Source organism: Nansenia antarctica (genome assembly GCF_963989245.1).
Source record: "Nansenia antarctica genome assembly, chromosome: 5".
Taxonomy (NCBI): Eukaryota; Metazoa; Chordata; class Actinopteri; order Argentiniformes; family Microstomatidae; genus Nansenia; species Nansenia antarctica.
The window spans coordinates 43,432,598-43,504,686 of NC_137690.1; the positions used below are offsets into that span (position 1 = coordinate 43,432,598).

The window sequence follows — 72,089 nt, forward strand, 5'->3', positions numbered from 1 at the left end:
ACTGTGTAAAACGAACTAGATGACCGAATATTAGCCTACGATTTCCATCCCGACATAAGGCAGCTCACAACAGGGAAACACATTCGGCCATCTGGTGTAAATCGACGGGGGACCCCTGAATCTCGCTTTCACCCTCTTACACAATCCTTGGGCTGAGCAGACAGCCTCGCATGGGTGTGGATGGAGAAAACTGGGCTAGACGACGAACGAATCTCAATCCCGATCACTCATTAATCTCACTCTCAATCAATATAGTCCGATATTAAAAAGGCCCATCCCATGTCATTACAGTGGACAGTAGAAATTGATTGTGCATTATATGAGGGAATAACGAGGACGGGAGGCGTGATATGTGGCGGACAGTGAGCATCAGTCGGTCCTCTTTGGAAACGGACACTTTGTCCACCTTTCTTGAATAACGGGCGAAGTTCGTTTATACATGTTGTGATTTCAATGTAAACAACGTATGTTTTGTGTCTCTCATTGGTGAATAACATTAGTAAAATGCTCAAGACCTAAAAAAAAAATCCTAGTATTTTTCTTAAATTCAAACCGATACAAAGAATATGACACTGCCAAGGGAGTCGAACATAATATAATATTATAAAAATGGGACAGGACTAGCCCATTCTGTCATTTTGTGGATTAGATTAATTATGGCAATTAATGTATGAGTGACATTTTTATCAACATGTCACTCCTATGCGATGGAGAGGGAGACGGGGACATTTAATAACACGACATTAATATCATGAAAATAAAACAACCATAATAAATAGAATGTGTCATTATGATCTCTGATTTAGCCTAACTATCAAGACATGCTTATGAGCGATAGAGCTTACCAGAGAATAGCGGTGTCCCGTGTCCGGCTGGGCTACAGAGTGACCAGGGATGCTGCAGAACCGTCCACTGTCTCTCCTCCTCACGTCCACTGTCTCTCCTCCTCACGTCCACTGTCTCTCCTCCGAAGACTCACGTTTGGTGTTCCTACCGCCCGGATAAGATTCTCCGCCGTCTGTAACCGACCCGAACACGGCTGGGATTCGGTAATGGCTGTCTGCTCTCCCCTCCTGCTCTCTCTCTCTCTCCCTCCTTTTCTCCCGTTCTTTCCTCTCTACCACCCCCCCCCCCACACACACACACACACACACACACTCACACACACACGCACGCACACACACACACACACATACACACACACACACACACACACACACACACACACACACACACACACACACACACACACACACACACACAGATACCACCGCGTTGTCTGTCCCTCACTTTCTCTCTCTCGGCCTCTTAACTAGGCTGTTTCCCAGGTCCAACATTAACCCATAGCGCCTATATCGTACTGGAGAAGTGAAGCATCGCGGAAATGGAATTTCGGTGTATTCTGTGTTCATCTGTGGTTCAGCTGCACGGCCGCGCACCGCCAGCTGGCGACATCCACGCTGTTTTTAGAACTCAAAGGGGCGTTTACATCGGCATATTTGTAGAGCCTAAAAAGCACACAGCCAACACGACATTGCCGTCCCGCTTCTGCTTTTTTGCAATTGGGTCATTTTTTAAATACGGTGCCTTTCCGTCCCCAGTACTAAATCATGTTGTATTTTGTCTAAATTTGGACAAATACTAATTCCATTAGGTTTTTCATGTATAGTCAATTGTTATTTATTATGAATACAATGATATGGGCTTCTAAGTTGTTGTGTTCTACATTTTAAAAGCTTTGGTTAAAGATGTAAATTGGATTTTGCATGGGATTTGGGATGTCCCCAGTGTTGTTTATTCAACTTCAATCCAAAAAATAACTATTAATAACATATACATTTCCAAATATGTTATTATTATTTCATTTTCCTGATCAATATCTATTGAAATCAAATATAGTTTTTATCCATTTATTTATTTTTTTGTACAAAAATGTAAGGTTTTGCTTACAATATTGCTTGTCCCTGCGATCACTGTCCACCCTGTTATGCTGTGTTAATGTCCCTTTTAAAAGAAAACACAATCACATCACTCTCATGAGGTGACATCACATCAGTGGAGAGGATTTCAAATGTGGTAAGCTGTGTGATTTTCTACCTCTTTTACCATCAGATTTTTATGTTTTTATCCAGTGAGTTTAATGTGGTTGACCATAAAGTGTCCACCCTGTTATGCCTAAATATTGAGGAGATCAATCAAATTGAATAATTTCAAAAAAAAGGTATTTAGTGCAAATTAGATTCCTCATCAAGTATTCATGGTCATTCTAGGCATTATGCTATCACAGGCAGGCTAAAGGCTAACTTTAACTCAAAATGTCCACCCTGTTAGTGTCCACCCTGTTATGTGTCCACTCTGTTCTGGAGACACTCGCCCTATTCAACTACAGAGGGTATTCTGAATAAAATAAAATGTAGGTGCCTGAGCTCGACCACTATGTTTTTCAGCAAGCTAGATATGTCCTTTATATAATAGAACATTAAAATATAGATAAATCAACAATTTATTTTTCACAAGTTATGAAGTCCAAATGGCACCGTATTTAAAAAATGACCCAATTGGTTTCTGTGTGTTTTACATTTTTTACAATGTGATCGTAGTAATGCCGGGTCTTAATCCTCTGCTCTATCCATGCCCTTTTCCACCCCATGTGTCATATGATTCGCTCCTCTCTCTGGGATACACATTATTTCCTCATACAACATCTGTAATTGTATAAATACGGAACTGTTTTTCCGGCTACCTATTTTAGTGGAAGTAGGTTTATCAGACTGTTGGGAGAGGGCTGTTCAGAACGTGGTCGGCCAGGGGATTGGGGCAGCGGTCCGCCCACGCCTCCATCAGACAGAACGGCGGAATGCCGCTCGACAGTTCTGGATTAGCAAACCTCGCTGCTGATGTTTTAATCAAACAAAAGCCAATTCTGTTTGACTGACCAATGAAAAACGCTGCACACGACCAAGACCGGGTTCAAAATAAAGCCTATTCGGCCTGCTGGTTGTATCACAGAATACCTCAAAGGCTTTAACTGCACATAGTAATAGCCTCATTTAATTATAGGAACACATGAGCATGAATCCAAATTCTCAACAAATTGAAACCGTGTGATTGCATACGTCGGGCTAGGCATAGGCTACAGTATTTGTGTCACGTTGTCTCAAGGCCTGAATACAATGTACAATACAACTCCCTGAGCATAATATCACAGGTCTAGCCTACCATATAGCAAGAAACTAACTACAATGGCAAATGATAGGCTATGCATATATGCACTCTGTATTTAATTTCAGTCTAAGCAAAGTATAGCCTAATACTCCTTCACTTTATGGTAATTTTATAGAAAAGCATATGGACACAATACAGTCTAAATTTAAGTCGGAAGTTTTGATTCTTTTGGAGATAGGTCATCTCGGATCCGCAAAACTCTTCTCTAGATTCAGGGGCGCCGGCAGTAAAAAAAAAAAAAAAAAAAGAAGGAAATGCTGTCGGAAGCGAGTCCACACCCATCGAAACTTTTTGCTGCAAGCGCCACCTGTATGACATGCTGCCCTCCTCCTCTGTTTGACTTTAAACTGAACTCGACTACAATTCAAGCGAGGCTAGGGTAGGGCAGTCATGTGGTCATCACTGACAGATACTTCATGGGACGTTTCTAGAGGATTTCATGTTGTCACCGCCATGTTTTCAAAGCCCTTCACTTCATTGTCCAGTTTGAGACTGCATAGATACACTGCCCCTCCGTCTGTTCTCCAAGTTCAACTTTCAAATCAATTTCAGATTTACTGAGACTGGGAGGTAGGTAGTGTAATTTACTGATTCGAAAAGAGCATTGGATGAAAGTCGGTCTTGTTTTAGTTATTCGAGCTGTTGGAGCCACCTTGCGGTAAGCAGGAGACTCTCATAACCTGATCAGGATGAGTTAACGCTTGGTAATTGAATCGAGATGCCAGAGTACATCCACTCATCTTCATCTTCAAGCCATCCCTTGGGAGCATTTCCGAACTAATCCATTGACTTCTATTGACCAGAATTTGGTCAATGTGGTTAGAGATCAAATGCATTTCACAATGAGTGATTTTGATTTCTGAAATGGTTATCACATGCCAGTAATCTTGTCATATGTCAATGGGGCATTCCAGGACACAGATGATATACAGTAGTTGCCATGTTTGTTGTCTTGTCGGTACAGGGGCGGCTGTGGCGCAGGAGGTAGAGTCGCCGTCTAATGATCACAAGGTTGGCAGATCAGCGGTTCGAGCCTCGGCTGGCCACATGTCGAAGTGTCCTTGGGCAAGACAATGAAAAAGGCGCTATATAAGTGCAGTCCATTTACCATTCCGTCAAGGTTTTAGTTGTCTTCTAATCAAGAGAATTTATTCTAAATGACCTGGCAAAGTTTATATCATGAATAAGCCTGGAGGAGAGAGAAATCAAACAATGTGCTTATTGTAATGCATGGAATGAGAAATCCTATCAAATTGTTTGATACCATTCCTCATTCCATTCATATTCATTATAATGAGCCTGTCTTCTTAATTTCTACCTCCACCAGCCTCCCCAGGCCTAATTCTACTTGCATTGATCCAGAGTATAAATGAAGACAACAAATACTTCAGAAGTTAACCCTAAAGGTTGTGCATATTACAAATGACCTATATACCATTTTGTTCTCTACCTTCTATCTATACTATCTCTCCCTACACTTTACCTAAAGGAGAGAGAGAGAGGAGAGATACAAGATACAACGGTCAATAATATTTATTTGGAAACTTGTACAGGTTAGACAAACAATAAATGACATCTGATGAACAATTCTTATAAACAAGTCGGGGGACGACGACGACACCCCCCCTCCGGTCTGCACAGCAGTGAGGCTGGTGGAGGAGGCCTCCCCCTCTGCCTGTCCGGTGTGGGGTGGTGTCGGTGCGCTCAGGGCCTCTGCTCTTCCTGCCCAGTGTGGTGAGCTGGGGTTTTGTAGGTGCCGTCCTTCACCATCTTGTCCCGCTGCTGACGGATGTCATACAAGCGCTTCGCCTGGAGAGAGAGAGATAAGACACAGAGATAAGACACAGAGAGACAGACACAGAGAGACAGACACAGAGAGAGACAGACACAGAGAGACAGAGAGACTGTGAGACAGGACATAGAGAGACAGACACAGAGACTGTGAGACAGGACATAGAGAGACAGACACAGACAGACAGAGACTGTGAGACAGGACATAGAGAGACAGACACAGAGAGACCGTGAGACAGGACACAGAGAGACAGACAGATGCAGACAGACAGAAACAGAGAGACAGACACAGAAAGACAGACACAGAGAGACAGACACAGAGAGACAGACACAGAGAGACAGACACAGAGACAGACGCAGAGAGACAGACGTAGAGAGACAGACGTAGAGAGACAGACGCAGACAGACAGACACAGAGAGACAGACACAGAGAGAGAGACACAGAGAGAGAGACACAGAGAGAGAGACAGATGCAGACAGAGACACAAAGAGAGATACAGTGAGACAGACAGACACAGAGATAAAGATCCATGTCAGACACTGACTGCATATTCAGTGACGTAGGCTACCTGTCAATCTCTCTCTACAGGGATGCAAGCTCAGAACTTCTTAGAGGTATTGGTGTTTTTTTTTATTCACCGCTCGATCAAAACCACTATATTCTTAATTTCTCTGCTCATTCTTGAATCTCTTCTTTAGTTTTCAACGAAAGCGGGCTATACATATAGATATCATTCTTAACAATGGTCATGTTCCTTTTATTTATTACTTTTTTTTGGTTGATTACAAAAACAATGTTCATGTTCTTGTGATCCAACACCAAAGCATCACTGCAGACTGAATCAGTTCATGTCCACAGCGTAATCAAAGGGCTGAGACCCGGCATTTGTAATAAAATGCAGTCCTTTCACATCATGTATGACATCAATTTAAACATGTTAGAGACGGTAACCTGGCTCTGGTCCAGGGGGGGATTCCAGATACGTTGATTAGTATATTCGCGATTAAAAGGAAAGCCTCGTTCAGGCAACTCTCGATTGACACTCCTATTTATGAATCGAATTAATTTATTAAAGACGAAAAATAAGATGTAAAAAAGTGTAATACTGCCGCAATACTTACAAGGCGAGGGAAATGGTTTGGCAAGAAATTGCTAACCGATTAAATGCGTAGGTCATACTAGCCCCTACTTATTGTTTTATGTAAATGTTTTAATCCATGAATATTCACTACTGTGGTGATATTAGCAGCAGGCTACAATCTGTCAGATCATCAGGATGGCAGAGTGATCTTAACCGCTGCCATCAGATCAAAGCGTTCTTTTAAGACGGGGGTTAGAATCCTGCTTCTGACAGACCTTTTACTGCATTTCGCTGTCTGATGTTTGTACTCTGCAATAACAATAAAGTTGAATCTAATCTAAAAATGTATGTTTAAAATGATGGTGTAGGCTAATTTACAAGAACTGACACAATTACAATGGTGTTTGAAGCCTTTCTGACTAGTAAATTATCTAGCATTGTAACTGGACCCTGGATTTGGCATAGATGTTTACAGTATATATTATTATAAAATAATATTAATATTTCAACAATATTTATTGTACATTTTCACATTAAACTGGAGGGATTATACATAATAAGTACTCTTATAACAAATACATGTTTTTTAATTTCAAGTAAAATAAGGGCTGCATGTAAAAATGCATAGGCTAACAGAGAGCTTTTGAAAAATTTGCATTTGATTTTTTCACAAAACCCGCCGTCAGTAAATGCTTTTTTATGTTGACCCAAAATCCAAGCAATTTAAGGGAACATTCATTAGCACGTTGTTGGGCAGTGAATGAATGTGTTAGGATTCTGCTGGATTGATCATATTGGGCTCTTAGATCGTGTATTTTCTGTATCCGTTCAGATTTGAGTGGATATGATTGCTGCTTTTAATAATCACCATGGTCTCCGAACATATGAGACATAAAGGCTTTGAACTGCCCGAGGGAAGAATGAATGTAAGAGTCTAGGGATGTCCCGATCCCATTTTTTCACTACCGATACCGATACCTGGGCTTCAGGTATCTGCGATACCGATACCGATCCGATATTAGTATTTATTGTTTTACTCCTGAATAATAACAAATACTTCCCCAGTATAGTCCACAACAACAGTTGGCTATTAAAGACTGCCAGCCTTTATTCAAGCAACAAAAACAGTACTCTGCAGTACTCAGTGACCAACTGTTTAAAACAATTTAAACAGCAGCATTCAGCATTGTAGAAAAAAAAAAAGAGTTACTGTCTGATTTCTAGTTTTAGTGCCTTCAGGTTTTTATTCTATTTATCTTCTCTTACAAATGGCAAATCAATTATAGGACCCTTTTTAAAAGTGTAGCCCGCTGGTGAGACCAGAAACCAGTCGCAGAATCGAGGGAGTGTCAACAATATCTGGTTTTCGTTTTTTGTACCCAGTCCATATAATAAAAAAACAGTTTAACCATCACTAAATACTTATAATCTGTGGATTGGATTAACTGTTCTCGTTTGTCGGAGGCTACCAGTAAGTGATAATGACTTGTAAACATACTCTCGTTTTAGGACGTGTTCAAAAGCAAGGACTGTGTGTTCATCTAGTTAAGATGGGAGTGGAGGTGAGGGAGCTGATGAACTGGGGCTGGGCTCCCAGAGAGGCAGCGCTAAACTGAAAACATACGCGCAAACGGATGCATTCAGAATGTAGTTATGTGTTTTTAGCATGTCCATGTTCTCTCAGTATGTTGTGATGATATAAAAACGCAGTTAGACATTCCTAGCGATGTACCACTGTTAGCCGCTAGCAGCGTTTGTTGTTGTGGTTTGGTCAGTCACTTTTCTCCTGTCGCATTCCCATTCGGTGCACCAACATTCAAATACTCGTGTCGTCTTGAATTTCTTTCCGATTTCAATGTCTGACGCATCATTTGAAAGCTTACCATCTGTAGTTTCAGACTGTGTAAACAACCGAAAAATTACTTAAGCAAATGGTTTATGATTTCACCAGCTGGCATCATGACATTGTCAGACTCATTACACACAGGTAGTCAACTCTCCTGCACGTGACCACTGACTACGACTGCTGTCATCACGTGAGTGACACGCCGGATCGCGCACGCGGATCGCAGACTATTTTGTTTCTGGTGCGATCTGCGATCCAGCATTCAGGACCAATATCGCAGCGATATGCGATATCAATATCGGATCGGGACATCCCTATAAGAGTCTGTCCGTTCTTCTGTTTTTGCTGTGTCTACCTTTCTTTTTTTGGAGCACGCCATGACTTTTCCCTAACTTATTTCTCAGAGTAGTCTCTCAAATTCAGGCAGAAGGGCAGGGTCCGGGCAGGTGCACACACTGCCCTTCTGCCTGAATTTGAGTATGATGCTACCCAAATGAATGTTATTGTTTAGTGCCGTACGCTTTCGTGGTATTATATTGTGTGAATTATCATCTGTATGTTGTTTTTCTTTCACTCGACTAACCGCCGAGATAATACTTGAGACATGTACTTCCGTAAACATTAATCCAACTGTCCTGCAGTTCTAATTTGATGATGTGTCCCAGTCTATACCATGGCGTAGTGGTCAAAAACAACTCTCAAAAGGCTTTTGACGGACGCGAAAAACACGTTGTTCCGCAAAAAATTATGACGGACGAATATTTCGGATTTGGTGTGCAAGCGTGATTGACACAACATGAGTTTTTCTCTTCAAGACCAATTTCCCAAAGCACATGTCCCGGGACAGATTTGTCTCTGGAGGTTATAACAATAATAATAATAATTGATTGTGATAATAGTATAATAAGAAATTACTATGTTCATGTCTCCTATCACTTTAGGTGTCTTTGAGTACCCTGAAAAGCGCAATATAAATTAAAAAAAAGTATTATTATTATTATTATTATTATAGTAGGCTAATGAGAACTATTTATATTTCTTCCAATGGTGTATGTGTTATATTGCTTTAATCCAAGGTAACTTACATGAATCTATATCTGGATTTTCAGGTATCTACACCTCCAGGACAACCAGGCAGCTGACATGGATTATGTGAGGGGACTGTCCTCTGTCCTGCCCTCTGTGACTGCACTGCCACACTTTATTTTTTATTGAAAATAGTGCTTACATTATTTTTAATGAAGGTTTGGACTCCTTAATAAATAATAAACTCCAATTCCCATGAAAGCCACTGGTGTAAGCTTTTAAATACTTTTTGAATTTCGTTTCTATCTGCTACAGAGGCTGAGAAATATTTTTGTTAGTAGGCGTTGACACTTTTGTTGAAGTTCCAGAAAAACGTCAGGTTTTAGGGGGTTATTCAAATTCTCGTTTTAGACCTTAATGGGATAAGTCAGAGTAACAGAGCTTTAAGTCACAGTAACAGAGCTTTAAGTCAGAGTAACAGAGTTTTAAGTCAGCTTGTGACTCCAGTCCCGGAGCAGAGCTAACACAGCACCATGCCCAGTGCTCATACACTAACCGTCTTCTGCCGATGCATGCACTCGTAGAAGTCCTCGAACTCCAGCTTGCACTCCTTCTTGGCCCGGATCTGGCCGATGCCGTCCCCACACTCGATCCACTCCTTCTCGAAAGCGTGGCACCGCGCTGCCCGCTTGTAGGGCTGCGGCCCGCTCTGGGCTAGCATCCAACGGTCCAAGTTGATGCCCAACTTCGCCTGGAGGTCGACGAACGGCATGGTGCTATGGAAACGGGACGGGAAGGATAAGAGGAGAGGTTTTCTGCACCCTGTACAGTTGGACTTCGCCCAGGTTCTTTAAAATCTCCCGATCTCCCCCCCCAAAACATTGGTGTTTCTCAAAACATCAAGACATTTTAAAGGTAGGGATGTCCCAATCCGATATTGATATCGCATATCGCCGCGATATTGGTCCTGAATGCTGGATCGCACCAGAAAAAAAATAGGCAGAGATCTGGGGCTCACGATCCGGCGTGTCACTCACGTGATGACAACAGTAGTAGTCAGTGGTCACATGCATGAGAGTTGGCTAGTAGCTACCTGTGTGTAATGAGCAGGGCTCGACAGTGCGACTGTTTTGGTCGCATTTGCGAGTGAATATATTTCTGTGCGACTTGGAAATACATTCAATCGCACCAGTGCGACTAAAAGACTGCTGAACTACTGTCATGCGCAGTCAAACTTATGTGTATAAGCGATGAGGGAATGAAAACAGTGAACAGAAACGCGTGTCGCAGAAATGCTTCACGCGAGTCCTATATGCGCTTAAAATGCGCATAATGGGTATATGGGATACAGCTCCCATAGTTCGTAGCGCTGTGTTTTGTTAGCCGCTAGATGCTTGCAGCGTTTGCTTCCGGTTTCATTACAAAGAGGTTAGCCCTATATGTGCCTGACGTCTAACAACATTCAAATGACTCTAACTTCATCTTTTTTCGGATTTCAATGTATGACACATCATTTGAAAGCTTATGATCCGTAGTTCCAATCCACAACACGTCACATTTGAAAGTGTTTATGTAATCTTTTTACATTTGAAAGTGTTTTTTGTTTATATATATTTATATTATACAATTTACCAGTCATATTCTGGAATGTGTCTAAATGTTAAAGTTCCATAAGTATAAGCAAAATAAAGTAACAGTTTGTAAATAAATAGTAGCATTAAAAATAAAATAAAAACACAAACCGTGACCCAAAAACCGAGGTTCATACCGAACCGTGGGCCAACTGAAATTAATATTCTTACTTCCCCTTTACATTGTGTGAGTCTCCATTTTTATTACGGCCAAGAGCTGGTTATGATCATTTTGATATGTTATGATTATGATAATTTGTTGTCGTTGTTGACGAAAATTGCGCAATTTTCATTGTGCTACTGAAATTCTTGGTGTGCTACTAAATTTTTCAACATGGTAGCACAGTGCTACCTGGGGAAAAGGTAAGCGTCAAGCCCTGGTAATGAGTCTGACAATTTGTTTGTTTACAACTACAGATGGTAAGCTTTCAAATGATGCGTCATACATTGAAATCGGAAAGAAATTCAAGACGACACGAGTATTTGAATGTTTGTTTGTATCAATGTTTTGCTCAAGAATGGTGACTGCTAAAAACGCTGCTAACAGCTAGCGGCTAACGTTTCGTTCTAAAACGAAAGTATGTTTACAAGCCAGGTATCACTTACCGGTAGCCTCTGGCAACATTGAATCCAACCCACAGATTATAAGTATTTAGTGATCGTTAAACTGTTGTATATTATATCGAGTGGTACTTTAAAACTTCCAAGTTGCCTGTTATGAAAAAAACGAAAACCAGATATTGTTGACATCCCTTCGATTCTGCTACTGGTTTCTGGTCTCACCAGCAGCGTCACTAGGCTACACTTTTAAAAAGGGTGCTATAATTGATTTGCCATTCGTAAGAGAAGATAAATAGAATAAAAACATGAAGGCACTAAAACTAGAAATCTGACAGTAACTAATTTTTTTTTCTACAATGCTGAATGCTGCAGTTTAAATTGTTTAACTTTAAACCAGTTGGTCACTGAGTACTGCAGAGTACTGTTTTTGTTGCTTGAATAAATGCTGGCAGTCTTTAATAGCCAACTGTTGTTGTGGACTATATACTGGGGAAGTATTTGTTATTATTCAGGAGTGAAACAATAAATACAAATATCGGATTGATATCGGTATCGCAGATACCTGAAGCCCAGGTATCGGTAGTGAAAAAATGGGATCGGGACATCCCTATTTAAAGGAGATACAGATTGCTGACCACAAGGCCAGAACTGGTTACTGTGCGTTGACTATAGTTAGGGGTGTAAAGGATCGCCCCCCACGGCAGGCAAGTCTACCGCGGATCAATTGCAAAATTTAACCATGTAATACTATTAGTTAATTCCTCTCAGGGTTCGACAGTAACACCGTTTTACTTGCCCAGACCAAGTAAAACATTCGCCGGGGTTGTTTGCGCGAGCACGACGATGCTGCTAGATCCCGGATAATTGTACCTGTGTTCAGGAAGAACAACAGACAGCGCAGGTGCGAGACTAGACTAGATGATCGTGAGTGAAGATATTATCAAAGCGTACGGGTGATAATATCTTCACTCACGATCATCTAGTCTAGTCTCGCACCTGCGCCGTAAAGGCGGCTACAAACTAGACGACTTTTCAAGTTGTAACATCGCTGAGCCTCTCACACTAAACGACCGTCGTGCTGGTGTCCGCGTCGCAGCGGCGAGCTGACTGTGTAGCACAGCGCAGACTACAGGATGTGGCAACGACGGGGGCTCACAGACTATACGATTCAAGACGATTCGCCAAGCTGTAGTGTCGCGATATCAACACATGATGACGAGACGTTGACAGCTGTCAAAAAAAGATGGAGCTCATTTCTACTAGAAAATAGCCATATTACTATATGTAATATATACATATATATACATATATGGCTATTTATATAATAGGCTATTTACTATTATATAAATAGCCATTTCTACTTTCACGCCTCCTCCGCGCTGCATTTCCTCAACCTCTCATTGGCTGTGCTGTCCACACGGGTCGTTGCCCATGTCAGACTAGCAGAATGTAGATTCCGTCGGCCGATAAAATGAAACATGTTTGAAAAGATCTGGAGCCCTGCAGCGGTCCTCCGATTGCGTCTCTGAGCCTGTCACATTAAACGAGCGTCGGAGACGGCGCGTCCCCGGGTTTGCAACGACTGGAGGATTTTGTCGCCGACCGCAAAAACTGGTCGGCGACAGCTAAATCGGGGTTAAAATCGTCTAGTGTGTAGCCGCCATTAGGTGATCCGTTACACCCTTAACACTAGAACAGCCATGGGTGGGGTCATTTGACCCTGTGAGCAAACCCTGGGCAACATTCAACTATGACAAGTGCTTATAGAGTCGGATTCTTCGGCTTTGACGGGTAATTATCGTGTCAGACATTATTTGGGTGATGTCAATGATCGTAATTGGCTAGTCACTACTGTGTTCCGCGAACAAACTCGTTACAATGGCTCTGATCATAATGAAGCAGTTAATTTTAATTAATAATTTTCAGATCAATTGTTTATAATCGGCTGTTTAAGGTAGCTATACTGTTGTTGATTATAAAGCGGAGTTCAAAGCAGCATCTCAAAGCACGCACTTTGTCCTTGAGTTAATCATTGTATGCTTAAGTATAAAAGTGATATTCATAAGCTAACCGACGATGAATTGAGAATCAAGGACCCCAATTGAAATAAGCCAGTGGCTTTCTTGGGTTTTTATCCTATTAGTTGACCTTGTATGTAATATGTACTTTCATGTACCTACTTCTGCAAATCTTCTAATAAAGTTTTCAATCAATCAATCAAAACCAGTACTCGGATGCTACAACACTAGCTATAGAGCTAACTGCCTTTCGTCCAGCTGTCTCACAGCATACACGTCCTGAGACACCTTCCCTAGACTAGACTGACAATCACATACATCATATTATTACATTTTATATAATTCTGCGACGTCAATCATGATTTGGCCTCCATACTAGCCCGTTATCGAGCATGCTAGCTGCCTGCCACCAACCAGCTGCTGCCAACTGACTTTCAACGCAAGGCATGACCACCTGGCATAACCAAGAATACTGCTGGTAATAATGCACAATGTTATGATAGGTTTTACTAAGTACATTGCAGTCTTGTTTGTGTCGCCAAAATATGTCTCGATATGAAACGAAAGCCATGATTATACCTTGTTTTGTTTTGGAGTCACTTTAACCTTCTGTGGGTCCCCGTTTCTTGCTTCACGGCATAGCAAGCGGAAAGCAAGCTGGTTGCTTGGTAACCACCTTTACGACACTACAGTGAAGAGGCAAGCATCGAGCGCTGCTTTCTAAACCATGCAATGTATGGAGTTAATCTTGAGCCAAATTCAATCAAAAGCAAAGAAATATTTTGTGAGAAAAAAAATCCACTTTGTAAGCAAAAACATAGATCCGTAAGCAAAAACATAGATTTGCAAATGTTTTAATATTTTTTTTTGTTCTCAACTCCAAAACATTTGTTTACAAAGCTCAACTTTCTTTTGCTAAATTAAAATATTTGTTTGCTAAACCTGTTGTTTGCAAAACAACAGCTTTGCAAAACATGAGATTTGCAAAACATGAGATTTGCACAACATGATTTGCAAAACAGTTCCGAGTACAGTCAGGGCGGGACCTACAGCAGAAAGAAGTAACGCACGTCCCTATTGGCCAGTGTCGATCCGAGTGATAGCTTAGGGCGGGCACTTAAACGGAAGTCCTTTCTTTCAGACAAAAGTTTCGTTGAAATAGCGGTCGGAAATGTAATTTCACTGTAATATTAGGAAAAACCAAACATCTAGAGATGTAGGGATGCAACCTTTTTTGTATGTATGCTTTCTGGTGATCTTGAACCCTAAAAAAATCGGAATGCTTGGGTATACCCCCTTTCCAAGTAAAATGAAGCATGTAGATGGTGGGGAAATGGCCTTCATTAAAAGTAATGTAAAAGACTGACCCCCTGCCTTATTTTTTCTTTTATAATGAGAAAACATCACATGGTATGCTTATTTTGGATTTCTCTCTGAGGCAATGTGTGTGTCTGCTAAGGTGACGCAGGGGTGGGAACAAAGCTGTGCACAGAAATGTTTTTACTTTGTCTTGTGAATAGCGTAATTTGAATTGAATCACTTTAATTTGCCACAATTCGCAAAGGTTACATATGAGGAACTTGTCTTAGTGTTCATTTACAGCACAGTGGTCAAGGCAGTATTCAAGATTAGAAAATATTTATATACATTTGTACACTATTTAATGTGCATATTGCACAGTATACATTACAAACCAGACTCTGTCTGTGGACAGGAAAGCTAGAGAACAACCCCCCTCCAACAGACATGGGAATCCCTCCTACTGAAAACCTCCCTCCTGGCTCAGAAATACCTTGGTCTCAATGGAAGACTCAACCGCCGAAGAACAAGAACGGCACGATCTAAAGCTGCTCTGGCCAGATGGGGCTACATGACTGGCCCAACCACCTGTGAATGTGGAGAAGCAGACCACACTATGGAGCTCTGCCCTCTGCTACCCAACCCTTTCAGCTCAAAAGACCTTGCAGTGTTCAATAAACACGCAAAGAACTGTGTAAAGAAATGAGAAACTGTCATATAACACCATGCTTCAAAGAAACGAAAAGAAGAAGTATACATCAATACACTTGTGTGGGGTGAATAATAATTCTGAGGGGAAACCAATTAGTTGCACTTGGGGGAAGAAGCCATTTAGTTGCACATTTTGCAGATATTGGGGAGACTTGTTATTTTATTTGGGGGGGGGTTTCTAATATTTTATTTCAATAAATATATACAACTGCTTAAAAGTGCCTAATTTCATTAAGGTGACATTTTAAAAAAGGTTTTAAAAAGTCATAAAGGAAACCACACGTTTTATAAAGTGTTTATTAATTCATCATCAGATGTTCCTTTAATAACCAGTCACTCACTCAATACACATCTGAATAGATATATTACCAGCAGTAGTAAGAGTATTGGGCATACTTAAATGAACTTGGGCGCTGTTTCACAAGTCTAGTAGAGCAGACCAGCGTTACACACTCTTTACTATATAGCTACATTAAATACACTCTTTAAGGTGTTCCGTAGGAACATTTCCCTGGTGCAAAGTTTAAAAAAAAAAAGGGGGGGGGGGGGGTTAATGTCACACACCTATCTGTTTTGTCATGTGAGTTTCATTTGGGTTGGGGGGAGTTGGTATAGAGTGGTCGTCCGTGCCTTGTTGGTGAGACATAGTATTGTTATATTATTGTTGGCCTATTTAAAAAAAGATTGACAGTGCCTTGGAAAACGCTTATGTAGTAATGTTAAACACAACTAAACTGTCTTCACACAGCATTACTTACATGTTATTAATTAAATCAAAATCATTAGGGGGAACTACCATGGAAAGCAAGCTACTGATTGATATGTGTATTTTGCTGCTTCAGTACCATGGACGGTGCACCGAGCTCACCGTAGCCTACACAAACGCCTATTGACCACAGTCAAAGACACAAAGGCTTCAGAAGTGAAAGAATTTGTTAACACAATGGTGGAGAATATCATTTAAAGTAGCCTATCGGAAGAATAAGTGGAGATCAGGAGGAAGGTGTCTCCTTGGGAAGAGTTTTGGGCTTTTATCTGTGGTATCTTGTCTTCAAAGAATGTGGTTGAAATAGATCACGAGTAAGACTTCAAAGTTTAAGACTATTTATTAATTCAAGTTACAATTCCAGAGCTGGTCTTGGCTGGTGTGGAGTGGTCCAGAGAGCAGTGGGCTAAGAGGATAAGAGAATGGTCAAGAGCCTGGGCTGGTGTGTTAGGACAAAGATGACCATCCTAAAACCCCCTTTAGGAATGCAACAATGGCCTAAAAAAGGTGTAACCCCCACAGGCAATGAATGTGTGTGCAAAAGACAATGTCTAAAGGTGTATACATCTATATACAGTTTATGTGTGTGTGTGTGTGTGTGTGTGTGTGTTAAAATATACCACACATCAAAATATGACAGATCTAATAGTCCATCAGCCAAGACCCCCCAAATCACCAACGGGGCTTAACTGGGTGCATGGGCAATTTCTAGTTGTGTTTTTTTTACTTGCTGTAATTCATAGTTTCGAGTTATGTATAATATAAACCCATGTTTGTGTTTTGTCCTCACAGGCAGAAACACAGACAGAAACATCAGTCTGTCTCGTGTCATTTTGTTAATTTCTCACCGGTGGTGCGTGAATAAGGCGAGGTCCACACCACAACTATAAAGATAGTGGATAACGATATAATTCCATTTTGAAAGCAGAGTGGGCGCAGTTTTGCTATTTACTCAGAGTCGGGCCAGTCGTTATATGTAGCTATTTGAACATGTCCCGTATTTTGTTATATTTCTATTTCTTCCCCTTGTAATATTTAGAATATGGATGATGGGTTCCCACACCTTCAACATAAAATTCAAGGACTCAACACGGCATAGTTAGAGACATGGATAAAGGTTAATTACTGTTACAATACAAATTTGTATGATGAAAACAAGCCGAAGCTCACATAGGCTTGTATATGTGAACAGTTCTCAATTGTGCTGTGTTAGTGATTGCAGACTGTGGTCTCTTGCCTTCTCACAGCGCACAGAAAAAGCTATATTGTGGAGACATTATGCTACTCTCAATTCAAGCACTTTCACATCTTCATCATTTTATTTTCCAATTTCACAAACTTTCAAGGACCAGTGGGAACCCTGTATAATTCAAGTGCACATATATATCCCTCCCCCATTGAGCACTTACCTGCAACCATTTCAAGGTGCTCAGGCAGGTAGGGTCCTCTGCTGTTGGATGATTGGTTGATGGGGGTACCTTATGTGTGTATCTCTACCGAAATGTTTTTGTCCAAAATGTTTTATTTCTTAAGGCGGCGAGACAGTGTGCGGGTTTCCTTTACTACATTATTAAAAAGTGGGAAAACAAGCACACTCGGAGAGTGAACAGAAAGGTCCGGTACAAGGCACAAGCACAGAACCAATATGAAGAACAAGCCAGCACAACAAGGCCTAGTGCTGAAACATGTCTGTGCTGAGCTCCTGACTGAGGTCAATTAAATAAGTAAAAGGACATCTTGTGTGCTGGCTTGTTCTTCATATTCATCTTTATTACATTGTTCACATCTTTCCCAACACACCTGTCCCACATACTACTGAGGTTGGCAGAGACAACTTCGTCTAAAAGCAAAAATCCGATTTGATGGGGGAGCGTGGGACATGGATGTCCATGGATGTCAGTTTAGGGGCCCTTGACATGAAAAAGTTAGGGGACATCAGACAATGTAATACCAAGCTTTAAGTGTTTCTGGTACAACAGTTTTTATTTTATTATGAACATTGTTCAAATATCCTTTATGGATAATTTGTGTAGCCAACAGTTCTGTCTGAACATAAACATCTCTTCACACCTGAGAGCAATCTAAAAGTTTTATATAAAAGTAAACATAAAAAATTATTTACATGACAGTCAGCCATTCAGTATATCAACATGTATTTTTAAACACTGTACATGTACAAATTATATAAACTCTTAACAGTTCAAATAAATAAAATACTAGTTCCCAAAAAATAAATAAACAAATAAAGTAACACTGTTTAGAGAGGTGGTTAAGACAAACAAAATAGAGTATACTTCAGAAATACACTTCACATTTATTAAAGTCCGTACAGGAGCGTGACACTTAAAAGACACTTCACATTTATTAAAGTCCGTACAGGAGCATGACACTTAAAAGACGCTTCACATGTATTAAAGTCCGTACAGGAGCGTGACACTTAAAAGACACTTCACATTTATTAAAGTCCGTACAGGAGCGTGACCCCAGTGTATGGAGTTAATCTTGAGCCTAATTAAATAAAAAAGCAAATAAATATTCTGTGAATTTCTGGGCCTTGGAATGCTACCACTAGTACCTGCCAAAGTTGTAACCATAACGTATTGCGTCGGTTAGGTGTTTTTCAAAATCTTGGACGGTGCTCAAGTGGCTTGTAGGGAATGTAATGCTACTGTATATGCACAAGCATTGACAATGGGGTAACAGATGGTATGTGCATCCCCGTAGCGACTGCAGTCATGGTCAAAAGAAACATTTATCTTAAATGCCTCTCTTCCAGATTCAGTCAGTGGAATGTGTGCTTGACCTGTGACCCACTGAAAGAAGCTCTGGACTGACAGATGCTTCTCTTTACCAGTTGTTCCAGGCACATCTGGCACTATCCACTCTTCTTGTTTGGTCCCCTCTCCCTCTTCTTGGGGGCTGCTAGAGTCTCTTCCTGGGTGTCTGCTTTGGCCGTCGCCTCTTCTTCTTAGAGACAAATACAAATAATGAATTTCCATCATCAGAATACAGAATACCAGAATACACAATCTAAAAAGTGAGAAAGCTATAAAAATACCACCTGAATGAAACAGGTAGAAAATAAGTGTATCAAGTAAGGTAAGCATGACAGACAATGGTTTTTGTGAATAAAAAACATTGATGTGCAGTGTGTTACCTCGGTCTTCCAGCTTTTGCAGGAAATCCTGCAGAAAGTTGATCAATTTCATCTCTCTGACGCGCTTGCTAGACCCTTCCGGACTGAATGCAGGAGACAGAGCATGCACAAGGAAGTCTGCATCGGCCTAAAATATGGAAACAGATCAAACACAGAAACAGTAATGGTAAATAATATTCTCCACATTACACTGTCACAGGTGTAGTAAGGTTCTCACATTGCAGATATGCATGTGGTTCATTGTATGTTTTGGCCTATAGCTTAGTAAAATAATAATGGATAAGCTATAAAAGCAAAAAGTGTGTGGACCCTTAAGATTGAAGAAATATTGATTCACAACATTACTGACTTTCTCGAAGTGGCCGGGGACGAAGAGCTTCTCGCACATCTGGCGGTGGTGTGTCAAGACATCATGTAGTCCGTACAGGCTCAATCCCTCACGCAGCTGGTTCAGTATCGGGATCAGCCTCACCACTCCATGCAAAACGATGGCACTAATAAATAGTAAGAAAAAATATCTATTAATTCAGAGTGAAATTGTTTATGCTAAAGCATTTTTAACCAATATTTGAATACTGTCTTAACATACTCTATGATGGTCTTTTTCCGGGCTACATTTATCAGGCCATTGTAGCAGAAATATTTTTTTATGCATACCTGCTTAAGTGCTCAGCGGTGTCCTCACTAATAGCAGCGGGTCCCTATCCCTCATTTGTGACACTGTAAACATTTTTACAAAAACAACCTTTTTAAAATTTCGATCAACAGATAACCTGAATCCACCAGCTGTCCAAATCTCAGATAGCCTTTGGTGCTACACTGTTGAAAGGTTCAAATTATTAAAATCATCTACACAAAGCACTGCATTTTAAGAAACGAATGAAATGGTATACAGCCAGATTGGTTACCAGGACATGTGATCCAGGTCGGAGCATCTCTGGTCTTTGTCAAGCTGGCAAAGATTGTTCCCCACACTAATGTGAAAACAAAGGGAATACATTTATACTTTGCCTTTACATACAGTTATAATTTACGGTCTTACTTCACATCAGACCTGTGAGATAAATATGATTTTATGTTTATGTAAAAATCAGACAATCACCTTTCACCGCAGAGGCTGGCATGTAGTTCTATGTCTGACATAGGAAATGTTCTCCGACATAATGGGCATTGGACCTCAGGTTCCTATATGCAGGCACATGGAAAATAAGAACAGTGTACCTGCAGTGTGGAAGATTATCTGAGTCGTTAAGAGAAGCAAATCAAAAGAAAGCGGTGGATTCTAAACAAAAATGTCCCCACCCGCTCTCTTTTGCAACAAAGACTGACAACTTATGTTTCTGAACGTTTTTTGAGCTGCTGCCCACCATGCCACCCTCGTTTTTTTAACTCACGTGCTGTACCTGCTGAGAGCATTGTTGCTCTATTGACCATCGTGTGTCAGTACAAGGTCTTGGGCCTGGGTTAGGAGAGGTTCTTCCCTCTTCATTCGATTTGTCGTGTGTATGTACGTGGTGATGGGTTAGATGGGCCCTCATTTGACCGTTGTGTGTATGTACGTGGTGATGGGTTAGATGGGCCCTCATTCGATCGTCGTGTGCATGTACGTGGTGATGGGTAAGGCGGTCCCTCTTCATTGGAACGCCGCGTGTATGTATGGGTTGAGTCAGGAGATCTCGCCTCTGCCAGGAAATCCATATCTGCAGATTGTGCCTCTTCCACAAACACTACATCTCCCCCCTGAGTGCAGAAGTAACATGTTATGCCATTGTACTGATATGACGCGGTTGGGGTGGAGTTTAACTCATTGGCTGCCATTGACGTCTTAAGACGTCAATTTAGTTTTTCGTATTTTGCCATCAAAATTCCTTTCTCAATGTTGTTTTTTGCTGTTAGATAGGAGGAAACTAATGTTCAGATGTTTGAGGTGTCACTAAAGCAGAAAATATTAGCTGCAGAGTCACTGTTCTACTTGAAATGCTTTATTTCACAAAAAGCTCTACTAAACTTTTTTCCCCCTGATGATAGAAGAGAGTCTCATCGTTCTTTTGGCGGGTTCGGTGTTTACATACTCAAAGCACACAATATTCTGTGGGTCTTGAAAAATCAGTGAACACGCTCTGAAACGGCTGGCAGTGGGTGTGTCCGTTTATCAGAAATGGCTGGCAGCCAATGAGTTGATCACAACAGATAAGGCTAAGGGATAGTTCAGATTTTTTGATGTGGGGTTGAATTAGGTACTTGCCAACAGCGTACTTAGTACATGCAGTAGAATGCAGCTGGTGTGGGCCCCATTTGGAGAAATGGAAGGCCGACCACGTGCGAACAGGGTCAAGAACAAAAACAAACCTATTGTAAAAATGTCCCCAAAGGTTTTTACACCGATGGGTTCCCAGATTGCCGTATATTTCTCCTAACTGCGACCACACCAGCTACATTGCACTGCATATATAGGACACTGATTGTCAGCAAATACCTCATACAACCAAACATAAAATAATCTGAACCATCCCTTCAAGTTAGAACTGGAAGCTGGATTTGTACAGCTTTGATCTCACATGCATAAGTGACATGGGGAAATAGTTGTACCTCAGTTTCGGAGTGTGATGTGTTGTCAGCGTGCAGAGCCAGTTGTCAATGTGCAGAGCCAGCATCTGCAGTGGCATCATTCTCTTGCATTGTTTGCACGTTGCTTTTGGCATGGAAGCAAATTCCTGTGCATCTGCTGGTAGTGGGGTTAGATCTAGCACATCTTGGAGGGGCACTATATACAGCATGTGTCTTCCTCCAGATGAGGCTCGTTTGATGAGAGAACCAGTGTATCCCTCTGCCTCCAATGAGATTGCAGACAGTTTCCTCCTTCCATTTCCGCCTTTGAAAGCAAGTAACAATTACAATGCATAACCCTAAAGCATAGTGCATTTACTTTTTAATAAATTTGTATGAATAATTTAATGCTGGAAAATTAATAGTGATAAGTTGAACCTGCTGCTTTGTAAAGAAGCCATCTGTCTTCAAGTTCATTCATCTTCGAGTATGTTGTCCTTAGTACATTTGATAACTAATCATTAAAAGAAAAAAGAAACTCAATAGCTTGTGTAACTCCCTCCAAGCACGATGACACAAGTGGCTTTCTTCTACTGATGTAATTGGTTTTATTCATTTCCAACAGCACCGTGAAAACTATAAGAACAAACATTCACGGTTAGCTTGGCTAGTATAACAACATAACATCGCATGTACAACACAGTTCAATACAAATTAAATACACACAGAACGTAAATACCTCGTTGGCTGCATGCTATAAAGGGAATGTTGTCTTTGAATCTGTGGTCTTGGTGAAGCTAGCTGTTCCTGCCGTAGCAAGTCCAGAACAACGGCCGCTCCGTCTCAAAATGCCACCGCCATTACCGAAACGGCAAAGGAAAAGGACAACTGACACGTGATTTCCCAAACCACGCGAGAGCAGACCAAACGAGACCACACCACACAAATCACCATAAACAAACAACAACATTCAAACACCAACAAGCAGACAACATGCTAACCAATATAGATGCCTTGTCAACTGTCCACACGAAATGGGTGGCTGCAGCTACACTCCCACCAAATCACATACACCTTATGTGGGATTTCTATAATCTGCTAAAACTTCTGAAAACTTAAAGAAAAATTCTGTAGGCGGTCTAATAAAGATGTATCTTCCTTTGCCTTAGTGTTACACACAAGAGCATGGCGAAGCTCAGGATCATCTTCTTTGACTTCTCCCACCTTGCTTTCTCTGTCGAGTAGACCTCTTTGCGTGTGTCTCTCTCTCTCTCTCTGTGTGTCTCTCTGTGTCTTTCTCTCTCTCTCTCTGTGTCTCTGTGTGTCTCTCTCTCTCTTTCTTTCTGTGTGTGTCTCTCTCTGTGTCTCTCTGTGTGTCTCTGTGTGTGTGTGTCTGTGTGTGTGTGTGTGTCTCTCTCTTTGAACGGTAATGGCATCTCGTAGTGACCATTGTCTTTTTGTCTGATGTTTTCGCTCAGGTTTGTCAGGAATTTGAGGTCTTCTTGTGAGACGGGATTGTCTTCTCTGGTTCTTTCTGAAAAGTCTGATTCAAGGACCTTTGTGATGTCTGAGGGAGTCACTTCTTTCACTTTGATTCGGCTTACATAATGTACTTCAGTTCGGAGATTGATAGAAGACTCCACATCTGGTGTCACTTGTTTCACTACTATGTGATGACTGTTTCCGATGGCATCTCCGTAGTCTACACAGGGATTCCCACATCCAACAATACTCCATCCAAGGTCTGTACGCTGTGCGTAGGGCTGATCTTCTTTTCCAGACACAACTTCCCTTGGAAGAAGAGCTTGCGAGCAGTTGTACCCAATGAGCAGACCTACTTCACAGTCTTGTAGAGGTGCAATCTCTTCTTGAAGGTGTTCTAGATGGGACCACGTTTTAGCTATTTCGTCTGTTGGTATGTGAGTTCTGTTGGCTGGAATAAACTCACGCGTGTAGGCCGGTGGTAAGGAGATCTTCGTATCAGAGTAAAAGCCTCGGACCTGTAGGTTGTTTACTCTTTGAGAGTTTACCATTGTGGTTGAGGTCATCGTAGAGAGCTTGAGCTTGACTTGCTCTTTGTTGGCTTCTAGAACTTCAGCTACATCACTTAGAATAAAGGTTGAGTCACTTTGGGAATCCAATAGCGCATATACAAGGACTTCTTGTGCTGGTTGGGTCGCAGATGAGAGCCAGACAGGGATTGTTGCAGAGGTATGTGTGCCAGCCTCGCCCAGTATCGCTCTATGTGAAGTAGCAGTTGTGGTTGTTTCATTGTGTTGTGATGAGTGAGGTCTTTCTTGACTTGGACTTGGCTCTTGTGGTTGTCTTTGATCATCTTTGGCTCTATCCTCGTGCAGGCAAGTAGGGTGCCGCTTGTGGCACATGTCACACACACTCCTACTGTCGCAGCTCTTTGAGAGGTGGCCATACTTGAGACAACCAAAGCATAGCCTGTTCAATTGAACAAATGTGGTTCTCTCTGGAACTTCCTTCTCCATGAACTTTCTGCATTTGTGCAAAGTATGTCCAGTCTTATTGCAGAACATGCATGTCATAACTGCTGTTTCATTGGAACTTGTGGTCAGTGCCTTTGCTTCAGCGTTTTGATTTCTTTGGACTCTTGGTTGTTCAGCTTCGCCTTGTTTGAGTGATTGTAGAGATGTGATAGGGTTACAGGCGATTTTTGCCTCTCTAGTGAGAAATGCGACAAACTGGCTGAAGGAGGGGAATTGGTTGCTCTGTTCTTCTATGTCAGTAACCTTCCGGTTCCAGCTAGCCGTCAACCAATCCGGTAACTTTGACAGAATTTTCCTGTTTTCATTGCAGTCGTTCAAGATTTCCAGTGCCTTGATGTGGTTCATAGCTGCCTCACAACTGCGGAGAAAATCAGCGAACCTTCTGAGCTCGTAGCTATCCTTAGGTCCCATCTTGGGCCACGCGTGGAGCTTGTCTCTGTATGCTAGTGCGATCGTAAATGGGTTTCCATATCTTTCCTCCAAGAGTTCCCATGCAGACACATAGGCAGATTCAGTGCCAAGTAAGAAATAGCCATCAATTGCTGTCTTTGCTTCACCATTTACATACCTACGGAGGTAGTATATCTTTTCCTTATCCCTGATGTTCTTCTGGCCGATCAGCGTTTCAAATGAGAGTTTCCAGTCATTGTATCTCAATGGATCCCCACTGAATACTGATGGTTCAGGAATTGGGATTCTGTTGGCACTCACTGCGTCTGCTAGCACCTTGACGAGCTCTGCTGTACTTTCATTTGAGGAGGTGGTCACAGCTTGTAGTGCGGGAGACATATACCGAGACGGAGGACTTGTGGGAGCAGGCACTTGCTTGTCTGTTACCATCTCACAATCTAGTACGATGTCTCTCCACTTCTCTTCTGTGTCCTCCACTTGATCATAAACTTGTATTCTTGCTTGTGCTGCATTCAGATCTTTTATTGTCTCCAAACGCTGTACCCTTCTCCGTTTTTCTTCCAGAGTCCTTTGCAGCACTGCATGTTCCTCTACCAGTTCAGCTCTGATTTTAGTTTCCTCTTCCTCTCTCTGGAAACGACGCCTTACTGCTGCTGCCTCTTGATCAGCTTCCTCTTCCTCTCTCTGGAAACGACGCCTTACTGCTGCTGCCTCTTGATCAGCTATCTTCTTCTTAGCTTCTGTTTCTAGCCGCTGTATTTCCTGTTGTTCTCTTTCTTGTTCTTGTAACACCTTCAGAACAGCTTTGCCTGCAGCAGCATCAGCAGCAGCTTCTTGTCGTTTTTCAGTAGACCCGCTCGAGTGTACTGAGGTCCCCTTGGAAATATAAGTGAAAGAACCTACACTACAGTCGAATAAAGAACCTGCTTCAGGCCAATCTTCCTCTTCTCCGTCAGATACCTTTCCACACAGTCGGCTTGAGGCTCTGCATACAATGAACTTGGATATATGGACGCACAGATCGACTCTCTGACGTGTTTCTTGGTCTGGAGTTGAGATTTGCCGTAGTCCGTCATAAACACGCTGGACATCTGCAGAAAGACTTCTGACATCACCAATTATGTCGTTAAGCAGATCATCAGATACAGGCTCCGTTGCTTGTGACAATGCCTGTTTAGAAGATTTAACGTGTGATCTCCATTTACCATAGATGTAATTGAACCTTTGTTGAAGCGCTTTAATTTTTTCATCTTGCATTCCTTTACCCTTCTCTGTTAGAGTAATGGATCTTTGGCCTCTTCTTGGCTGCTCAGCAGCATCACCGTTTTGACTAATTTCAGGCTGCTCTTGGGAATCTTCTCTATCCCTAGCACTGTCTCTTGCCTGATTGGTAAGCTCTCCTGGCTCCGCCATCTTGTAAACTTAATGTATATAATTAATAAACTTGTAGGCCTACTTAGACTATCACTACTTGCAATGTGATCAGTTATCAAGTTTAGCACTTTCTAGAATGTATCACTTATGTAAATATATGTTGGTTTAAGTCCATCAAATATCATCAAAAGATTCAAATAAAGTATTTCAGAAGAGTTAAATTCAAAAACACAACACATGCAAAAAAGGGCATTAAACTCAACTTTGAATGCTACCTTGAAAATACTCAATATAGGCTGCAGTTCAATTTAGAAACACTTCTAGGTTCAAGTTCAACATAAAATGGCGAATATGGACCCCTATAGGCTGATTGTTGTAAATACCTTTTCTCAAATCATACTTTAGTAACACACTAAAAGGTCTCTTGGTAGCACATTTACTAACGTCCTCTTCTTAGATCACTCTTCACTTGTTAGTGTTCAAGTTCTTAATAAATGTGTGGTCTTCTTGCTTCTTATTGTGTGTAAAATGCGAGCTGAGCTTATCTGTCTTTTTCGCCGTCATTCAGTCCCATACACGTTGATGAAACAGACGTCGGCCGTCGGCATCATCTTCGATCCCACTCGGTTGGTGAAACAGTCCGAGTTTTCACTGTAACTCCCTCCAAGCACGATGACACAAGTGGCTTTCTTCTACTGATGTAATTGGTTTTATTCATTTCCAACAGCACCGTGAAAACTATAAGAACAAACATTCACGGTTAGCTTGGCTAGTATAACAACATAACATCGCATGTACAACACAGTTCAATACAAATTAAATACACACAGAACGTAAATACCTCGTTGGCTGCATGCTATAAAGGGAATGTTGTCTTTGAATCTGTGGTCTTGGTGAAGCTAGCTGTTCCTGCCGTAGCAAGTCCAGAACAACGGCCGCTCCGTCTCAAAATGCCACCGCCATTACCGAAACGGCAAAGGAAAAGGACAACTGACACGTGATTTCCCAAACCACGCGAGAGCAGACCAAACGAGACCACACCACACAAATCACCATAAACAAACAACAACATTCAAACACCAACAAGCAGACAACATGCTAACCAATATAGATGCCTTGTCAACTGTCCACACGAAATGGGTGGCTGCAGCTACAGCTTGCATTAGCTTGGTAGCTCTATTGCTAAACACAGTATGTGTGCATAAGTTCGTCAGACATCCCACCTCTGTATGCGTCAAGTCTGATGTGATAGACACTGTCCTCTTTCCCAGCCCTGCTTGCACAAGCTCCAGCTCAGTAGATATGGATGGGGTTTGTGACCGTGGTAAAGTTGTTTTTATATTCGACATTCAACAGACATTCACATTCGGCATTTTAGGGACTGTGGTAAAAGTAGAGAAAAACCCAATGGAGATATGGCTGTCCTGATCAATAACTCTGCCAATATTGGGCCAATGCACCTCAAACCAATTGTAGATTGTTCTGGGAGTGCCCCTCCAAAAATGGCAACGTTTGTATTTTGCAATCAATTGTAGATCCAACCTTTGGATTTCGCAATCAATTGATTAGGAATTTATTAAAATTCAAGAACTCAAAAACCCTATGGAGATTTGGCTTTCCTGATCAATAACTCTGCCAATATTGGGTCAAAACACCTCAAACCAATTGTAGATTGTTCTGGGAGTGCCCCTCCAAAAATGGCAACCTTTGTTTTTCCCAATCAATTGATTAGGAATTTATTAAAATTCAAGAACTCAAAAACCCTATGGAGATTTGGCTTTCCTAATCAATAACTCTACCAATATTAGGCGAAAACACCTCAAACCAATTGCAGATTGTTCTGGGAATGGCCCTCCAAAAATGGCAACCTTTAATTTTCCCAATCAATTGATTAGGCATTTATTAAAATTCCTTTATGTGGTCTCCATCCACAGCATACCGGCAGAGGTCACCAAGGAGGATTCCACTCCACAATGGGAAGATTCCCAAGTAGTCACTGAACAGCACATCTAGTAGCTCAGGACAGTAGTAGTGGTTTGGAAGTGCTTGATGGTTACTCTCCATCCGGATTTCACCAGAGACCTCCTCAAACACTCCCTTGAACTCCTTTGTAGAAGGTGACTGCAGGGTGAAGTGTACTCCCGACCGCTATCGGGCGATGGAGTACTGGGTTAAGTGTTAAGAGCATGGCGGAGGGTGTAGGACACGTTCCTGTTTTCTTTGGAATGAATCAATGCCACTACCACCCCACTGTCTTCCTTCCCCCAGAGAGAGTTGATCTGAAACACATTAGTTGAAATTGTTAAATATGATTTCAGACCCACTTAGACAACATCATACTACATATCAATATGTGTCATACGGTATGTACACTTTGACAAATTTGTATATATATATATGTATTTTGATATCAGATTGATGTGAACAGTAATCGCTCATGTTTGTGTTCATATATGTATGTGTTACAAGTTATGTCTATAGCATTCGCTCATGTTAGTGCTGTTACCTATTGTTAGTGCTGTTACCTATATGTGTTATAGTATGCTAACAGTATTGTCTCATGTCTGTTGTGTATGATATGTTTGTTTATATCTTATTATGTGTGTCTTGTTATGGTAATTGTATTCACTCATACGTTGTATTCTCACCCACAGGGTGTTGACATCTTTGTCTAAATAAATATCACAAACAGACATTGAGGAGTCTTCTTCATGTCAACACCATGAAGGTGGAATGCCCCTTCCCCGGCTGCGACTTCGAGACCAGAGACGTGTCCGAAGCACTCGCCATCGTCTTGCTGACAAACCATGGACATTCCCATCGAGGTGCGGCGGTTCAGACCCCAGCTCCACCTTGCAAAGATGGTTTCAGCATCTGTTGGAAGCTCATTCTGTTGGAGGAGAGGCTTTGTTTGTGTATCACCATGTAGTGTGCCAGTTTTGGCTATGAGTCCTTGCAAGACAGTGATGGGGGTAGTGGTGGTCTAGTGGATAGTGAGTTGGACTTGTGATCGGAAGGTTGTGAGTTCAAATCCCGCCTGAAGCCACACCACTACTAGTGTGCCCTTAGGTAAGGCACTTAGCCCTCAGTTACTCCAGGGGGAATGTCCCTGTAATTCGTAATAGTAAGTCGCTTTGGATAAAAGCGTCTGCTAAATGGCAAAATTATGATACTCTTCTTTATCACCTCTGATGAGTACTTTGCCGTGAACACAACACACATGTGACGAAAGACTGTGAGAGCAGCCAGCATGCATGTGCTATTCAACAGCTGTGCAACGCAGTAAGTTGCAAACTCTCTCAGAGCCTTGTCTGTGGTCTTCCTGCTGAACGCCCCACTCACAGCCTTGATGATATGAGCAGAGCAGAGGTGGACAACAGTCATCTTCCTCATTTGTCTCCCGGTAAATCTCCCCTCAATAGGAAGGTGTGCCTTCTCGATGTAAATGATGACATTCTCCTTATTGAAGGCCAGAAGGGCACTCTGGATTAAGGCCCAACTGTAATCAAGCTCCACCTGGTGGACTCGGATGACTGTCACTTTGGAGATCCTCAAGAGGGTCTGCATCAACCAGAATGACAGATTTGGGACGGCGTTGTAATTTGTGATCATTTCTGTCACAGGCAGAGGCGGTCTGTCTCTTCCTCCTCCAGGCAGGGTAAGGCAGTAGTAAAATACCCTTTTGTTTTGGTCGGGAATTTTGCTCACTATCCCTCCAGTAGCATCTAAGAACAGGGTCACAGGTTTTCTGCTCTGTAAGTGCTGGATGGCAATTCCCAAGCCACACTCTGTGTACAGATGGACAGCAAAGGGATCTACCTGCAGGTGCTGGATATATCCAGGACAGAAGGTGAAGGTGTCTGACTCTCGTTGGATCCTTTGAGTAAGGATTAATTCCAAGATTATGTCATTGTGTAGACGTGTGCTGCGATGGAATTCTGAGCCGATCTCTTTAAGCACATTTTTTGAAATGATTTTTGTCATGTTTCCAGCCACCAACTCATCCACTGGTGTCTTACTGAGTTTACGGTAGTATGTGTTGCTGACACCTTTGTGAAGGGCTCTGGCTATCTTTCCCCTCTTTAGATATGTGGCAGGCCGTGACCTTACTTCCACTTTCTCATGTTTTACACATCCATGATGTCTGATTTGAACCTTTTCACTCCTTTTTGATGTTTTTTTTCTATGGTAAAGCTGTAGCGCGCTTCACAGGCCTTGAAAGTACAAGCCGCCTTCACTTTGAGGTAGGGACACTTCTTCTTTCGGCCCTGCTTCACCTTAACATGTTGGTGCAGCTAGGATTTGTCTTCCGGAAGTTCTTGTAGAATAATATGTCAGTCCAAGGTTTTCGGAGCTGGTTGGTGCCATACAGCGGCTTAATGTCTTTCCATTTGTTTTTTTCTATGTGAATGTGGAATGTCTTGAGTCCTGGTCTTGTTTGCCTGTATTTGGTATTGTCAGCAATGTCCTCCTCTGTTATAGAGAGCTCTGCCGTATTGTCGTTATCGGCATGCTCTTCCTCCACATTTGTGTCCTCCAGATCCTCCTCCTGTGTCATATCCATCTCCTCCTCCTCCTCCTCCTGTGTCATATCCACCTTCTCCTCCTCCTCCTCCTGTGTCATATCCACCTTCTCCTCCTCCTCCTCCTCCTGTGTCATATCCACCTTCTCCTCCTCCTCCTCCTCCTCCTGTGTCATATCCACCTTCTCCTCCTCCTCCACCTCCTCCTCCTCCTCCTGTGTCATATCCACCTTCTCCTCCTCCTCCTCCTCCTCCTCCTGTGTCATATCCACCTTCCTCACATTTACATGTATTTTGGGTGTACGTGCTACACATAATTTGGCAACTGATGATCTCACCCCTCTCCGATTTTGGTGCCATACCTGACGAAGCCATGTTCTGATGGATGATTTATCTGTCCCAAATATACTCTTGCATAAGGTGGACCACACTGCTGAGTTCCATTTCGGATTCACTTAAAATACATTTTGAGAGTGAAACTCTTTGATCAGTGTCTCCTCTCCTCCAGCTTTCCTCCAAAGATTTTCTTTGCTTTTGGTACGACCCATCAAAAAAAAAAAAATATCCGAGCTGCTGTTGACGGTTAACAAACGATAATTTCCTGCTTGAGATCAAAATATATACATATCCACCTTCTCCTCCTCCTCCACCTCCTCCTCCTCCCCCTGTGTCATATCCTCCTCCTCCTCCTCCTCCTCCTGTGTCATATCCACCTTCTCCTCCTCCTCCTCCTCCTCCTCCTCCTGTGTCATATCCACCTTCTCCTCCTCCTCCTCCTGTGTCATATACACCTTCTCCTCCTCCTCCTGTGTTTTGATTGATGGATGGTGATGTTACTATGTTATTAATATTCTATTTTAATGTTTTCTGTGTAACAATGTAACAATAAAACATCTTGAATCTTTGAATCCTTGATTGATCGATAGATATACTTATCTGAATGAATGAATGAATGAATGAATGAATGGTCTTTATTGTCATTGCTACAGTACAGGTACCAAACAACGAAATTTAGGAGGGGTGGCTCCCCTGGTGTTAGGAAAGAAAAAAACTTTTAAAAACGTTTTAAAAAAAACTTTTAAAAAAAATTAAAAAACACAAGAAGGGAAGGAGCTGGTTTACATAAATAAAGGCTATGTACACTATCCACTATACTATACTGTACAGATAGACGACTAGGGTTGTCATATATTGCACATAGTGTTATTGCACATTTATTTAAAGTGTCGCAGTTTGCAGGCTTGAAATGTACATATTTGTGCCTCAGCACTACACCTGATTTTTTCAGTCCAGCAGCTGCCATCAATCCGTCCAGACTGTCCAGGGCCCAGAACCTAAATCTTTGCTGTGTTCAGGGCCTGGACGGCCCTGGGGTAGAAGCTGTTCTTCAGTCTGTTTGTCCTTGCGGCCATGGTCCTGAACCGCCTTTTCGAGGGCAGCCGGGTAAAGTGTTCGTACCCAGGGTGGGTTGGGTCCCTGGAGATCTTGGAGGCCTTCCTGAGACAGCGTGTGTTGTACAGCTCTTCCAGAGAGGGGAGGGGGGCGCCGGTGATCTTCTGGGCTGTTCTCACGACTCTCTGTAGCGCATTTCTCTCCGCGGTTGTGCAGCTGGAGAACCAGTTGCAGATGCCGTAGGTGAGGATGCTCTCCACTGCGCCGCGGTAGAAGGTCACCAGTATCTCCTGCTTGCTGTGTTCCTTCCTGAGGATTCTCAGGATGTATAGCCGCTGTTGTGCCTTCTTGATGGTGGCTTTTGTGTTGTCCTTCCAGGTCAGGTCATCCTGCATGTGCACCCCCAGGAATCGGAGGGTTGAGACTCTCTCCACGCTCTCTCCGTCGATGAGCAGGGGCTGGATCTCTGACTTTTTCCTCCTGAAGTCTACGATGATTTCCTGGGTCTTTGACTTGTTCAGCAGCAGGTTGTTAACCTTGCACAGCTTGCTCAGTTGCTCTACCTCATCCCTGTACGCCGCCTCGTCCCCCCCCGAGATGCATCCCACCACGGTGGTGTCGTCTGCAAACTTTACGATGGAGTTGCTGGGGTGGACGGGGGTGAAGTTGTAGGTGTAGAGGTTGTAGAGGATGGGGCTTAGGACGCAGCCCTGGGGGGACCCAGTGCTGAGTCTGAGGGCTGTGGAGGTGTGGGGGCCCACCCGCACCCTCTGGGGGCGGTCGGTCAGGAAGTCCTTGATCCATGCACATATAGAGTGTGATAGACCCAGGTCTAGTAGTTTGGTCACTAGCCTGTCTGGAAGGATGGTGTTGAAGGCGGAGCTGAAGTCCACAAAGAGCAGTCTCGCGTAGCTGTTTCCCCTCTCCAGATGGGATAGAGTGGCGTGGAGAGTCGTCGCGATGGCGTCCTCTGTGGACCTGTGGGCTCTGTAGGCGAACTGGTATGGATCCAGGTTGGGCGGGAGGCGTGTGAGTATGTGGGCCCGGACTAGTTTCTCGAAGCACTTCATGATGATTGGTGTGAGTGCCACCGGGCGGTAGTCGTTTAGGCAGCTCACCGTGCTTTTCTTCGGGACTGGGATGATAGTTGAGGTTTTCAGGCAGGGTGGGATGGTGGCCTGGGACAGGGACTGGTTGAAGATGTTGGTGAAAACCCCGGCCAGCTGGTCGGCGCAGTCCCTCAGCACCCGTCCCAGGACGCCATCCGGCCCCGAGGCTTTCCTGGGGTCCACCGCCTTCAGCACGCGTCTCACTTCATGCTCTGTGAGGGTGAGGCTGCTGAGAGCTGGAGAGAGTGGTGTTTGTGTTGTGGTTACCTCCGTTCGCCCCTCGTCGAACCGGGCGTAGAAGGAGTTCAGCTTTTCCGCCAGCAGGGGGTCGTCCTCTGCGGCTGTGAGCCTGTTGGCTCTGAAGTTTGTCATGTGCTGAACCCCCTGCCACATCCGCCTGGAGTCGTTGCTAAGGAAGCATTCCTCAATCTTTTCTCTGTGGTCTGCCTTGGCCTCTTTGATGCCGCGCTTTAGGTTAGCCCTGGTGGTGCTGTACAGCGGTGTGCCCTTCCCTGCGAAGAAGGCGTTGTCCCTCTCGTTGATCAGTTTTTGGACCTTCCCAGTCATCCATGGCTTCGTGTTGGGGTAGACCCGGACCCGTTTGTCCACGGTGACTGAGTTGGTGCAGTTCACTATGTGGTTCAGAACCGACGACGTGAACTGTTCCAGGTCCTCATGCTCATATTCAAAATCACTGAGATATTTATGAAGTTCATCTAACCACTTTAACATTACCTTAGAGCCTACTGGCAAATGACCATTACCCAGGCGACACTGTACCCAGTGTTAATGGTGCTTTTCCTTGGCCCCCTATGCCATTTCATAGTGATTATTGATTGCTGAAGAGAATAGATAGATAGATAGATATATTGATTGATTGATTGATTGATTGATCCCACACAAAAGAAGCCATGTTCTGATAGATGATTTATCTGTCCCAAATATCCTCTTTGACAAGGTGGACCATTATTTCTCATTTCCATTTTGGATTCACTTTCAATAAGTCTAGAGTGTGAAACTCTTTAATGACATCTCCGGCTCTTGGTCCTCCTTTGTTTTGGTATGGCTCATGCACTTGTTTTGAACTTTGAACTATTCTAAAGAAATCTAAAATCTAATATTTGAAGTTAGGGTATGATGATTAATGTTTAATTATGTTTTTTATGTTTGTATCCCCAATGTTTGTCTGTGACCATCAAGGACCGCAATGGAAATAAGTTTTAACTTTATTGTGTCATCCTTGACAATTTAAAATCAAGAATATGTATTCTTCTGATGCATTGTTCTTTGTATATTTTTATAAATTTGTCGATAAAATTCATTCATTCATGTCTATGTTGTTGTTCGGTTCTAATAGGGTTAAATGCTATATTCTGATTCAGCCTGGTTGTAAAGCAGGTCTTGCTAACCCATCGCTAGTTCAAACAGACCGTAGTAGACTTCAAACAACAAAGAGGCCCGGATTCATCATGATTCTTATTTTCTTGCAAGGAGAGTGAATCCCGAGGTCTCCCGGAGAGACCCCGGATTCAAACTGAATCTTTCCCCCTCCGAGCCAGTCATTTTATTCTCAAACACAGAAAGACACACATGTACAGGGGGAGCCAGCCTCGTGAGGAAGCACAGCTTTAGCAAAATCAGATTTACGACAGGGCCCCCAGGAATGAAGGCCCAGCTGATAAGACAATACAATGATGAGCTTGTGAGTCTATGCTGCAGCATACAGCACGGGGTTGGAGCTGGGGAATTCAGAACAGGACAAAATGTACAGTCACTTGGTTCCTTCAGACCTCCCCTCTTCCCAGGGCGCAGTCTCAGGCTGGAACCCTTTCCGATGGAGGTTTACTGCCCTCCAACCCCTTCTTGGGTCAGAGTCAGTCTACCTCCACCCCTTCCGCTTCCCAGACGTCTCCTTTTCAGAGCTCTGATCACGGAAAGCACTGCTCGCTTACTAACGCATTCGGTTTCAGCTTACAGTGGCCTGACTGTACATTGAGCTGAGCGCAGCCACCATTTCCCTATGGCTTAAGGCTTTGCGACCCAACCGGCCGGTGACCCAGTCGATAGCGATCCCCAGTCAGTGTCTAAACACCAACCCTGTAGCGGTGATTGGCCGCCCAGTTGGGAACCGACGGTCTGATCCCTAGCCCACTTCGCTATGGGTCTAGAAACTTTGACCGTTTACACCAGCCTTGCCTGTTCACGGGTGTGACTTCCCCTCACATCCCGCTAGGTGTGGGCTGTCGCCCACGTACCACGCACTGCCCACACACCTAGATGCGACAGCTGCGCCGACTAGACGGTACCACGGTAGTATGTTCATTCATACTTCATCAGACACGGGGGCCTTCAGTCCTCTCCCCAGCACTATATGTTGTCTTTAACGTGCCCTCGGAACTTTGCAATTCCACCGCCGCCTGTTGAGGACTAGGTTCGGGGTGCCCAATCCCCTCCCTAGTCCTCTTCAACAAACATATTCACAACATTAAAACATTATGAAAACATCATTCAACCCTAACAGTTGTATTGTTGCAACATTGTTCCCGGAAAGCATTCCTATATCGTGTGCGTGCATGGTAATAAACACATTTCTGATCTTCAGGTCTGATCTGAATTAATTGATTGACTGTGCTTGGTTGATTCAGAGGAACGATATTATGGAGCTACATCCATTCATCCGGCACGCAAAGGATTTTAATCCGGCCCTTTGATTAATTTTATTAGAACATGAAATATTATAATAACTTCCCACAAAGAAAAATGTTATGTCAAGAATGCACTTCCATTCTATCTCATCCAATGGGAGGATTGGTGAGAAGGTGAGAGATGATTGTAATATTTAATAAATAATAATAATAATAATAATAATAATATTAAACATTTCTCCATCTGCCACTGTAATGTAATCTGTTTTGAATGTATCTTTAATTGGGCACTTTTGATCATCAGTATTGGTGATGGTGAGAAGTGAGATAATTAGATCAATATTAATGTAGCCTATATAAATGGATAAATGTATTATACTGCCCTATTGTGTATGCTACATAAATACATTGTTAACACTTTAACACTAAATACATACAGAGTATTAAGGGTATACATTTAAAATAGATGAGTAGTAGCCCTGAGCCTAATGGACGAAGGACTGCCGGGCGTTGTAAACTTACATGACCGACGCGGAGCTTAACCTCCGCGAATGTCATTTCAACAGCGCATCGCCCGGCGCCGAGAAATAGGCCTAGCCTACATAATGGAAAGTAGCCTAATGGAAGTAGCCTATGGAAAGTAGCCAAATCAGTAGCCAAATCTTGCACTTTATATTCCTGTAGACCTACTTATTTACAATTTATTCCGTTTGTCTAATCAAATATATATTTTGATCTCAATCAGGAAATTATAGTTTGATAACCGTCAACAGCAGCTCGGATATATATATTTTTTTGATGGGTCGTACCGAAAGCAAAGAAAATCTTTGGAGGAAAGCTGGAGGAGAGGAGACACTGATCAAAGAGTTTCACTCTCAAAATGTATTTAAAGTGAATCCGAAATGGAACTCAGCAGTGTGGTCCACCTTATGCAAGAGTATATTTGGGACAGATAAATCATCCATCAGAACATGGCTTCGTCAGGTATGACACCAAAATCGGAGAGGGGTGAGATCATCAGTTGCCAAATTATGTGTAGCACGTACACCCAAAATACATGTAAATGTGAGGAAGGTGGATATGACACAGGAGGAGGAGGAGGAGGAGAAGGTGGATATGACACAGGAGGAGGAGGAGGTGGAGGAGGAGGAGAAGGTGGTTATGACACAGGAGGAGGAGGAGGAGGAGGAGGAGGAGGAGGAGGAGGAGAAGGTGGATATGACACAGGAGGAGGAGGAGGATGAGGAGGAGGTGGATATGACACAGGAGGAGGAGGAGGAGGAGGAGGAGGAGAAGGTGGATATGACACAGGAGGAGGAGGAGGTGGATATGACACAGGAGGAGGAGGAGGAGGAGGAGGAGGAGAAGGTGGATATGACACAGGAGGAGGAGGAGGATGAGGAGGAGGAGAAGGTGGATATGACACAGGAGGAGGAGGAGGAGGAGGAGGAGAAGGTGGATATGACACAGGAGGAGGAGGAGGAGGAGGAGAAGGTGGATATGACACAGGAGGATGAGGAGGATGAGGAGGAGGAGGAGGAGAAGGTGGATATGACACAGGAGGAGGAGGAGGAGGAGGAGATGGATATGACACAGGAGGAGGATCTGGAGGACACAAATGTGGAGGAAGAGCATGCCGATAATGACAATACGGCAGAGCTCTCTATAACAGAGGAGGACATTGCTGACAATACCAAATACAGGCAAACAAGACCAGGACTCAAGACATTCCACATTCACATAGAAAAAAACAAATGGAAAGACATTAAGCCGCTGTATGGCACCAACCAGCTCCGAAAACCTTGGACTGACATATTCTAAGAACTTCCGGAAGACAAATCCTAGCTGCACCCTGACATTCCAGTATCAACATGTTAAGGTGAAGCAGGGCCGAAAGAAGAAGTGTTCCTACCTCAAAGTGAAGGCGGCTTGTACTTTCAAGGCCTGTGAAGCGCGCTACAGCTTTACCATAGAAAAAAAACATCCAAAAGGAGTGAAATGGTTCAAATCAGTGTAACACGTCATGGATGTGTAAAACATGAGAAAGTGGAAGTAAGGTCACGGCCTGCCACATATCTAAAGAGGGGAAAGATAGCCAGAGCCCTTCACAAAGGTGTCAGCAACACATACTACCGTAAACTCAGTAAGACACCAGTGGATGAGTTGGTGGCTGGAAACATGACAAGAATCATTTCAAAAAATGTGCTTAAAGAGATCGGCTCAGAATTCCATCGCAGCACACGTCTACACAATGACATAATCTTGGAATTAATCCTTACTCAAAGGATCCAACGAGAGTCAGACACCTTCACCTTCTGTCCTGGATATATCCAGCACCTGCAGGTAGATCCCTTTGCTGTCCATCTGTACACAGAGTGTGGCTTGGGAATTGCCATCCAGCACTTACAGAGCAGAAAACCTGTGACCCTGTTCTTAGATGCTACTGGAGGGATAGTGAGCAAAATTCCCGACCAAAACAAAAGGGAATTTTACTACTGCCTTACCCTGCCTGGAGGAGGAAGAGACAGACCACCTCTGCCTGTGACAGAAATGATCACAAATGACCACGCCGTCCCAAATCTGTCATTCTGGTTGATGCAGACCCTCTTGAGGATCTCCAAAGTGACAGTCATCCGAGTCCACCAGGTGGAGCTTGATTACAGTTGGGCCTTAATCCAGAGTGCCCTTCTGGCCTTCAATAAGGAGAATGTCATCATTTACCTCGAGAAGGCACACCTTCTTATTGAGGGAAGATTTACCGGGAGACAAATGAGGAAGATGACTGTTGTCCACCTCTGCTCTGCTCATATCATCAAGGCTGTGAGTGGGGCGTTCAGCAGGAAGACCACAGACAAGGCTCTGAGAGAGTTTGCAACTTACTGCGTTGCACAGCTGTTGAATAGCACATGCATGCTGGCTGCTCTCACAGTCTTTCGTCACATGTGTGTTGTGTTCACGGCAAAGTACTCATCAGAGGTGATAAAGAAGAGTATCACTGTCTTGCAAGGGCTCATAGCCAAAACTGGCACACTACATGGTGATACACAAACAAAGCCTCTCCTCCAACAGAATGAGCTTCCAACAGATGCTGAAACCATCTTTGCAAGGTCACCTTTTACAAAGGAGTTCAAGGGAGTGTTTGAGGAGGTCTCTGGTGAAATCCGGATGGAGAGTAACCATCAAGCACTTCCAAACCACTACTACTGTCCTGAGCTACTAGATGTGCTGTTCAGTGACTACTTGGGAATCTTCCCATTGTGGAGTGGAATCCTCCTTGGTGACCTCTGCCGGTATGCTGTGGATGGAGACCACATAAAGGATGGCACAGAGGAAACAAGGCAGACAAACACTTATGTAGAGCAGTGGTTCGGAATTGTGAAGAACTCCATCCTGAAAAAAGAGAGAGCTCTCCGCCCTGCAGCCTTTATAAATAGGCAGTATGCCTCCCTACAAGGCAGATATAGGGAGCACATCATAAAAAATGGCATGCCTATGGAAATGCTAACGAGGCCAATCAGACCAATAAAGCCGAAAACGTGCCATCCTGAGGTCCCAGAGAACCCAGAAGAACAGTGGGACAAAAAATGTCAGACCACCACACAGTCCCGCCAAAGAAGCAAATATTTTGACCCACCATCGGACATGCCATCGCCAAAGCACAAAACTACTCCTCTGAAGGTATCATGAACTACTACTACAGTACTATTTTGTGCCAAATATATTCTACATTATTGTTGTTGTAATTAACAATAATATGTCTTCTTTATATGCATTGCAGGTTAAAAAGCCCCCCCAAAAAAACAAGATCAACCAAGATCAACCAGCCAAAACCATGGTACCTTGCATACATTATTTATTTAATTTACATTACATTACATCCATCTGTCATGTTGTCAGCCACCAACTCCAAGTTTAGAGTAGACATCCATCAAGCATTACAATGATTTGAACCATTTCACTCCTTTTGGCTTTTTTTTTGCTATGGTAAAGATGTAGCACGCTTCACATTACATCACATTACTGTCATTTAGCAGATGCTTTTGCCCAAAGCAACTTACAATGAGTCCATTTAACGTTGGTAGTCAAGAGGACTGTTAGTGATCAGGAATAATAAGTACACAAGTTCCAAGTGCAAAAGCAAGGTATTGAATGGGCAGTACAAGAATAAATAATTCCAAATACAATAACAATCTAATGTTTTGATAGAAGGCTACCAAAAGCTCCGAAGCCCACTGGTGGTGCTCTGAGGCCCACCAGGAGACCACGGCCCACTCGGTGAGAATAACTGCTCTACAAATTTGTCAAAGTGTACATACAGTATGACACATATTGATATGTAGTATGATGTTGTCTAAGAGGGTCTGAAATCATATTTAACAATTTCAACTAATGTGTTTCAGATCAACTCTCTCTGGGGGAAGGAAGACAGTGGGCATTGATTAATTCCAAAGAAAACAGGAACGTGTCCTACACCCTCCGCCATGCTGAGTTCCTGACACTGAGGCCACACCAGTGGCTGGCAGGGGAGGTAACCAAGACTACACTGTTTCCATAATTGTAAACATCATACAGGATAGATAAAGTTAAAATATTTAAAACGAAATACTGAGCATTGAATTATTAAACATTTGTCATTTTCAGGTAATGGAAACATACCTCCAGATACTTATAAATCAGAGTGGCAAGGGGCAAAAAAATGTTTTGCTCAACCACTATACTGGAGGTATGATTCTCCATGGGACGAGGGAGGCAATGGCACGTCAATCCCTACGAAAGTAATGACCGTGTAGACCTGTAGACCTTATCCAGCAACATCTTGTGTTGGTCTATACCTTCAGTAGTGGGTCAGAACTATGTTGGACTATACCTTCAGTAGAGGGTCAGAACTGTGTTGGACTATACCTTCAGTAGAGGGTCAGAACTGTGTTGGACTATACCTTCAGTAGAGCTATGTTCACACTGCAAGGCTTACTGCTCAATTCTGATTTACTGCCCAGATCTGATTTGTTTGTTTGGCTGTTCCTATTGCCCTTTGAAATGTGACCTATATCAGATTCCAGTGTGAACTGGTCACAGTCCAAAGTACTGACCTGTGTGCAAATGAATAAACATGTCCTAATCTATCCTACTATACTGTCTGTCAAGGTACTGTATGAAATGATTAGTTGTTCTAAATATCTCATACTAGTTAGTGCATTGTATAGGTTACACGTTTTTACATTTTTTGATTCTATAGGTGCTGAAACCATTTTTGTAAACATGCTAGAGTTAAAATCATTAGATGCTTTAATCTTGCAGCCCTCTAGGAGTGACACAGTCACAGTCATAGAGGAATACTTGACTTTATTCATTGGCTGACAGTGGCACTTCAGCCCGTCCATACACACACACACACACACACACACACACACACACACACACACACATACACACACACACACACACACACACACACACACACACACAGGGATGGCACGCCATTAATTAGATCCAGTCTTGTTTCTATTTGACAGCTTTTTTCTTCCTTTTTGAATTTGTTTCAGGTTTCATTCAGTGACTATGAGGCCATCATAGGCTTCATCAACATAAATAATGTGCACTGGACGTTAATGGTGAGATCATCTTTCTCAATCACTCCACCACACAAAATTGTGCTGCTATGTTAAACTAAGTGTATGATGAAACAGAGGTATGGTTTGTTACAGTTCTGTCAAGCTGCATCAGGCAGTGTGTTTTTAATCGACCCATCTGGAGGACAAGAGCTGGCGCATTCTGAGGATGTGGCCACAAGATTAAGGTAAATATGTACATCATTTACAAATATTTATGCATCAATAAGTCTACATGTAGGGCACAGTCATGTATGTATGGCACAACAATGAATCTGTTAGATAACAGAATTTGTTTTCCATACAGGGAATACTTCAGAATGCGGCTCAATAAACACGGGAAGAAAGACTGGCTGGGGTTGAAGTTGAAGGGGGAAACTATCAACCACACCAAACAACAGCTGTGGCGTGTTTGTTATGGAGGTGAACATAACATGATGTTTGCATATTCTGTACTCTTTGATATATTTAACTTTCAATTTTAGGATACTGTAGTTTAACAAGTTTAAATTATGTTCATATTTAGTTTGCAAGACAGATCATTGCAAAATGTCCAATCATCCCAACACACATGGTCTTAGACCCCTCCAAGAAGGGTATGACGTGGAAAAGAAAGGTGTTTGCTGAGGCCATTCTGGATGCATCAGGTGTGCACAATTAATTAACAGGGGCATATAAAATATTAATGCTATTACCCAGAGTATGACATTTTACAGCATACTTTCTTACAGACTTCAGAATCGAGAACTGTTGCTCCATGTGTGCATCTCAATCTGTTCCTGGAGGAGCCACATTCTGTACTGTTTATTACTTATTTATGTATCTCTGTTTGGCAGATAATGCAGTCACACTAAACTTGCAGTATTTTGGTGTAATTTAGCAGATGTTTATAGAATGTGCCAATATTGTGAGATAGTATTGTGTTTCTGTGCTCGTGGGCACAATGTTGTTAGCATTAGGCAATTACCATCAAGTGGCAAGGCCCTTTTGGTCTCTGCTCCAATGGTCTAACCGTTGGGCTACACACCGTCCAGTATTCAATTTTCATGAGCATGTGATTTGGTCAAACTTAAATTACTATAAATGTAACAAAATACCATAAGTTAACTGTTAATTCATTCTCATTACTGTATTAACTAATACCTTAGTTGACATGGACATTAGTAAAAACAAAAGGGCGACATTGGATAATCTCCTGTTTTGTGCTATATGTCTGGAGATCTACACTTTAGCTTTTCCTATTCCACTCACTAACTCTACATGACGATAACATGCATCATGAGGGTGTAAGACATTATGTAACCGTTTCTAGGTTCAGTTCTAACCTAGTAGTTGAATCTGAAGTAGTTTGAATCTAGTATCATGTGCTACTCTCAGTGATAGTTTTGTTTTCAATTCTACAGATTGCCTGCTCTGTGTGCATGAGGTGGTTCCACTCAGAGTGTCTGAGTATGACTCAGGAGGAATTCAATGAGGCCAAGCGAGCTCCAGTCTGGAAGTGCCGTCTTTGCTGTGACAGTAAAAAGGGTAAACTCAGGTACATAGGAATGTATCACCTTAAAGCCCATTGACACAAGGAAAAACACCTGAACACACAACAATGACTGAATTGTAACACATTTCCATCCCAAATAAGACTATCACCACCCATTCTATGGACTGGTGGCATTGTTTTCTGAACACCACAGCCTAATGTGTCAGAATATATGGAGAAGTAAAGAGAGAATGTCTTTGAATTATATGTCAGTAAATATTATGTAGAAAGAAAGAGAGAATGGGTTTGAATTAAATGCGAGGAAATGTCCCAGTCCAAAAGCGTTACGCCAGGGTTCAGGCTATGTGGCCTGTCTACGCATTGACCCTTCTCTCCCTCTCTCTCGCTCTTCCTCCATTCCACAGGGCCCATTGAGCAGCTCAGTGACTACACCAGAATGCGCAGTGCCCTGTTCTAACTAACGACTTCGACGCCTCACCCCTCCCCACCAGTGTTGTTCTGTGCGTCATATCAGCTGTTTGTTCTCCTCCTCTCCATCACTCCTCCATCACTCCTCCCTCTCTCCTCTCTGTTCCAGCTGGTTAGGAGAGATAGTTTTATAATAGTTTATTTTTTGTGCCAATATTTTTTTTAAATCAACATTTTGTGTCCATTTTGCTGAGTCTGAGAAAATCTGCTCCTCGACTGAAATAAGTACACCTACTGATAGCCTAAGCCTTGTATTGTTGTGCTACAGTGATTACAGCAGATTCTGCTGTCACCTCCCCGATAGTAATCTGCAATTGGTTTGAGCTGCTTTGGCCCAATATTGGCAGTTATTGATCAGGACAGCCATATCTCCATAGGGTTTTTGAGTTCTTGAATTTTAATAAATTCCTAATCAATTGATTGCGAAATCCAAAGGTTGCCATTTTTGGATGGGCACTCCCAGAACAATTTACAATTGGTTTGAGGTGTTTTGACCCAATATTGGCAGAGTTATTGATCAGGACAGCCATATCTCCATAGGGTTTTTGAGTTCTTGAATTTTAATAAATTCCTAATCAATTGATTGGTTAAAACAAAGGTTGCCATTTTTGGATGGGCACTCCCAGAACAATCTGCAATTGGTTTGAGGTATTTTGACCCAATATTGGCAGAGTTATTGATCAGGAAAGCCAAATCTCCATAGGGTTTTTGAGTTCTTGAATTTTAATAAATTCCTAATCAATTGATTGTGAAATCCAAAGGTTGCCATTTTTTGATGGGCACTCCCAGAACAATCTACAATTGGTTTGAGGTGCATTGGCCCAATATTGGCAGAGTTATTGATCAGGACAGCCATATCTCCCTAGGGTTTTTGAGTTCTTGAATTTTAATAAATTCCTAATCAATTGATTGCGAAATCCAAATGTTGCAATTTTTGGATGGGCACTCCCAGAACAATTTACAATTGGTTTGAGGTGTTTTGACCCAATATTGGCAGAGTTATTGATCAGGAAAGCCAAATCTCCATAGGGTTTTTGAGTTCTTGAATTTTAATAAATTCCTAATCAATTAATTGCGAAATCCAAAGGTTACTATTTTTTGATGGGCACTCAGAGAACAATTTACAATTGGTTTGAGGTGTTTTGACCCAATATTGGCAGAGTTATTGATCAGGAAAGCCAAATCTCCATAGGGTTTTTGAGTTCTTGAATTTTAATAAATTCCTAATCAATTGATTGCGAAATCCAAAGGTTGCCATTTTTGGATGGGCACTCCCAGAACAATCTGCAATTGGTTTGAGGTGCATGGGCCCAATATTGGCAGAGTTATTGATCAGGAAAGCCATATCTCCATAGGGTTTTTGAGTTCTTGAATTTTAATAAATTCCTAATCAATTGATTGCGAAATCCAAAGGTTGCCATTTTTGGATGGGCACTCCCAGAACAATTTACAATTGGTTTGAGGTGTTTTGACCCAATAATGGCAGAGTTATTGATCAGGACAGCCATATCTCCATAGGGTTTTTGAGTTCTTGAATTTTAATAAATTCCTAATCAATTGATTGGGAAAAACAAAGGTTGCCATTTTTGGATGGGCACTCCCAGAACAATCTGCAATTGGTTTAAGGTGCATTGGCCCAATATTGGCAGAGTTATTGATCAGGAAAGCCAAATCTCCATAGGGTTTTTGAGTTCTTGAATTTTAATAAATTCCTAATCAATTGATTGCGAAATCCAAAGGTTGCCATTTTTGGATGGGCACTCCCAGAACAATCTGCAATTGGTTTGAGGTGCATTGGCCCAATATTGGCAGAGTTATTGATCAGGAAAGCCAAATCTCCATAGGGTTTTTGAGTTCTTGACTTTTAATAAATTCCTAATCAATTGATTGCGAAATCCAAAGGTTTCCATTTTTGGATGGGCACTCCCAGAACAATCTGCAATTGGTTTGAGGTGCATTTGCCCAATATTGGCAGAGTTATTGATCAGGAAAGCCATATCTCCATAGGGTTTTTGAGTTCTTGAATTTTAATAAATTCCTAATCAATTGATTGCGAAATCCAAAGGTTGCCATTTTTGGATGGGCACTCCCAGAACAATTTACAATTGGTTTGAGGTGTTTTGACCCAATATTGGCAGAGTTATTGATCAGGACCACCATATCTCCATAGGGTTTTTGAGTTCTTGAATTTTAATAAATTCCTAATCAATTGATTGCGAAATCCAAAGGTTGCCATTTTTGGATGGGCACTCCCAGAACAATTTACAATTGGTTTGAGGTGTTTTGACCCAATATTGGCAGAGTTATTGATCAGGACAGCCATATCTCCATAGGGTTTTTGAGTTCTTGAATTGTAATAAATTCCTAATCAATTGATTGGGAAAAACAAAGGTTGACATTTTTGGATGGGTACTCCCAGAACAATCTGCAATTGGTTTGAGGTGCATTGGCCCAATATTGGCAGAGTTATTGATCAGGAAAGCCAGATCTCCATAGGGTTTTTGAGTTCTCGAATTTTAATAAATTCCTAATCAATTGATTGCGAAATCCAAAGTTTTCCATTTTTGGATGGGCACTCCCAGAACAATCTGCAATTGGTTTGAGGTGCATTTGCCCAATATTGGCAGAGTTATTGATCAGGAAAGCCATATCTCCATAAGGTTTTTGAGTTCTTGAATTTTAATAAATTCCTAATCAATTGATTGCGAAATCCAAAGGTTGCCATTTTTGGATGGGCACTCCCAGAACAATTTACAATTGGTTTGAGGTGTTTTGACCCAATATTGGCAGAGTTATTGATCAGGACCACCATATCTCCATAGGGTTTTTGAGTTCTTGAATTTTAATAAATTCCTAATCAATTGATTGCGAAATCCAAAGGTTGCCATTTTTAAATGGGCACTCCCAGAACAATTTACAATTGGTTTGAGGTGTTTTGACCCAATATTGGCAGAGTTATTGATCAGGACAGCCATATCTCCATAGGGTTTTTGAGTTCTTGAATTTTAATAAATTCCTAATCAATTGATTGCGAAATCCAAAGGTTGCCATTTTTTGATGGGCACTCCCAGAACAATCTGCAATTGGTTTGAGGTGCATTGACCCAATATTGGCAGAGTTATTGATCAGGAAAGCCAAATCTCCATAGGGTTTTTGAGTTCTTGAATTTTAATACACTCCTAATCAATTGATTGCGAAATCCAAAGGTTGACATTTTTTGATGGGCACTCCCAGAACAATCTACAATTGGTTTGAGGTGTTTTGACCCAATATTGGCAGAGTTATTGATCAGGAAAGCCAAATCTCCATAGGGTTTTTGAGTTCTTGAATTTGAATAAATTCCTAATCAATTGATTGGGAAAAATAAAGGTTGGCATTTTTGGAGGGCCACTCCCAGAACAATCTACAATTGGTTTGAGGTGCATTGGTCCAATATTGACAGAGTTATTGATCAGGACAGCCATATCTCCATTGGGTTTTTCACTACTTTTACCACGGTCCCTAAAATGCCGAATGTGAATGTCTGTTGAATGTCGAATATAAAAACAACTTTACCACGGTGGGGTTGTGTCAGTTTTTGAATCAAGCCTCCACGCCACCTTGACAACTTTAGCTGGTCTGTAGCTGATGGGGTGACTGCGGCTTCTTCTACGTTGGAAAAATCCAGGGAAGGATCTACTGTATATGATTTTAGAACAATGTTAGAAGTGTGATTATCGTATTGATTTTCTTTGGCATGTTTTTAGTTAGGGGTTTTATCTAGACAAAACCGCAGGGAGCATGAGAACATGCAAACTCCAGACAGAAAGGTCCTTTTTGATGATCCCACCTGGGCCGTAGGCACTGGGGACATGGGGACACACCCTCAGCGCCCACAGCATCCCAGGCAGGAAACGAACCCAGGACCTACTTGCTGTGGTGGTATTGATTTCAGTCATATCGCCCAGCCCTACATGGAAATGTTTAGCAACAATTTACCTACAATGTGGAAAATGTGAACTAGATTTTCTACCTGGTCATCTCTGAATCAACAGCAGGTCTCTCCATACTGGTACTCTGACCATGTCTCGGACCTTCAGGGATTGCTTGGCTGAACAAAGCCAGGAAATTCTGAGCAGCTTCGGTTGCTGCACGCTGGTCAGGCTGCAATCAGAGTGAATGTGCAGACCATAGGAATTTGATAATACAGAGAAAAGCATAGAATGTTGTTATTAACAATTGATTCCAGTCAGGCACAAGCTGTACAATACTGGAAAACAAGTAATCTTCTATTTCCCACACAACACCCTGGCCAAATGTATGTATGAATTGGAAGAAATGCACCAATGGCCTACCTGCAATGTTGCTCTGCCAGGTTGAGGTGATTGGTTTTCCATTCTGCCATGAAAGTCAGGGTTCCTACAAGTTTCAACAAGTAAAATTTAAGACCTTTTAGACCTCTTTAAATAGAATTCTAGACCTATTCGCGACACCATATGATAGCTTTTTTTCGAAACAAACGTGCTGACTAAACGACAGCCAACTCGAAACAAAAGCATGTGCTACGTAGCTTCGTTCGCCAATAATTTCTCCCGGGGGCAGCGAATTGGCATTTTTTGGTTCCAGCTTGATTAATTCCCGCGTAAATAGATGTGGTCGGACTGATTTCCTTGCAGGACAAGCTAATCAAAAAACCTTTTAAGGCCATATAAATCGGATTGCTGGATTTTAGACTAAAGCCCAATGCACACGGCCACGATTTTGTCGCACCACCGAACATTCGATTATCAATTCTTTGAATTATTTCAATTGGTGTGAATGGAGAATCGAATGTAAAATCACATTGCACGCCGTGTGAATTGTCTCATTCAAAACAATGGAATCGAATTCGGCGGTGCCACAAAATCGGGGCCGTGTGCATTGGGCTAAAGGCTTTTTAAGACCAGCGCGGGAACCATGGAAAGTATCAGTATTATCATTGAGGGGAAAATGTCACAATACCTCACAAGCTATCATCAATAATTACATGTCACTACACTAGGTACAGGTGAGGGAAGAAGACTGTAAATTCGCATTTTTAATACTGGAAAGATTGGCGGAGGGGGGAGGAAGCAACAAGGAAATGTTATATTTTGAAGTAAACCGAAATGATCGCCGAACAAGCATAAGAGCCAACTAAACAGTGGCGGCTGGCCGATAGAGGGCGCTGGGGCGCTGTCATGCGAAATCGTGTGCACTGCCAAATCGTGTGCACGCGTCACGACCTAACTCGTCACGACCAGCTGGCACGCGTCACGACCAGCTGGCGACTGTGACGCTTCAGTCTAGTGTTTTTGAAACCTCCGTTTAGCGAAAAGCTTTAATTTGGCTCTACAAGTGTTAATATGTCATTTTATGAAGTTTTAATATGTTTTCAGGCGAGAAAGTAACCATATATATTCACAAAATGTATCCGGTTTATCAAAATAACCCTTATATCTATCTGATCTGACGGGTTTTTTTCACAACGTTATTACTTGTCACTTTAAGCCCAGGAGGGAGTTAGCGATTAGCGATGTTTAGCTTAGCTTAGTTTAACAGAAGTATCTTCACTTTTAACATGACTTCCCGTGGTCGTAGAGGGCTGGTCGACGGCTTAAAATGACCGTGTAGACCTGTAGACCTTATCCAGCTATAGTCTTGTGTTTCTACCCCGGGCATAGCCGGTGTTATTCACGGACAAACACTCCTGTTAGAGTGGTTCTAGTACACTGGACATAGGTAACACATAGAGAGGCTTCTCCTCTCTCTCTCTCCATCCTACACTACACTACACTACGCATCCTATACTACACTACACTACGCTAGCTCGCGGTGTTCGGGTGACAGCCAGGGCGCGTTCGTAAATACGCTCTGGAAATCTGATCAGCACTCACGGAATGCCTCTTGTCCAATCAAATGACTTGGTCCCTTTATGACGTTGAACCCAGTGTGCGCTCCGGGGCTCTCAGAGCGAATTTACGAACGCAGCCTCAAGTTCAATACTCGCGACACACACGGACTGGTCCAGTTTCACTAACCACTGTGTAGAGTAGTAGACGCATCATTTTTACTAACACAGTAATATGACTACATGATCACACTAGTCTAGTCGTGTTTAAGCCCACGTTTCACTCTCTACTCCTAGACACACACTGTCCTAGTCACACACACTCCTAGTCACACACACTCCTAGACACACACTGTCCTAGACACACACTGTCCTAGACACACACTCCTAGACACACACACACTCTTTTTTACTACAGTAAACATTGTATCCAAGAAAAGAAAAAAAAATCAAAGTAAACATTGTCAACAAGAATGAAGCCCTGCATTTTTATAACTTTATATTTGTTTCTCTCTTAGGCAAGTCTAAAGGTTGTGGTGGTGGTGTGTCAATCAATCAATAATCGTTTAGAACGTGTCAGGACCAGGTGGTGACTGTGACGTCATTCTAGTGCGCTGTGTTTAATCCTCCGCACTTTACTCCACCATTTTGCTCTGCTGCCGCACGACGAAACACCTGCTACACGACACACCTGCTACTACAGAGAACTACTAGAACTACTATTAATATATATATATACACAATTAGTATACATATCAGATAATAGATATGGCATCCTATACTAGCCACAGTGGAATTTTCTTATATCTGTCCAAAGCCCAGGAGGATATGTTTGCAGAGAAGAAGCGTGCTCTCCGGAGAGCAGCTGAGAATTACATGCTTCAGGGTAAGATTTGTTAAATTAACCCATAAAGCAATAAAGTAGTGTACTACTGTAAAAAAACAACAACAACAAAAAACATTATTTAACAAGTCCTGGTCTCTTTTCTCTAATCCTTTTGATGTTGTAGATGGTCTCATGTATTATCGGCCCAAGAAGGGACAGCCACAAAGGAGGGTCATCATGTCAGACGAGGAAAAGGAGAAAGTGCTGACCGAGGTCCATGCCGGTCACTTCGGAGTGAAGCGCATGATTAGCAAGATTAATCTGCGCTTCTTCTGGTTTGGCATTGTGAAGGATGTGAAAGACTGGGCAAGCAAATCTATTATTTCTTTAGTTAGTTTTTATGTTTTACAAACAGTAGCAAGATTGTATTTTACACACAGATAATATTCATTCATTCACATTTCATTTCAACTTGCACTTTACTGATTGTTTCAAGGTCCGTACCTGCGTGGCTTGCCAGAGGTTTGAGAAGGTGAAGACTGAAGCCCCTGAGCTGAAGAGCATAAAGCCTGTTTCACCGTGGTACATGATTGGTGAGTTCTACACTTTTATATCCCAATTAATTTTTTGGGGTTTGACTTGTTTCCCACCATGCTTTCTTTCAGTATGCTCTTTTAGTGTGAATGTTTTACTTCCGCTTGTCCAATGTTAGAGTATGCCAACACATTTTTCTTGCTAGGTGTGGACCTCATCGGACCGTTCAAGGCCTCATCCAAGAATAGCAATCGCTACTGCCTCACAGCGACAGATTTCTTCACCAAGTGGGTGGAGGCCATTCCTATCCAGGTGTGTTATATCTGTGTTTAGTGTTGTTTTCTCAAATATAATGATCATGACCATGCTTTTTAAAATACTTGAATGTATTGTACTTGAACAGTTCATCACCATGTATCCCAATTTTCATCTTAAAATTAACATTATAAGTATTAATATAATAGTACCATATCCTGTGTGTATACACTGCTAGGACAAGACGGCAGTGGCAACATCCCAGGCCCTGATAGACATCTTCCACACCCATGGTGCGCCGGAGGTCATCCTGACTGACCAGGGCAAAGAGTTCTGCAACAAGGTCATGTACTTGCTAAAACATATGATCTTGTAACAGTTATGGACATACTTGTATGGACAAAACTAATGACTTCTGTCTTACTACTTTTAGGTCAACCAGATTTTGTTTGAGAAGTGGGGGATGAAGCACCGGATTACCTCTGCCTACCATCCCCAGACCAACGGACTGGACGAGCGGACCAATCAAACACTCAAGAGGGCTATCGGGAAATCTCTGGAAGGGCACCAGGAACGGTGGGAGGACAACCTTAAGTTAATCCTTTTCGCACATAACACCAGCGTCCAGGCCTCCACCAAGTACTCGCCCTACCGCCTGATGTACGGTCGGGAGCCACGGCTGTCCTCTGAGGTATGTCAACTCTTGATATTATTGTTCTTATAATATATAATTTGTTTTGCAAATTGATTCTCAATATAAACAAAAAATAAAACACTAACTCTATGCAAATGTATGTATTGCGTATCTCTATTTGCCTCTCATTTCAGATCACAGGCGACCGTCCTTTTGTGGAGATGGACGAGATTAATGAAGACACCGCTGCAGACTATCTCCACGCCAGGGCTGAGAAGGATGAGGAGGTCTTTGACGAGGTGAAAGATATTACACAACTATATACTGAACAACCACCTGAGTGATGCTAAGTAACTGCTAAAGCAATAACAATGCCTCAGCAATATACAGAGCTATACTGCACAACAGAGAATTACAATCTCTGCTGCTTCGCTTTTTCTTCAACGATCAAGGTGCGACTCAACGTGGAGAAGGCCCAGGAGAAACAGCGGGAAAGCTACCGGAAGAGGATCAAGAAGGGAACCAAGCGGTTTGAGATCCTCCCGGGCATGGAGGTCCTGAAGAAGAATGAGAGGAAACGTGGGAGACCTGGTGGCACAATGGACCCAGACTGGCCAACTACGTACCAGTAAATGTTAGACTTTTAAGAATATTCAGAATGAGAGGGTGATGTGTGATGTCCAATTTTGCCATTATTAATACATATTTTCTTCAGGGTGACTGAGGTTGGGGACAACAATTTGGTGCAGTTGGAGACCTTGGATGGCCAACAACTGGGAACAGGGGAGGCTGGTTCATTAGGGGCAATTGGGCAATGCCCCACCAAAGGGAGAAGAGAGAGATTTTTTTTCTATGACTTCTAGACAGTGTTGCTTCTGAATATCATAGTCCAATCAGCTAGTGTTCTGTGGAGTATATCATAGTCCAATCAGCTAGTGTTCTGTGGAGTATGTTCCAATCAGCTTCAAGTCCCGCCCCTTTCGGGGCAACTTTCAGTCTACTCGAAATTGCACTAGGCTGTTCTCGTAGACTTGCATGTAAAATCTATTTTGGTAACTTCAGGCAATTCGGTCAATTGTCTATGGGGTTTTGGGACATGCACAAAGAATCGTACGTGCTTACGTCATGTCCGGCGTAGCTTCGTTCACCTGCTTTACCATCGCTATGGCGGCTAGTAATGTGATGTAATGGGAAAATCGTATAACCGAGGATTTAGGAGGATTTCTTTCTGTAAACAAATTGAACAAATGGATTAGAAGGAGGCATCTTTTGTTCCCAACTTGAGGATATTACAACTGGACCTATTACCGAAGTCAAACTTCGTTTGTGGTCGCAATCTCCGCACCGGCTGTGTTTAGCCTGCTACTGTTGGTGTTTTGCGAAGCCAGAATACACAAACTCGACCTGAAGGTAAGAGAGTCAGCTAAGATAAAAGCTACTTCAAACATTTAGTAATATCGTCAGCATGGTACGTTTTCTATTGTCGTCTTTTAGCTTGTTTGTTTATGTATTCAGCACACGCACACACACACACACACACACACACACACACACACACGCGCGCGCACACACACACACACACACACACACACACACACACACACTCACACACTCACACACTCACTAGAGGGGATGAAGAGGTCTGTACAGGGGGGTAGGGGGGATGAAGAGGTCTGTACAGGGGGGTAGAGGGGATAAAGAGGTCTGTACAGGGGGGTAGAGGGGATGAAGAGGTCTGTACAGGGGGGTAGAGGGGATGAAGAGGTCTGTACAGGGGGGTAGAGGGGATGAAGAGGTCTGTACAGGGGGGTAGGGGGGATGAAGAGGTCTGTACAGGGGGGTAGGGGGGATGAGGAGGTATGTAGAGGTGGGTAGGGGGGATGAAGAGGTCTGTACAGGGGGGTAGAGGGGATGAAGAGGTCTGTAGAGGTGGGTAGGGGGGATGAAGAGGTATGTACAGGGGGGTAGAGGGGATGAAGAGGTCTGTAGAGGAGGGTAGAGGGGATGGAGAGGTCTGTACAGGGGGTAGAGGGGATGGAGAGGTCTGTAGAGGTGGGTAGAGGGGATGAAGAGGTCTGTACAGGGGGTAGAGGGGATGGAGAGGTCTGTAGAGGTGGGTAGAGGGGATGAAGAGGTCTGTATAGGTGGGTAGAGGGGATGAAGAGGTCTGTACAGGGGGGTAGAGGGGATGAAGAGGTCTGTAGAGGTGGGTAGAGGGGATGAAGAGGTCTGTACAGGGGGGTAGAGGGGATGAAGAGGTCTGTACAGGGGGGTAGAGGGGATGGCGAGGTCTGTACAGGGGGTAGAGCTATTCTCATGCTAAAATCGACAGTAAAACCAGATTTTAAAGTTGATATTCTTTGTCTTTTCGCTTGTTTGTTTATGTATTCACCCAGCATACGCACATACACACACACACACGCACACACGCACACACGCACACACACACGCACACACTCACACTCACACACTCACTAGAGGGGATGAAGAGGTCTGTACAGGGGGGTAGAGGGGATGGAGAGGTCTGTACAGGGGGGTAGAGGGGATGAAGAGGTCTGTAGAGGAGGGTAGAGGGGATGAAGAGGTCTGTACAGGGGGGTAGAGGGGATGAAGAGGTCTGTACAGGGGGTAGAGGGGATGGAGAGGTCTGTAGAGGTGGGTAGAGGGGATGAAGAGGTCTGTAGAGGTGGGTAGAGGGGATGAAGAGGTCTGTACAGGGGGGTAGAGGGGATGAAGAGGTCTGTAGAGGTGGGTAGAGGGGATGAAGAGGTCTGTACAGGGGGGTAGAGGGGATGAAGAGGTCTGTACAGGGGGGTAGAGGGGATGGCGAGGTCTGTACAGGGGGGTAGAGCTATTCTCATGCTAAAATCGACTGTAAATCCAGATTTTAAAGTTGATATTCTTCCCCATGGAGCATGCCCCCATAACCTGTGCCCCACCCAACATTTTTAGCACCAGCCGCCACTGCAACTAACAGATAATAGCTAAAAGCTAGGCTAACAGGCATTGTGGCGATCAGGCAGCAATAACAGACTCGACAGCATTGCTGCGGTCAGTCATCAGGAAAAGTTGATCGATGACCAGAGGATGGTGATGCAGTACGTTCAACAAAAGCAGGTTACATGCACCGGTCCAAACATAAAAACATTAGTGTGAACATACCAGAAATCTGCCAGGAATATGGTGAGAGTATCACTCATGGAAATATCAATGCTTCTTCTGTGGATTGGCGGGGAAACATTTGTCTGAAATCTCATGTTTTGCAAAGCTGTTGTTTTGCAAACAACAGGTTTAGCAAACAAATATTTTAATTTAGCAAAAGAAAGTTGAGCTTTGTAAACAAATGTTTTGGAGTTGAGAACAAAAAAAAAGATTAAAAAATTTGCAAATCTATGTTTTTGCTTACGGATCTATGTTTTTGCTTACAAAGTGGATTTTTTTTTCTCACAAAATATTTCTTTGCTTTTGATTTAATTTGGCTGAAGTGTAACTCCATAGCAATGGTCCCCAACCTTTTTAGAGCCACGGACTGGTTTCATGTAAGACAATATTTTTCACGGAGCGGTTATGGAGCTATTTTAGTGCCACAGAAATGTAATTGTATTTGACAGATTGAATTGAATATGAGCACAAATTGAATTGTATTTCACAGATCTGAATTGTATTTGACAGATTGAATTGAATCTGAGCACAAACTGAATTGTATTTGACAGATTGAATTGTATTCAATTCCGTTTTCATTATTTTCATTCAGTTTTCAAATTCAGTTTCTCTAAATACAATTCGTTTTTTCTCAAAATACAATTCAGTTCTCAAAATACAATTAAGTTTTTCTCAAAATACAATTAAGTTTTTCTCAAAATACAATTCAGTTTTAGAGGCACTCATCCGGGGACTCTGGGCTAGGTACAATAATAGAGCACCGATTCTAATCCCTCCCATCCGAATTCATAAGAGCAACGCATCCGGGTACTTTGCTCTCCCGTCATGTCCACGCCCCTTTTTGGGTGATAGAAGTGTAGAAGTTTGACTGGCGGTCAATGGAAATGTCTGGTCTTTGCTACTTTAATCCGATAAAATAAGAAAACCGTAGTGCTTTTTAGATATTAGGAGCCCAAATCCGATGGCCAGTTAGGCAAACTATTATATAGTGTCGTTGCCGATCAATGATCGGCGTCGTTATATAGAGAAAATTTATGAAATAGGGGTTGATTCATCAGAGCAGTCATATGTCATCTCCCTGTCATCAGGGATGTGTAGTTCTTCATTTGATTTGCCGTGTAAATCCCCAGATGAGAGTGTTACATTCGTTTTCTTAAGATAGGATAATGAATACATCTGTTCAATGGGCATTTGCCAAAGTAGGGTTAGGGTGATTACTGTTAATCAGTATTTAGCCTGTATGGTGTATATGAAGATGTTATAGCTAGCTAGCTACTATTTATCATGAAAATAATGAACAGCAAGCTAGATCCAAAACTAGGGCCGGTGGAGAAGGGCAAGTGTCACATTGGACAGACTACCAAACAGAAAAATAAAGTATCTTAACGACAGCAAAAGTGATGGATGTCAGAAATACATTACCTGGAGATTCAATATGACAGGAAAGGTACTTTTATATGACATGATATGGGTTAGGGTTATATGACATCTGTAGCGAGATCATTTATTGAATAGAACAATCAAACTTGGCGACGTACAAAAATAATCCATAAGCGATCAAATCCAGAAAAATAACAAACAATGCGTAGCCTATAGAATATGAGTATAATGCGGTCAACAAAAATACACCGCTCCCCTCTCTCTCCACTACCGCCATGCAAGATGCGCAGGTGCTTAAATTACCTTGCAATATCCCCCCCCATAACCATATGACTTCTCAATACGGTGATCAAGGCAATAAACAAACAATCAAAGTAAACTCACAATAAACCCATTAGCCTGTTATACTAAATACCCCCCTATAACACCTCAGGCAGACTGAAAGGACACACATTGCCTATTTCATTACTTTTCTCCATATAACGACATCGGATGGGAGGGATGGGAGTTAGAATCGGTGCTCTATTATTCTACCTAGCCCAGAGTCCCCGGATGAGTGCCTCTAAAACTGAATTGTATTTTGAGAAAAACTGAATTGTATTTTGAGAACTGAATTGTATTTTGAGTAAAACTGAATTGTATTTTGAGAACTGAATTGTATTTTGAGAAAAACCGAATTGTATTTAGAGAAACTGAATTTGAAAACTGAATGATTGATTGATTGATTGAAAACTTTATTAGAAGATTTGCAGAAGTAGGTACATGAAAGTACATATTACATACAAGGTCAACTAACAGGATAAAAACCCAAGAAAGCCACTGGCTTATTTCAATTGGGGTCCTTGATTCTCAATTCATCGTTACATGTAAGACAGACAAAAAAACTAGTACTATCTACAAGATAATACAGACAAATAACTAGTACTATCTACAAGATAAACATACATCCATCATGGGAAGAACAATACAACAAAACATAAGGTATGTACAGCGGGTAGGACAGGTGGGGACATACACCACAGGTGGGGGCGGGGGACAAAACACAAAGTATGTACAGTGGGTAGTTCGGGTCTTTTAATCAGATTTTTGATTTAGAGGGTCCAGTTACGGATTGCAGCCTCCTGTAAATGTTTTTTGAGAGTGGTTTTGAAGGTGGGCAGTGTTTTGCACTCCTTTAAGAATATAGGAAGGGCGTTCCACATTTTTACTGCATAGTTTGCAAACGACCCCTTGTTTGTGGTGCAACGCGGTTGAACGTGGTTCGTGGAGCTTCCTCTGGTATTGTATGTGTGGACGTTGTTCACTTTTTGGAAGTATGTTGACAGGTACTTGGGTGTCTTTGTGGTGTAGCGTATCTTGAAGACCAGGCCCAGTGCAAGCTGCTGCACTCTGTCAACTACTCGTAGCCAATCAAGGCTAAAAAAATGAGCAGCGGTTAGATGTGTCCTAGGGTTGAGGCCTAGCAGCTATTTTAGCTATGAAAATAATGAAAACGGAATTGAATACAATTCAATCTGTCAAATACAGTGGCGTTGTCATGCCAAAACCTGCTGCTGCCAAAAGCTGCAGGGCCATCAGCGGCCTAATCGTTTAGAACGCGTCACGACCAGCTGGCGACTGTGACGTCATTCTAGTGTTTTTAAATCCTCCGTTTTGGCCGCCATTAGCTAAAAGCTGTAATTTGGCTCTACAAGTGTTAATATGTCATTTTATGAAGTTTTAATATGTTTTCAGGCGAGAAAGTAACCATATATATTCACAAAATGTATCCGGTTTATCAAAATAACCCGTTTATATATCTGATCTGACGTTTTTTTCCCCACTTCTGAGAGCAGACAACACATTTAGGTTGTGTCAGCAGATTAACGTGTGTATGTTAAACTGCGAAGACAATGTCATCTTCTTGCACTTGAATAGCATTAAGGTTGATGCAGGCTCACTAGTCAGCTATATAATATATAACATTTTATATGAAAACACATGCTAATTTCACACGTAACTCGCTCCGCTAACGTAGTACGGAGTTGGCTAGTTAAACCACATCAGAGCACAGAGCACCTCGGGTTGGGAGAGCCCTATAAGACCCCGACTATCAAATAAAAGCAGAACGGAATAAACGTTATTAAATACAACGTTATAAAATGCAAGTGTGCACAGCACACACACACACACACAGAGGAAATCGCGCAATCAGCAGGGAGAGAGCCCGGAGCGCACCCACGTCTCGGGCGGAGACCTTGGTAAAATCATATCCCCCTGTCCAATACAATGTTGGCAATATTCTCTATTGGTTAAGTGCTCCCGGTTTCAAAAGAAAGAAACGGAGGTCTGATCAGCAGATAATTTCTCATAAAGTTGCAAACGCAACTTGAGCCTTAGGGACTAAGCATCCTAAAACAATGCACAGCAATTCAACTTAATAAAAAAAAATGCGCGTTTCGTTCAAGATCCATTAGAGTAGGACATGTACACTTATAAGTACAGTCATATGTAACTTTTGGACTTGTATAGTAGTTGATATTGTAATAAAACGTGCCAATGTCAGACGATGAACAAACACACCACGAGTCCACACTGATTCAGAAAACGGAATAAACTTTATATATATACACAACACTTTGAAGGGGGGAATTCATCAGGGGGATAACGTTTGCAAAAGAACTGTACAGGTTACAATCAGGTATATAATAATAGTTAGGGAGTCACATATCATTCACAAATTCAACAATAATAGAACCAGTATACATATGTTACACAGTCAACTGTTAAGTGGGACAAGCTGGTCTGTGTCCAGAGGGGAGAGAAGAAGAACAGAGGATGGAAGCATTGGATTGAAGGAGGAGAATTATACTTGGTGAGCTCTTGTCCTCATACATGCATTTCTTTTTTACTACAGTAAACATTGTATCCAAGAAAAGAAAAAAAATCAAAGTAAACATTGTCAACAAGAATGAAGCCCTGCATTTTTATAACTTTATATTTGTTTCTCTCTTAGGCAAGTCTTATGCAATACCACACATAACTTACTAGCTAATGCTAGCTAGCTAACACGGCTAGCCCAACCCAAGTAACACAAGACAAACCGTTAACTAACTGTACACACTAGCAACAACACAACTTATAAGAACAGCATGTGCTACTATGCGATTGTTTTAGAAAGTCTTAAATATAGTACAACTCGTCAAATAAGAAAAAGTCAAATAAGTAAAGTAAGTAATAATAATGTAAAGGGGGTAACAGCTGGGGCGTTAGGGAGTAACATCTGGAGGGTTAGGTAACATCTGGGGGGGTTTGGGGGGAACATCTGGGAGGTTAGGTAACATCTGGGGGGTTAGGGGGGAACATCTGGGAGGTTATGTAACATCTGGGGGGTTAGGGGGTAACATCTGGGAGGTTAGGTAACATCTGGGGGGTTAGGGGGTAACATCTGGGAGGTTAGGGGTAACATCTGGAGGGTTGGGGTAACATCTGGGAGGTTAGGGGATAACATCTGGAGGGTTGGGGGTAACATCTGGAGGGTTGGTGGGTAACATCTGGGGGGTTAGGTAACATCACACCAATCAGCTTTCCTGTTGAGGTAAGCAATAACCATCTTGTTAGTGTAAACACACAAACAAGCACAGATATGTACAGTCAAAATAACATTTTGTGAGTAAATACATTTCTAAATAATGGCTATTCAATGTGACTTACCAGTGTACTGGGTGGATGGGGATGAAAGGTAACTGTCCAGATGTAATTTTGTCCAAAACATCTTGGTGCTGTGTGAATGAATGAGCATACATTTAATGTATTAGTAATGAAACAATCAATATGAACATTTAAAAATAACAATGATGTAATTGTGGCTCATACTTGCAGTAGCCTGAGGTAGAGGTGGTCCTCACGGAGGAGGTAGAGGTGGTCCTCACGGAGGATGTCGTAGAGGTGGTCCTCTCGGAGGATGTGGTAGAGGTGGTCCTCACGGAGGATGTGGTAGAGGTGGTCCTCACGGAGGATGTAGCAGGGCTGGACAGGGACTTATGTACAGGGGAACGGGCTCTCACGGAGGACGTAGCAGGGCTATCTGTGTACAATCTGGAAAATACTTAAAAAACAACTTTACAAGCAGTACAAACAAATTCATTAGGAAACATCATATTAATTGACACACAAGACGAATGGAAACACTTTAAACACCTCCTGCAGGATACCAGAAGCTCTGGTCCTCTCGTCCAGATGGTCCTCCTGCAGATGCAGTGCACACTAACGTCCATAGTGTACACTGACTGGCACACAAGACGAATGGAAACACTTTAAACACCTCCTGCAGGATACCAGAAGCTCTGGTCCTCTCGTCCAGATGGTCCTCCTGCAGATGCAGTGCACACTAACGTCCATAGTGTACACTGACTGGGCCGTGCGTGGACACCGTATGGAGCTGGGGAATGGTTTCAGGTGCCCAACCTGAAAGCAGGAAAAGAGGTGCTCACGCATAGCAGACTGATCAAATTCCATGCTTGCTGGGTCCTCACCTCTGCAGCGTGTGAGACTGTTCGCAATAGCAAACAGCCCACAGTCTGAGCTGCCTCTCTGCTGCTGGACATCAGGCCACTGCAGAAGGACCTTGGAACCTGAAAAAGAGAGGAGACCTGTTATTTGAGAAATGAACTCCTCGGTCGACCCGTGACCAGAGGAGTCATAAACGTTAACAGTACCTACCTTGCAGTTGATGTTACTTACCGTAACCCAGTGATTTGAACAAACATTTAAAATCTGAACAAACCCCTGGGTTGATGCAGGCACGGAGGAGAGGAGGGAGAGGGACGTTGTGGCGTAGAGGCCTCCTACATGGGGATGTTGAGCCTGTAAAAGAGCCTGAGCATGGTCAATGGAGAGATCATTCAGCCAACAATTGGGATTCAGAACGAAAGGCCTAAGCACCTCCAACCTGCTACGTAAAGCTGGACAGGCCCGCCCCAGCTGAACATCTGTGATGATGACATCTAGCAGCTGAGATGGTGCCTAAAAAACATAATGATGTTGGGTTAAAGGGACTGTCATGTTACAGTACTCAGCCATTGGAATTTTGATTATTTAAAATGAATGAAGCTAGGATTTTTAAGTGTACCTGAAGTGAGTCCCACTCCGGCTCAGAGTTTAGCGGTTCAGGGTCATCAGAACACACTGGCTCCGGTGGATGGGACAGCTTTCTGAGTGGGCGGGCAGGCTCGGAATCCTTAAGTCAATCAACAAAACAATTTTAGAATGACATCTTGTGGTAAAAAAAATACAGTTTCACATTACATTAACTTTAAAATGTGAACTGTATGTTACACTTACTCTTCCGCAGAGGCTTCACTGAGGCATAGGGGGTTTTGGTTCCCAGTTGTTGGCCATCCAAGGTCTCCAACTGCACCAAATTGTTGTCCCCAACCTCAGTCACCCTGAAGAAAATATGTATTAATAATGGCAAAATTGGACATCACACATCACCCTCTCATTCTGAATATTCTTAAAAGTCTAACATTTACCGGTACTTAGTTGGCCAGTCTGGGTCCATTGTGCCACCAGGTCTCCCACGTTTCCTCTCATTCTTCTTCAGGACCTCCATGCCCAGGAGGATCTCAAACCGCTTGGTTCCCTTCTTGATCCTCTTCCGGTAGCTTTCCCGCTGTTTCTCCTGGGCCTTCTCCACGTTGAGTCGCACCTTGATCGTTGAAGAAAAAGCGAAGCAGCAGAGATTGTAATTCTCTGTTGTGCAGTATAGCTCTGTCAGTGGAGGCTCCTCCATTGAGGTGGAGGAGGCCTGGCCTCCCCAATAATTTGAGAGAAGAGAGAGAGATTTAAAAAAGCAATAATTATATTTTTTATCAGACACACAACATACAATTCAGAACAATACTTCATCCATTTCTAATATTTATCCTGCAGAACAGCACTCATACACGCGTGTGGCGGAAAAAGGTACTACACGGAGGCCAGGCCTCCTGTCGGAAAGTGGTTTCTCATAGAAGTCAATGTAATGCACATTTTTTCATGGCAATATGTGATTGGCCAAATCACTGAAAATGGGTGGGAACAGGAGGCCTGGCCTCCGTGTAGTACCTTTTTCCGCCACACGCGTATGAGTGCTGTTCTGCAGGATAAATATTAGAAATGGATGAAGTATTGTTCTGAATTGTATGTTGTGTGTCTGATTGACATAGTGTTTGAGTGCTTTTGACATGTCATTGATTGTATGTAGTATGTTGTGGTGAATGTTGTGAGCCTGAGCAGAAGGGACAATAGCTGCTGCAGGCGGACCAGAGATTCATGCCAATTGTTTTGTTTATTTGATGACCCATTGTGCAGGCAATAAAAGCTGCTTCATCCACCACCCTGAGAGTGTCCCAATCCCTTCAGTACCGCCAAACACAAATTAATAATGTTTAACAAAGACAGATAAGATGGCGGCGCTCTACCCAGTAGCGCGGCTCGGAGTGGCTTCTACACTGGTGTTTCTTTATGTTTGTAAATACATTTGTATGTACACTTTTATTTTAGTACTTATAGGGAACAGTTGTGTAAATAGTACCTACAGCAGGCTCGACTTATTAGAAATCGGCACGCAAAACGACAAGACAGTTACAGCGGAGTTTCTAAAGCAACACAGGATATATAACGAGATAGCCCGTGTACCGGGCGAACCTTGGTTCTCAGTCCCCTCCCTGAGGCGAAAGCGACGGAGGCGAGATCGTAAACAACCCCGAGGCCGCAGGGGAGGCCTGTTAGCAAGGCTAAGGAGAAACCCAAACAAACCAGCTCTACCAAGCATTTTCCTCTCTAATGTCAGATCCCTGACAAATAAGATGGATGAACTGAGACTACAGGTGGCCAAAAACAGCATCGTAGGGGATAGCTGTGTGATTATTCTGACCGAAACCTGGCTAAATGACAACATTGTGGACGCTACCGTTAGCTTAGAGGGCCGAACGCTACATCGCGCTGACCGAACGGAGCGTAGCGGGAAGTCAAGAGGAGGTGGGATCATAATATCGACGAAGGATAGCTGGTGCTTAAACACGAAAACTGTAAGTAGCCACTGCTCCCCAGACCTAGAATACTTGACTGTTAAATGCCGACCCACATACCTGCCTAGGGAGTTTAACGCGGTGCTAATTACATGTGTGTATATAGCGCCTAGCTCAGACAGCAAAGTAGCATTGGCGCGACTATATGACGTCATTAGTAGCCAACAAAGTACTGATCCACAGGCTATTCACATCATAGCGGGGGACTTTAATCATGTCGACCTGAAGGCAGTACTACCCAAGTTCTACCAGCATGTAAAATGTGCAACGAGAGGAGAAAAAACACTGGATAAGGTATACACCAACATCAAACGTGCTTACAAGGCTAGTCCGCTAGCTCATCTAGGCATGTCTGACCATGTGTCAATCCTCCTGATTCCTGCATACACTACAATGGGGAAAAGTGCTCCCACCACCACTAAGACTGTCAGAACCTGGCCAGAAGGGTCCGCTCCACTGCAGATCTGCCTAAATGACACCCTATGGCAGGAATATGAGCATGAGGACCTGGAACAGTACACGTCGTCGGTTCTGAACCACATAGTGAACTGCACCAACTCAGCCACCGTGGACAAACGGGTCCGGGTCTACCCCAACAGGAAGCCATGGATGACTGGGAAGGTCCAAAAACTGATAAATGAGAGGGACAACGCCTTCTTCGCAGGGAAGCGCACACCGCTGTACAGCTCCACCAGGGCCAACCTAAAGCGCGGCATCAAAGCGGCCAAGGCAGAGCACAGAGAGAAGATTGAGGAATGCCTCCTGAGCAACGACTCCAGGCGGATGTGGCAGGGGGTTCAGCAGATGACAAACTTCAGAGCCAACAGGCTCACAGCCGCAGAGGACGACCCCCTGCTGGCGGGAAAGCTGAACACCTTCTACGCCCGGTTCGACGAGGGGCGAACGGAGGTAACCACAACACAAACACCACTCTCTCCAGCTCTCAGCAGCCTCACCCTCACAGAGCACGAGGTGAGACGCGTACTGAAGGCGGTGGACCCCAGGAAAGCCTTGGGGCCGGATGGCGTCCTGGGACGGGTGCTGAGAGACTGCGCCGACCAGCTGGCCGGGGTTTTCACCAACATCTTTAACCAGTCCCTGTCCCAGGCCACCGTCCCACCCTGCCTGAAAACCTCAACTATCATCCCAGTCCCGAAGAAAAGCACGGTGAGCTGCCTAAACGACTACCGCCCGGTGGCACTCACACCAATCATCATGAAGTGCTTCGAGAAACTAGTCCGGGCCCACATACTCACACGCCTCCCGCCCAACCTGGATCCATACCAGTTCGCCTACAGAGCCCACAGGTCCACAGAGGACGCCATTGCGACGACTCTCCACGCCACTCTATCCCACCTGGAGAGGGGAAACAGCTACGCGAGACTGCTCTTCGTGGACTTCAGCTCCGCCTTCAACACCATCCTTCCAGACAGGCTAGTGACCAAACTACTAGACCTGGGTCTATCACACTCTATATGTGCGTGGATCAAGGACTTCCTGACCGACCGCCCCCAGAGGGTGCGGGTGGGCCCCCACACCTCCACAGCCCTCAGCCTCAGCACTGGGTCACCCCAGGGCTGCGTGCTAAGCCCCATCCTCTACAACCTCTACACCCACGACTTCACCCCCGTCCACCCCAGCAACTACATCGTAAAGTTTGCAGACGACACCACCGTGGTGGGATGTATCTCGGGGGGGGACGAGGCGGCGTACAGGGATGAGGTAGAGCAACTGAGCAAGCTGTGCAAGGTTAACAACCTGCTGCTAAACAAGTCAAAGACCCAGGAATTCATCGTAGACTTCAGGAGGAAAAAGTCCGAGATCCAGCCCCTACTCATCGACGGAGAGAGCGTGGAGAGAGTCTCAACCCTCCGATTCCTGGGACACAACATGCGGGATGACCTGGCCTGGAAGGACAACACTAAAGGCACCATCAAGAGGGCACAACAGCGGCTATACACCCTGAGATGCCTCAGGAAACAACACAACAAGCAGGAGATACTGGTGGCCTTCTACCACGGCGCAGTGGAGAGCATCCTCACCTTCGGCATCTCCAACTGGTTCCACAGCTGCACAACAGCGGAGAGAAACGAGCTACAGAGAGTCGTGAGAACAGCACAGAAGATCACCGGCGCCCCCCTCCCCTCTCTGGAGGAGCTGTACAACACACGCTGTCTCAGGAGGGCCTCCAAGATCTCCAAGGACCCGACCCACCCTGGGCACGTACACTTTGTCAAGCTGCCCTCGAACAGGAGGTACAGGACCCCGGCCGCTAAGACAAACAGACTGAAGGACTGCTTCTACCACAGGGCCGTCAAGGCCCTGAACACAGAAAAGGCCTAAGTTCTGGGCCCAGGACAGTCCGGACGGATTGTATGGCAGCTAGTGCTGAGGCACAAACATGTACATTTTCAAGCCTGCAAACTGTGACACTTTAAAATAATGTGAAAAAATACTTTTTGTGCAATATGACAACCCTAGTTGACTATCTGTGCAGTATAGTACAGTGGATTGTGTACATAGCCTTTATTGATGTAAACCAGCTCCTTACCTTCTTGTGATTTTATGCATCTATGCTTTTTCTAAAATGTGTTTTCTTTTTCCTTTCCTAACACCAGGGGAGCCACCCCTCCTAAATTTCGTTGTTTGGTACCTGTACTGTAGCAATGACAAATAAAGTCCATTCCATTCCATTCCATTCCAGATAAGAAGAACAGGGAACATTCCATCGCGAGTGAAGCGAGCAAGCGGAAAAAAAATTGGCCTCCCCAATTCTGGAAGTCACCAGCCTCCACTGAGCTCTGTATATTGCTGAGGCATTGTTATTGCTTTAGCAGTTACTTAGCATCACTCAGGTGGTTGTTCAGTATATAGTTGTGTAATATCTTTCACCTTGTCAAAGACCTCCTCATCCTTCTCAGCCCTGGCGTGGAGATAGTCTGCAGCGGTGTCTTCATCAATCTCGTCCACCTCCACAAAAGGACGGTCGCCTGTGATCTGAAATGAGAGGCAAATAGAGATACGCAATACATACATTTGCATAGAGTTAGTGTTTTATTTTTTGTTTATATTGAGAATCAATTTGCTAAACAAATTATATATTATAAGAACAATAATATCAAGAGTTGACATACCTCAGAGGGCAGCCGTGGCTCCCGACCGTACATCAGGCGGTAGGGCGAGTACTTGGTGGAGGCCTGGACGCTGGTGTTATGTGCGAAAAGGATTAACTTAAGGTTGTCCTCCCACCGTTCCTGGTGCCCATATTTCCCGATAGCCCTCTTGAGTGTTTGATTGGTCTGCTCGTCCAGTCCGTTGGTCTGGGGATGGTAGGCAGAGGTAATCCGGTGCTTCATCCCCCACTTCTCAAACAAAATCTGGTTGACCTAAAAAAGAACATAAGACAGAAGTCATTAGTTTTGTCCATACAAGTATGTCCATAACTGTTACAAGATCATGTTTTAGCAAGTACATGACCTTGTTGCAGAACTCTTTGCCCTGGTCAGTCAGGATGACCTCCGGCGCGCCATGGGTGTGGAAGGTGTCTATCAGGGCCTGGGATGTTGCCACTGCCGTCTTGTCCTAGCAGTGTATACACACAGGATATGGTACTATTATATTAATACTTATAGGGCCGGTTTCACAGACAAGGCGTAAGCCTAGTCCTGGACTAAATCACACTTTCAATGTAAAATCTCCATTGAAGATGCTTTTTAGTCTAGGATTAGGCTTAAGCCTTGTCTGTGAAACCGGCCCATAATGTTAATTTTAAGATGAAAATTGGGATACATGGTGATGAACTGTTCAAGTACAATACATTCAAGTATTTTAAAAAGCATGGTCATGATTATTATATTTGAGAAAACAACACTAAACACAGATATAACACACCTGGATAGGAATGGCCTCCACCCACTTGGTGAAGAAATCTGTCGCTGTGAGGCAGTAGCGATTGCTATTCTTGGATGAGGCCTTGAACGGTCCGATGAGGTCCTCACCTAGCAAGAAAAATGTGTTGGCATACTCTAACATTGGACAAGCGGAAGTTAAACATTCACACTAAAAGAGCATACTGAAAGAAAGCATGGTGGGAAACAAGTCAAAACCCAAAAAATTAATTGGGATATAAAAGTGTAGAACTCACCAATCATGTACCACGGTGAAACAGGCTTGATGCTCTTCAGCTCAGGGGCTTCAGTCTTCACCTTCTCAAACCTCTGGCAAGCCACGCAGGTACGGACCTTGAAACAAACAGTAAAGTGCAAGTTGAAATGAAATGTGAATGAATGAATAAATATTATCTGTGTGTAAAATACAATCTTGCTACTGTTTGTAAAACATAAAAACTAACTAAAGAAATAATAGATTTGCTTGCCCAGTCTTTCACATCCTTCACAATGCCAAACCAGAAGAAGCGCTGATTAATCTTGCCAATCATGCGCTTCACTCCGAAGTGACCGGCATGGACCTCGGTCAGCACTGCCTCCCTTTCCTCGTCTGACATGATGACCCTCCTTTGTGGCTGTCCCTTCTTGGGCCTCAAATACATGCGACCATCTACAACATCAAAAGGATTAGAGAAAAGAGACCAGGACTTGTTAAATAATGTTTTTTGTTGTTGTTGTTTTTTTTACAGTAGTACACTACTTTATTGCTTTATGGGTTAATTTAACAAATCTTACAAATCTTACCCTGAAGCATGTAAGCTGCTCTCTGGAGAGAACACTTCTTCACCGCAGACATATCCTCCTGGAACTGGGCTTTGGACAGATATAAGAAAATGTCACTGTGGCTGGTATAGGATGCCATATCTATTATCTGATATGTATAATAATTGTGTATATATATTAAAACAGATAAAACACAATTTCACTAGAAAACAATCAATAAATGGTTGGAAAGCTAGCTATCAATGCCCTGAGGTAAATTGTGTGTGTGTGTGTGTGTGTGTGTGTGTGTGTGTGTGTGTGTGTGTGTGTGTGTGTGTGTGTGCGCGTGCGCATGTGTATATAAACAGATAAAAAACAATTTAATTAACTAGCAAGCAATCAATAAATGGCTAACTAGAAATAAATCACTACAATTTGACTAACTAATAACAGCTAGCTATAACAGCTAGCTATCCAAGTTAGCTAGTTCGAAATAAATCACAATCTAAAATCTAAAATAAAACAATTTACAATACAAGCACAATATAAGAGTAACGTATAAAAGGAAATGATAGGGTTATCTGTAGTAGTTCTCTAGTAGTTCTCTGTAGTAGTAGTAGTAGTAGTAGTAGCAGGTGTTTCGTGTAGCAGGTCTTTCGTCGACAGCAGCAGAGCAAAATGGTGGAGTAAAGTGCTGCGGGAGGATTAAACTCTTTGACTGCCAGCCATGTTCAGAGCGGAGAGCTCCACACTGCCAGACTTTTGGGGCATTTTCGCTGAACTTTGAAGACCCACCAAATATTGACTTTTCGGACTACATAAACATTGAACATATCTACCAAAACTTTAGACTCTCTTCTTTCATCAGAAAAATAAAGTTTGTTTCTAGCCTCTTTGAGTGTTTAGAAGTCGGCCGTAGAACATAGGGTGGTTTCAGCAAAAACACCTGATTTTGACCAATAAACAGAGAAAACGAGCTTTTTCTGCAGATTTTTTTTTTTTTTTTTTTCTGCACTTTTTCTGTATCGTCCGACTCTGAACTGTTTGAAGAGTCGCGCGATGGCCGCGATGGCCGCGCTGCTCCGCAATGCTCCGCGCCGCATTTGGCACATACCCTGATCCGTTTCGCCATTACTACAACCCACAGCAAGCCACTTCCTTCTCCAGGCTTTTATCGAAATACTGCCCCCATCTGGGACCGAAATACATTACACCCAAGTCTGAAATTCACTCGCTAGGTGTAGAACATGTCAATAACGCGATCCCCGCGAAAAAAAAAAAAAATCCCAAAGACGCCAAATCAGTCAACGTTACTATTCTATAAGACGCCAATTCATAGCTTTCATGTGACGTCACAGCATAGTGGAAACGCCCACCTGACGGGCAAAAGGCACTGCCCGTGAAGTTAGGAAACTCAGTAGCATTGGTTAGAAAACAATCATGCCAGATAGTTGCTGTGCAATCGGGTGTACAAACCGGCGAGGAGATAGGCAGAGACTCACCAGAGATTCATGCTTGGCCATGATAAGTGTGAGATGTGTGTTGTGTTGTGGTATGTGCTCTTGTGGACGTAACTAATGAGTGACTATACATTACATACGCATCCAATGTCCTTCCAAACGAGCAGTCTTGCTTGTCTCAAACACAACATGTAAGGTATGTCCAACTTGGCGAACGTTTCCCAGTGTTTCCAATTTGCGCGAGTTCCTCAACTTGCGAGAGTTTTTCAACTTAATGTGATGGCTATCATGTCTGTCAAATTATCAAAAACGAAAGTAATATAATATATTATGTTGCCGCTGTGTGGTATGTACGCGTATGTAAATGTTTGTTTGTATGTGTGTCACTTCTGGGTCGGGCCTATCCCCGATCGGAATTCAAAAGCAAAGTTATCAAACAAAATAACTTGTATCAAACCAAAACGTGTATCAAACAAAACAATAAATATTTTCTAATGTGGTGGTGGTGGTTTCTCGTGATGGTTGAAAAACTGTGTCGCACCCTCACGTGTCAGGACTCATCAAGCCCAAGTAGTACTTTAAATCAATGAAACGAAAATATGATTGAACATGACTGACTGGTTGATATTAAACTGGTTTAAATGATTATTGACACAATTAATGTATGGATTGTCATTCGATGTTGTCTCTCTGTTTTTGTTGTAGCTAATTATGCATTTAGTATTAGATGTGTGTGCAATGTACGTGAGATTACAAATACATTGCACTACTCGAACCAATGATTAATTAGTCTGTTCTCATTTATGTTGACCATCGTGTAAGGGTTTGAGTCAATAACATTTCACTTGAATATGCATGCCTACACATTATTCCAAGTGCCTGTTAGCTGCGACGTTTGCAGGAAAAGTGCTATACAAATAAATGTTATTATTATATTATTATTATCGACATCGAAGCTTACACTTATTCAACGTCTATGCGTTTTACTCAAGTGTTTTTTTTTGTGTTGTGTGTAATTAACAAGCTCTAAACGGAGATAGAACCTTCTCATTCTAAACGGAGATAGAACCTTATCATTCTAAACGGAGATAGAACCTTATCATTCTAAACGGAGATAGAACCTTATCATTCTAAACGGAGATAGAACCTTCTCATTCTAAACGGAGATAGAACCTTATCATTCTAAACGGAGATAGAACATTCTCATTCTAAACAGAGATAGAACCTTATCATTCTAAGCTCACGATACATAGCGACCCAGACGCACGCTGCTTTTTCGCCATGCTTAAACTGGGCATAGTCATGGTCTTTGCTTGGCTGGCTGGCTGCATTAACCTGTTGTTGTTACTTGTATGTTCATTACGTTACTTCAAATGAATGCCCCCTAAGTCAAATCCATCAACTGAAGATAACTCGTGAGTTTAGAATGATAAGGTTCTATCTCCGTTTAGAATGATAAGGTTCTATCTCCGTTTAGAATGATAAGGTTCTATCTCCGTTTAGAATGATAAGGTTCTATCTCCGTTTAGAATGATAAGGTTCTATCTCCGTTTAGAATGATAAGGTTCTATCTCCGTTTAGAATGATAAGGTTCTATCTCCGTTTAGAATGATAAGGTTCTATCTCCGTTTAGAATGAGAAGGTTCTATCTCCGTTTAGAATGAGAAGGTTCTATCTCCGTTTAGGGCAGTTCAGAGATATTGAGCGTCAAAGTTTTTACATTCCATTATGTTTTGTGAGATGGAACCTTTGTATTTTATTAACCGTTTGCGTCCACTCGCGATGTTGCTATGATACTTTTTGCCCGTCAGGTTGGTGGTTGCTAGGGAAGAAACCACGTGACTGAAAGCTATGAATTGGCGTCTTTGGCCTAGTGTATCCATCTGCGCGCATCAAATCCATCACCCGGAAATGTGTTGGACCACGTCATCGTAAGCGCGTCGGTAAAAGAAACCGCGAGAAACCGCGAGATTTGAAGGATCTTAAATCGCCGCCTGTATGACGCACTATCACTGATAATATCAGTCTCCGTTCGCTACAATTCGATACAGATGACTACCAGTCTCCGTTCGCTACAATACAATACAGACGACGAAGAAGAAGAATTACAAGTACAATGGCAAATGCAGCTCAGGTGAGAATTTCGAAATATTATTATGTTATAGTTTTCATATATGTATTTATTATTTAGGTTGTTGCATGTGTTACGCATTTGGCTGTAGTTTTGTTCATCTGGCTTGGCTAATTGGGTAATTCTATGTGGTTTAGCGTCATCAGATATGAGATTACCGTAGATTCAACTTTATTGTCATTGCTGAGTACAACATTCAGAAAGGATTGGCTTCCCGAAAGCTGGAGTGGACTTAAATAGACACATTTCCAACACAAGGAAAGAGAGACACAGAGAAATCCTCCTCATTGAACTTTTGCAAATAAGCATGATCGACCGACTTGCATGGTGTGAAGTGGTTCTGAAGCAGCAGTGGTACGAATGTTGTTCCTTTTTTCTCTCCTGTAGGAGGTGTGTACTTCTTTGTTTGACTTAGTTTTATTCTTGGTTGCCCAGGGGTGTTGCTGAGAAAATTGTTGCGGGATCCTGGACAGAGAAGACTGGTCTGGATTTGGAGGTATTGTTTGAATGTTACTATCATATTATAGCTATAGTCATAATTACCTACTATTCTCTAACTAACTTTTCTTCGTACAGGGGCTTCCAAGGCAGACCAGTGGCAATGACTGTGGTGTCTTCATGATAATGGTGAGTTATGGTAATGCCACCAAGTGATATGGCACACTTGATTGTTCCTTAAAACCATCAAAAAAAAATGTAAATGTATGTAACAATGACTGACCACCACTTAGACCTGACCAACATTCTGTTTGTGCATTTGCAAATAAAAAGGTGTGCAATAAAAGGTATTAAGGAACATTCATGTGTGCAGACCTCTCATATCACTTTCCTATGGAGTTATCAGCCATGTACATTTCATTGGATGTGTGTGACTACCTTCTCACTGAGTTATAAGCTGTCACATGGTAATCTTGTCTTTGTGTCTTTTCTCATTACAGTATGCCTGGTATTTCGCC

General features: G+C 42.8%; 1 protein-coding gene and 1 long non-coding RNA gene across 2 annotated transcripts; one reads left to right on the top strand and one right to left on the bottom strand.

The window, feature by feature from the left end:
* Positions 1-4,742: 4,742 nt before the first annotated feature.
* Positions 4,743-13,857, bottom strand: ndufs5 (NADH:ubiquinone oxidoreductase subunit S5). Its single transcript, XM_080533100.1, has 3 exons — positions 13,760-13,857; positions 9,527-9,746; positions 4,743-5,034 (listed from the first exon to the last, which is right to left on the bottom strand). The coding sequence occupies exons 2-3, from the start codon at positions 9,740-9,742 to the stop codon at positions 4,930-4,932; spliced, it is 321 nt and encodes a 106-aa protein (XP_080389226.1). The 5' UTR covers positions 9,743-9,746; positions 13,760-13,857; the 3' UTR covers positions 4,743-4,929.
* A 27,728-nt stretch (positions 13,858-41,585) lies between these two features.
* On the top strand, positions 41,586-43,544 carry LOC308157321. The gene is made up of 3 exons (XR_013937444.1): positions 41,586-41,662; positions 42,643-42,776; positions 43,139-43,544. It is a non-coding gene; the product is annotated as an uncharacterized lncRNA (long non-coding RNA).
* Positions 43,545-72,089: the final 28,545 nt, after the last annotated feature.

Bases quoted from the DNA above. Each gene is read 5' to 3' on its own strand.
- ndufs5 (XM_080533100.1), bottom strand. From the start codon at position 9,742: ATGCCGTTCGTCGACCTCCAGGCGAAGTTGGGCATCAACTTGGACCGT. The intron at 5,035-9,526 runs GTTAGTGTATGA...CTCTCTCTCCAG, and splicing joins GCATGCATCGGCAGAAGACG to GCGAAGCGCTTGTATGACAT.